The sequence below is a fragment of the Hordeum vulgare genome, chromosome 1H, assembly GCF_904849725.1.
Source record: "Hordeum vulgare subsp. vulgare chromosome 1H, MorexV3_pseudomolecules_assembly, whole genome shotgun sequence".
Taxonomy (NCBI): Eukaryota; Viridiplantae; Streptophyta; class Magnoliopsida; order Poales; family Poaceae; genus Hordeum; species Hordeum vulgare.
In genome coordinates this window covers 494,675,334-494,747,422 of record NC_058518.1, presented here as the reverse complement: position 1 = coordinate 494,747,422, position 72,089 = coordinate 494,675,334, and the positions used below count along the sequence as shown (strand labels likewise).

General features: G+C 43.8%; 3 protein-coding genes and 2 pseudogenes across 3 annotated transcripts in view; 3 read left to right on the top strand and 2 right to left on the bottom strand.

Annotated features, from left to right (window-relative positions):
* Positions 1 to 8,689: 8,689 nt before the first annotated feature.
* On the bottom strand, positions 8,690 to 11,606 carry LOC123449521 (probable histone chaperone ASF1A). The gene is made up of 3 exons (XM_045126772.1): positions 11,396 to 11,606; positions 9,461 to 9,576; positions 8,690 to 9,270 (listed from the first exon to the last, which is right to left on the bottom strand). Exons 1-3 carry the CDS (start codon positions 11,502 to 11,504, stop codon positions 8,875 to 8,877), a joined length of 621 nt encoding a protein of 206 aa, XP_044982707.1. The 5' UTR covers positions 11,505 to 11,606; the 3' UTR covers positions 8,690 to 8,874.
* Positions 11,607 to 16,397: 4,791 nt separating this feature from the next.
* On the top strand, positions 16,398 to 17,665 carry LOC123449505 (annotated as a pseudogene).
* A 6,300-nt stretch (positions 17,666 to 23,965) lies between these two features.
* On the top strand, positions 23,966 to 60,046 carry LOC123401828 (annotated as a pseudogene).
* A 1,768-nt stretch (positions 60,047 to 61,814) lies between these two features.
* Positions 61,815 to 65,820, bottom strand: LOC123449514 (syntaxin-71). The gene is made up of 9 exons (XM_045126760.1): positions 65,515 to 65,820; positions 65,284 to 65,412; positions 63,509 to 63,680; positions 62,897 to 62,982; positions 62,727 to 62,795; positions 62,610 to 62,654; positions 62,459 to 62,521; positions 62,277 to 62,353; positions 61,815 to 62,078 (listed from the first exon to the last, which is right to left on the bottom strand). Exons 1-9 carry the CDS (start codon positions 65,668 to 65,670, stop codon positions 62,063 to 62,065), a joined length of 813 nt encoding a protein of 270 aa, XP_044982695.1. The 5' UTR covers positions 65,671 to 65,820; the 3' UTR covers positions 61,815 to 62,062.
* Positions 65,821 to 71,333: 5,513 nt separating this feature from the next.
* LOC123418590 (transcription factor RAX2-like) overlaps positions 71,334 to 72,089 on the top strand; it is a 1,472-nt gene continuing 716 nt past the window's right edge. Inside the window, exons 1-2 of the mRNA XM_045107032.1 lie at positions 71,334 to 71,683; positions 71,809 to 72,089. The exon at positions 71,809 to 72,089 is cut by the window's right edge and continues 716 nt beyond it. Coding sequence (XP_044962967.1) covers positions 71,548 to 71,683; positions 71,809 to 72,089 — 417 coding nt within the window. The 5' untranslated portion in view covers positions 71,334 to 71,547. The remainder of the gene's footprint in view (positions 71,684 to 71,808) is intronic.

Genomic DNA, 72,089 nt, shown 5'->3' with positions numbered 1-72,089 from the left:
AGAGAAAATGGATAAGTTGCTGGATAAAGGTGTGGAAGTGTTTTTAGTGCAAATCAACAACATCATGATGAATGCACCTGAGGGCTGCAAGACTCCTCCTCAAGTACAGAAACTACTTCTGGAATATGTTGATTTGTTTGAAGAACCAACAAGTCTTCCTCCTCACAGGGCTTTGGATCACACAATTCCATTAATCCCAGGGGCCACTCCTCCACAAGTAAGACCTTACAGGGTTCCACATCCTCAAAAACTGGAAATGGAGGATCAAATCAAAAAGTTATTAGCTGCCCATTTTATCAGACACAGTCAAAGTCCTTATGCAGCTCATGTCATATTAGTAAAGAAGAAAGATGGATCCATGAGACTCTGTATTGATTTCAGAAGATTAAATTCCTTGATAGTCAAAAACAAGTTTCCCATTCCTCTCATTGAAGATTTATTGGATGAATTGCATGGAGCTACATATTTTTCCAAGCTGGATTTAAGGTGTGGCTACCATCAAATCAGAATGAATCCTGAAGATATTCCTAAAACTGCTTTCAGAACCTTCTTAGGACACTTTGAATATTTAGTCATGCCTTTTGGATTGTCCAATGCTCCTGGCACATTTCAGGAATTAATGAACACTATTTTTGCACCCCATTTGAGAAAGTTTGTGTTGGTTTTCTTTGATGACATACTGATATTCAGTAAAAATCTCAAAGAACATTTGGATCATATCAAAAGAGTTCTGGAAACATTGAAGACCCACAGTCTCTTTGCTAAGTTGTCCAAGTGTGTATTTTCTTCTCAACAAGTGGAATACTTGGGACATGTTATCTCTGCTGAAGGGGTAGCAACAGACCCTAAGAAAATATCAGCAATTGTTGAATGGCCTACTCCTGATACATTAACTAAACTAAGAAGTTTCTTGGGATTGGTAGGGTACTATAGAAGGTTCATTCAAGGATATGGAGTAATATGCAGACCCCTTCATGATGTGTTAAAGAAAGGAAAATTTTCTTGGCAAGCATATCAAGATGCAGCCTTCAAACAGTTGCAAGCTGCACTGATATCTTCTCCAGTACTAGCATTGCCTAATTTCAGCAAACCATTTGTGTTAGAAACTGATGCTTCAGGGAAAGGAATAGGAGTTGTGCTAATGCAAGAAGGCAGACCAATCTCTTACTATAGCTCTGCTCTCTGTCCTAGAAATGCTGCTCTGTCAACATATGAGAAAGAAGCTCTAGCTATTTTGGAAGCCCTTAAGAGATGGAGACACTATCTATTGGGAAATGATCTGACAATCAAGACTGATCAACAATCTCTGAAGTTCATCACTGATCAAAAGCTCACTGAGGGGATACAACACAAACTGATGATGAAACTGTTGGAATTCAACTTCACAATTCAGTACAAAAAGGGAGTTTTTAACAAGGTAGCTGATGCCTTATCCAGAGTACTTCCTGGCTGTATGGCAATCTCTGTAGCTACTCCTACTTGGGTAGAGGAGTTAGTGGAAAGTTACCAACAAGATAAAGACAGTAAAACAATATTGGAAAAGTTGCTGCTACAAGAAAATCAAACTGATTCTGATTATACACTGCATTCAGGTATCATCAGATACAAGGGCAGAAGTTTGGTAGGTGACATTCCTGCTTTGAGGACTAAGTTACTAGCAGCCCTCCACAGTTCACTAGTAGGGGGACATTCTGGAAATAGAGCAACATATCAAAGAGTTAAGCACATCTTTTATTGGCCTGGGTTAAAGAAAGCAGTAGAAGAGTTTATTGCTTCTTGCCCTATCTGTCAGAGAGCTAAACATGAAAATTGTCTTCAACCTGGATTGCTAGACCCTCTACCTGTTGCAGACTTAGCTTGGCAACACATATCCATGGACTTTATAGAGGGATTACCAGTATCAAAAGGATATGATGTGATCATGGTAGTGGTGGACAGATTCACTAAGTATGCTCATTTTATTCCCTTGTCACACCCTTACACTGTGTTGAGTGTGGCCCAAGCATTTGTGGATCAGATAATCAGATTACATGGTCCTCCCAAATTGATCATTTTAGATAGAGACAGGATATTCACTAGCAAACTCTGGAAGGATATTTTTGCTGCTTTAAAGGTGGAATTAAGATACGGCACAGCATATCATCCACAAACTGATGGACAAACAGAGAGGATCAACCAATGTTTAGAAACTTATCTAAGGTGCATGACCACTACTGCTCCTAGTAAGTGGTTTTCTTGGCTGTCCTTGGCAGAGTTCTGGTACAACTCAACATACCATACTAGTTTAAAAATGTCTCCATTCCAAGCATTATATGGTTATCCTCCCCCAATGATCCGTGAATTAGCTATACCTGGGCCAGATGATGAGGAAGCACAAGACTTTTTAACAGTGAAGCAACAAATGCTGGACCAGCTCAGAAACAACTTAATAGTGGCCCAGAACAGGATGAAGAAATATGCTGATTTAAAAAGAGTGGAAAGGTCTTTTCAAGTGGGAGAAATGGTTTATTTGAAAATGGCTCCATATAGATTGGCAGCTTTTGGATTCAGAGGAGCTCTCAAGTTACAAAACAAATTTTATGGCCCTTTCATTATCATACAGAAGATTGGCAAATCTGCTTACAAGTTACAATTTCCAGAACATGTCAAGATCCACCCAGTTTTCCATGTGAGCCAGCTCAAGAAACATGTGGGATCCCACTCTATCCCTAGTTCTAATCTACCAATGGTTTTGGCTGATGGTTCCATCAAGATGGGTCCTGCTGCAGTTCTTCAGGTTTGGCAGATTCCCAGACATAACATCCCTGTCGTTCAGTGGCAAGTGCAATGGGAAAACCTGTCACCAGCTGATGCTACGTGGGAAGATGCTGATTTTATCAAGTATACCTTCCCGGAGTTCTTCAAGAAGACGACTTCCCAATGGCGCCACGACAGGAACACGCCGTGAGGACACGTCGTGCCTAAGAAGGGGGCAATGTCAAGACCATCTTCAGAACGCTTGTAGTTTCGTCAGTTAACACTTGCAGCTTCTTCAGTTATCCAACGGCTGCTATCATATCCCGCTCGTACTGGTTCGTATCAGCCGTTGGATGAGACTGTTCACTTTTCGTTGTCGTAAGACTCTAGCCGTTGTCGGTAAATTCCCTCCGAGTTACTGTGGGGTAAAACCTTCGCCTATAAAGCAGCCGGGTTGTGGCTTAGCTCAGCATTGATTCCTTCTAGCTTTGCCTTTGAGCAACGAATATTCCTTATAGATTAATACAATCCCGATCGGAGCTATACTTTCCTCTTTCTTCTCTCGCAAGAACACCTATCCTAGCCCTCGGGTCTTGACAGATTCGCCGCCATCCACGACGCACTACGCAGGGCACGTTGTCGGCGTCGGCACCGTCGTCGGAAATTTCATGCCCATGAAAAAATACGTATGTTCTTTCTCTGATGCATCTTGATTCTTCTGTTTTAGACCAAAATCGATCTCACTGCATGCGCCCTAATCGCCAGTACAGCTTGGAAGTCCTACATATATACATACTGCAGACAACTAGGCTAGAACGAAGGGTGGCTCCTCTGACGTGTTATTTTTCTTTCAAAAAATCCTAGACAAACAATTTCGGCAAATTTCAGATAATTTGAGTTTCTGCCTATTTCAGCTTCTGTGCCCCATGTTTTTACCTCCCCTTGTTCAAGCTGGTTTATAGTTTTCCTATTGCAATATTTGAGTCCCTTGGGCAAAACTGAGATGTACAGTACTAGTACTTAACAACTCTGTTCTATTGCAGTTGGTGGGTCAAAGGCTTATCCTCTGAAACAAATGGCGCAACCTGCGAGCAAGGTGAAGGTGCGAAATATATGAGACAACAAGAAATTGGTTTGGAGGAACTCCCAGAGGTATGTGTTGCTGTCAATGAAGTATCCTAGTTACATGGAATTTATTTTATATCAGAACTGCTAGAACTTGTCAACACTGGTTCGGCAGCACATCATACATCATATACATTCTCTCATGCCAATACAAGACACTGCTCGTGCCGCCGGCGTGTCCCGTGGATTTCTGCACTCCTGGAGACACTACTCCAATCTCGTACTCAGTGACCGTACCCTTGGTTTGGCTGACAGAACATTTGAGGAAATGGAAACCCATCTCATTTATAAAGTTGACAAAATTCTCACAAACCATTTTATGACAATGGGGTGAAGGCGAAGACACTTAAACTTAATCTTGGCCCTTGCAGTGATATCAAAGCCTGCTGCCTCGATAGGTGGCTCCGAATCATCAAATCTGGGATCCAAGAATTCAGCCTGGTAGATGGTAGGGTCTCCACACCTAGTAGATGGGGGGGTCTTCATCCTACAATATGCGGATGACACAATCCTTTTCATGGAACACGATCTTAAAAAAGCCAGAAACATGAAGCTAATTTTATGCTTATTCGAACAGCTATCTGGGCTGAAGATTAACTTCTATAAAAGTGAGCTCTTCTGTTTTGGGGACGCAAAAGCAGAACAACTCACATATAATCAACTCTTTCGTTGTGAAGGTGGTACGTTGCCGTTTACGTACTTAGGGATCCCTATTCACCACCGAAAGTTAACTATTAAGGACTGGAAGTGCATCGAGGATCGGTTTGAGAAAAAACTGAGCTGCTGGAAGGGCAAGCTACTATCCTATGAAGGACGATTGGTTTTAGTTAACTCAGTGTTGACAAGCATGCCAATGTTTCTTCTATCCTTTTTTGAAGTACCAGTAGGGGTGCGAAAAAGGTTGGATTTTTACCGATCCCGATATTTCTGGCAGAGTGATGAGATCAAGAACAAATATAGGCTGGCTAGATGGGATATTATTTGTAGGCCAAAGGATCAGGGAGGGTTGGGGATTGAAAATTTAGAGGTTAAGAACAGGTGTCTGCTCAGCAAGTGGCTTTTCAGACTCTGTGTGGAATCAGAAGGTATGTGGATACAAATTCTGAAGAACAAGTATTTACAGCAAGAAAACCTTAGCTCAGGTCACTTTGAGACCGGGGATTCACCTTTTTGGAAGGGTCTAATGAGGACAAAAGCGGCTTTTTTTAACAGGACTAAATTCATCATAGGTAATGGTGAATCTACTAAATTCTGGAAGGATAATTGGCTAGGGGACGTGCCACTAGCTATACAATATCCGCAGTTGTATAATATTGGCCAGCGCAGACAGACGTCTGTTGCGGCAGTGTTACGTGAGACTCCTCTCAACATCCAGTTTCGCAGATCCTTAGTTGGCAATAGATGGGGTAGATGGCTACATCTAGTCAGAAGGCTAATGGATGTTAGTCTTTCTGATGATCCTGATCGTATTACTTGGAGACTGACCTCCAATGGTACATTCTCAGTGAAATCAATGTATGGCCATATTATTGACAATTCACCTATTCCAAAATCTACGCATATTTGGAACGTTAAAGTTCCCCTTAAGTTAAAAATATTTTTGTGGTTTGTTCACAAAGGAGTTGTTTTAACTAAGGACAACTTGGCCAAGCGAAATTGGAAGGGAAATCGAAGATGTAGCTTCTGTCAGTCGTATGAAACAATTAAGCACCTCTTTCTGGACTGCCCTATGGCTAAAATCTTATGGCGCTCAATCCATATTGCTTTCAACATCACCCCGCCTACTAGCATTAACATGTTATTTGGTACGTGGCTGGACGGGTTAATGTTCCTTTCGTCAAACTAATTCGAGTTGGAACATCTTCACTTTTGTGGGCTATATGGAACTGCAGAAATGACCTAGTTTTTAACAGACAATATTGTATTAATTTTTTGCAGGTCACCTTCAGGGCTACCGCCTTGATCCGCATGTGGTCCTTACTCACTCCTGTGGAAACCAGGGAGCCTTTGGTTACTGGATGTGTCCGATGAGAGATGGTAGCTCAGGCTATCTTCAGCCGATATGGATGGCGACATGCTGATAGAATAAGGAGTTAGTCAACTACACCTATTTATATCATCGGTTTGGGCGTTGATCGCCTTGTAATTTATGTTCACGATTTATCGTTAGACTCTGTACTTGTTTTGGATTATTCCAGTACTTAATAAAGGGATGCATGCATCACTCGATGCAGAGGCCGGGGCGATGCCTCCTTTTTGAAAGAAAAAAAAAGAATTCAGCCTGGTGTTGCCTCTACTCGTGAACAAAATCTACAGCTTTCCGTGTTCGGTTTTATCTAACGAGGCAGCTGCAAGTTCAATTCAATCTCTTAGCCTCTTTGGTTGCGCTTTGCATCCCACGTCAATAATACTTGGGCGATTGACAAGATTGAAGAGTTGACGTCTGTGCCATGTCCAAACTACTGAGGATGGATTAGGGCACTTGCTCTCGAAATCCTTCGCCCTGGAGCGACTAGTGATCGATGCATGTAGTGGGATAATTTGCTTGAAAATACCTTGTACGATGCAGCAGCTCAAGTTCCTCATTGTTAAACTATGCAAGATGGTGCAGGTGATGGATATAGATGCTCCACAGCTCTGCTCTTTTCACCCGGTCATCTATGTCCGAAATTCTTTGCAACTTAAGAATGTAGATATTTCGCCTGTCTGCCTGTCTGGTATTCTCTCTTATGCTCGCTTTAGCCTTCCGTCCATTGCCCAAAATGTTGAGAGCCTCACCCTGCGCGCTCGTAGTGAGGTATGTGTTGGTTTTAATGTCTCAACGATCAAATTATAAGGACCATTCAAGTATGTGTATGTATCAACGTATGTAAGATTTGTATGTTGAAATAAAGCATGGTTAATCTTGGGATTTATTTTTCAGAATGCCAACACTCCGATGCTGCCGTCCAAGCTCCCTCGCCTCAAGAACTTGGAAATTGCACTCCTTAAACCCCGCTTATCCCCAAACTATGATGCCTTCTCTCTAATTTCTTTTCTCGATGCTTCTCCTGCCTTGGAATCTTTCACGCTACGCGTAAGTCACTAGGTACATCTCTTAGAGCTGTCTATGCTAGTATTAATGTATTACACTTTGTTATCAGAAGAATGGCATTTGATCCTACATATCTATCTTCAGGTAGAGCGGGATGCAGTGATGCATGATCCTGTTTTTGGAGACGACACTGAATACGGGAGGCAGAATCTGGAGTGCCGGAATAACAGTCTCAGGAAGGTATTGATCACAGGCTTCTGTTCTGCCAAGAGCCTGGTTGAGCTCACAGTTCACATCCTCGAGAGAAGACATTCACTCCAGCGCTTCACGCTGGACATCACCTATGGCTTCGATAGGAGGACTTGTAACATTGCCAAATTCCCAACCGCGAGAATGATTGGCCTATGCTGGCCGTTGAGCGAGAGAGCTCTCGAGGAAGCTCATAGAGCCATGGAGACTGCGGACAGATACATCAAGGGAAGAGTTCCCTCGTCCGTTCAATTTGAGGTTCTAGGGCCATGTAGTCGATGCCATATCGGGAAGTAGGTATAATGGATCAATGAAGCGGTGGTTTATCTTTCTCCATCCGGGTAAATAAGTGTCATTAGAATTTTGAGCCTAATTTTAAACCAAAATTTGAATAATATGAGTTATGTACCGCAAAAAGTATATTATTAGAAACTTCTTTTGAATACGAATCTAGTGATATACGTTTTATATCATATGGCTCATATCTTGTGAGTCAAATTTGTGGTCAAATTTTGTCTAAAAATTCAAGGGGAGCTAATAGACCCGGATGGAAGGATCTTGGTAGCAATAAATAATTTTGGCCCTTTTAAACCTCCCTACTGGTTGGTGGTGTTTCTATTTATTTCGTGGCCGTGAGCAATAAGAGGTTGATTGGTCAGGGTTTTGTTCAACTCCGTAAGTGGGACTCTTTGCTATATTGAGTTATCTGTTCCTGGAGATATTAGAAGTTGCGTTAATACGGTACTAAGAAATTATTAGTGTTTGTTTTAATTGGAAATGCTAGTGCAGTGATGTTTTGTTGTAGAGTTTGGAATAGCAATGACGATGTTTGATCCAATCATTCCGTGATCAATGGCTGATGGGTTCAATCAGGAAATATAAAGCCTCAATCATTCGATGTAGTGCTCCTCTGGAAGTAGCAGTGTTAGATTTGATATTTATTTTGTTGTATCAGCATATTATTTCATTTTGGATGTAACTTAGATGGTCTGGGACACTGTAGATTCCGCTTTCCTAGGCAGTCTAGGGTCTGCAAAGTTGACATCATTAAAAGGTTTTGAAAATTATTACTCCCAATAGTGATCCAAACATTTTTTATATTTCTTTAACCAGCCAATCAATCAACTTATAACAAGGGCACTTACAAAAGTTTGAGGAATAGTATCACAAGATGTTTGACCTACTTTTTGAGCAATGTTCACGAATTACTAGCTAAATTTCAAAAGCATTCTGACCACAATCATAATAGATTCTTGACCCAGTTAGAATCTGACACCAAAGAAAAGAAAAGGCACCAGTAAGCAAATCACGGTTCAGACCAAAATATTCAGTCTCGGTAGAAGTTCAATCTTTTGCAGCAAAGCAGGTTAAAGTACTCTTTGAATGAAATAAAGAGTAACCCAGCATTTGCAAGATTACGAAACATCAATGCAGTGCAGAACTGTGCAGCCCAGTGCAGAATCTGCACCAAAGAGAGAAAGCATGTCGGTAACCAATTCGACAGCTCAGGCTGAAGCAATCTGGTCCAGTAAAAAAACAAATATGTGCAACAAAACAGGCAGAAGTACTCTTTATCAAGAAAATAGCTACACACCGAACATTTGCAACAGAACAGATTGTGAAACGTCAACAACAGACCAGTACAATGCAGAACCACCACTCTTGATTCGTAGCATTACAAGACACACCTCAAAGGCACGGAGAACAGAACATTAGCACCCCAACTCCGATCATAGGGCGATAGCGCTGGGCTTAATTTCATCAGCCGTGCCGTCCTCTAGTGGCGCCGTCTGTGGTTCTACTGGAGCCATCTGTGGTTCCGGCGAAGCCGGTTGCTGCAGCTGTTCTGCATCCTGCTGCGGCTGTTCTGAGCTCGTGCCGGGTTCAGGGTGGAAGTTGATAGGGAACTTGGTGACACGGGGCTTGTCGGCCAAAATGTTTCTCTGCACCCTATCAAGTAATAGCTTCGCTGGGGGCTCTTCTCTCAGCTGTTCATCGTCATAGTCGTTGTTCACATAATAACCCACTCTCATGAACTCCTGCCCCACGTAGGAGCATGTCAATAGCAGCACGGTGACACCGATGATGTCTTCTTCACGGATCTTCAAAGGGTCCGGTGGGTCAGCCTGAAATGGAAGTTGAACATCAATTTCTAGATGCATATTTAGTCTTTTAAGCTATGAAGCTCTCTTTAAGTAATGAAAGGAAAAAAGTAGTGCAACGTATGAAGATTTGAAAATGGGCAAGGAATTCTAGGTTTACTATCCATTATGAAGATATTGGACTTGACTGATCAATACAGCACGTCTGTTTTACCTGGAATACAAAACGGTAGGTTCCAACATTGACAGGTCCAACAAGCACACTCTCAAGTTGCTGATCATAGGTTTCATCTTCCGCTGATCCAACATATGTGAGCTTCCATTCCAGATCTAATAGGTCAAACAACAAAATTATCAATAGTTTAGCAAGTCTATATACCCTCAAGAATGAACATATAGCAATATCTGTGTCCCCCTATAAGATACGGAAATCAAAATCAGATCAACTTAGATGAAAATTGGCCTTGCTCCATGGAACAGAACATATCGTAAGGACCTTAATTTGTATACAGTATTAGTGTATTCCAATACAGGACAACAAATTATGCTATTCTATGTTGATAGTGAGCAAACTACTAGCCTATTGAAGCAAAGGCAAGTATCTCTGAAGTCTGAACTAAAGCACTGTTTCCTTGATAATGATCCACAGTCCCACACCACTGAATGGGTTTTGGCCGAACCGAAACAGACATCACAAGAGAGAAGTCCCAATGACAAGTCAGAATGGCAGAAAAACATGACTGCATACATTAGGGAGATGTGATTTTCGTACAGCTACACTACTGCAGGCTGCTTCCCTATTTTCAAAGGAATAGGGGTGCATCTAATTAAGGGGGCTAGGCAGCTAGCACCAATGAACTGCCTAGTCTGTTGACAAAATTATTAATGAACTGCTAAGATAACAGATTCAGTCCCACCTGTATCGGGAATTAAGTGAAAGACAGGATAACCAAAAAAAGCCCAGATAACAGAGAGGGGCGTAATCAAACTAAATCCATTGTTGAGCTTTATCCCTGACTAAGCCGACAAGTGTTGGTTCCACGGTTGTGTTTTGGGGTGTCGGGCAGCAGTCATGACGTTATCTCTGGAGCCATGTGCTCCACTTTGCAATTCTTAGCTGGAGGCTGGGCAAGGTGAGTTCAATGTCACTGCAATGAGCGTTTGGCGGCATCTCCGCACCTACTCTGATCCTATGCTTGCCAAAGATCTGCTTACACGGGAGGTGCATCCACTCATGCCTCGGAGGTCATGTCAATGTGTTGCCCCAGCAGAAGTTTGGTTGTGAGCTTTCTGGGGCTCTGGTGCAGCTGCCGGCTGGCACTCGTGGTGCACTAAGCCTCGGTTCCTTTGTTCCCATGCTGTGCTAGGTCTAGGTCAGGTGGGGATTTATCTCTGGTCATTCAGTGAGGATGATTGTTTTGTTTTTGTTTTTTTGCCAACATTCGTTATTCACATTTGTGCCATGTTAGTGCTTTCTTAATGAAAGTTACACGCTCGAGCGCACAAAAATTCAGGTGCTATTATTCGTTCACAGCCCCTAGAAAGACCATCTGACTATGTAAATGACAAGTTAACAGAAGAAGAAAAAAATCCATGCTCAGTGTAATTTCAGCAACAACAAAAAAAGCAGAGCAATAGCTTCTGTCCAAGAACAACGAGACATCAGGTTCACACTTTGCCCAACAAAATCCTGTGTAATCGGTTCTCTTGGTCAGGGATCAACATCTACTCCTAGTAGCTAAATAACCCAGAGGAGTAAATTGACCAATCCGGTCTATCAACTGGCCTCTGAATCCAAGACAGAACCAGCGAGCAGAGCATTTCCGTTAGACAGCCAGGCCAGTCATTTACCCGGTCCCGGCTGCGGAAATCGCCGAGATGCAGTGTACTAGAGGAAGAACTCGGCGAAAAACGTGTATATCGCACTAGTATTCGCAAACGTACACGGCACGCCAATCGCTGCCTCGCCGCTGGAAGTCTGGAGGCGACAGAAGAACCGAACCGAGCCGAACGCCGGCCGGTCAGGCTCCGCCGATTCGAGAACGGCGCCTCCTGAAACGAAACCCTAGCGCGCCGCCGCCACGAGCGAATCGAATCGGAGAGGGGGTGTATGGTACAGAGGAGAGGGGATGGGGAGCGGGGACTTTACCGTCGTCGAGGGGGACGAGGCACTCGTAGGAGATCTCGAACTGGAAGGGGTTGAGGAAGGCGGTGGGGTTGTCCAGCACCGCCACGTTGGTGATGTTCACCGCGCTCATCGCCGCCGCCTTCCGCCGACCCGGCCTCTCCCGTCAATCGACGCAAGAGGGGGACGCGGCGGGTCGAGATCTTGCGGGTGAATCGGGCCGAGGGAGGAGTGGGGCGCGGCAAGGCGGGGCCTTTTTGGAGGGAGGGAGGGAGGGTGCGCGGCGGGAAGGAGGCGGGAATGTGGGGATTGGAGTTGGCGGGAGACGGTTTCGAGGTTGGGAGAGGGCGGCGGACGGGGCACGGGGGAAGGCCCTGCCCTGCGCCGCTGCTACCGGGCCGGGCCAAGACGGCGGGTTCCGCTGTTCTCACGAAGAAAATAAGACGGTCATATATGGCCTGGCATTCGGTCCGGCCCGTTAACATTCCAGTGGATCTTCAGGAAAAGAAAAATATGTGCTTTCACGAGAAGCACATATTTGCTCCTCGTGAAAACACGAATTTGATTTCGCCAAAAAACACAATGTCCTCCTTGAAATGAAAAAAAAGATGTTCTTCCATGAGGAGCACAGAATTGCTTCTGTGAGAAACACAACGCTGCTTCTCTAAAAGGGGAAAAAGTGAAAAGAAAGATCGTGCTTCAGGCTATGGTTTTTTCTTTCGATTCTTTTGTGAGACGGTCATATATGGCCTAGCATCCGGTTCGGTCCGGTCCGTTAACATTTCAGTGGATCTTCGGGGCTCACTTTTGGTGCCATGTGACGCGTAGCCGCCGGCACATGTCGCGGGCTATGCGTTTTCTCTTAATTTCATTCTTTTCTGTATGCTTTTTAGGTTTTAGGTTTTTTTTTGGTGGGGCTCAATTTTCAGTTTTCTCATGGTTTTACTTGGATTTTTTTTTCTTGAAAAGAAATATGTGCTTTCAAGAGAAGTATATATTTGCTTCTACAATCTGTGCTTTTCAAAAAAGGAAAAAACAATAACTCACAAGAAGAAAATACACATTTGCTTCGTGTCGGAGGCATATATTTGCTTCCGTAAGATGCACATTTGTCCTTCCTGAAAAACAAAATATATGTGATTCCACGAGAAGAATAAATTTGCTTCCACGATGACCACAGCTTGCTTCCCGAAAAACAAAATATATGCTTTTTGTGGAGGCATAGATTTGTTCTGCATGAAGCATGGTTATATTTTCCGGAAAAGAAAATATGTGCTTTCACAAGAGAGCACATATTTGCTTTGCATGAAGACAAAGATTTGTTTTCGTGTGTACTTCTTGAAAAGGGAAAAACATGTTCTTCCATGAGGAACACAGAGGGTGCGTTTGGTTGCTCGCAACCCGCCCAACCAGGCCCAGTTGGGCCATGAAATGTGTGTTTGGTTGAGGGCGGCACGATATCTCATGCGGGGAGGCACGGCGAAAGCGAGTGGAGACGGCACGAGATGGAAATCGGGCGCGGCGACACGACGCCAAATCTAGGCTCACCCCCACCCCCAACCCATTTACTCGGTCACCACTCCCTCTTGGACAGCCTCTTCCTGCCTCACCACCACCTGCGTCTGCGACTCAGATCTATTGAGAGTTCATTTATAGTGACAACAATTAAAAACAACAATTAAATGACTAAAACAATTATATAAGCAAAATACTACCGTTTTAATTAAAATCCTAATTTAAATTATTCTCAAAGATAATCAAATAAATCTTACCGTGACAACAATCTAACATGTGACTAGGAGCAAAAAGAATTCAATTTAAAATTATTTTTTAACTCAAGTTATTCACAATCTAGGGTTTGATGCAAATTTGAATAAATTCAAATTTAAACCGTTCAAATTTGAAAACTAAGGCACAAAAAGAAACTAGATAAAATTTTGAATCTAATGCAAAAATAATCACTCAAAAACATCAAATATGCTAAAAGACATAAAGAATTTAAAACAAAAACTAAAAACAGACAACAAATAGAAAAATAGAAAATAAACTTTCAAAACCCTTTAGTCTGGACTAGCAAAAGGGTCCGTGCGTTGCAACGGGAGAAAAAATAGAAAATAAACTTTCAAAACCCTTTAGTCTAGACTAGCAAAAGGGTCCGTGCGTTGCAACGGGAGAAAAATAATTATAATCTTCAAGGATGTTGATCATATTACGTCCTTAAAATTTTAGGACATATCTTGAAATGCATGAACATTTTTTGAATTAGCAAACATTTTTTTCAATTGCACTCAAAAAATAATACACAAACTTTTTTCTTAAAATCATGGACTTTTATTGTTTTCACCAACATTGTCCTCAAAATTATGAACGTTTTTCTGGATATGGGAATACTTTTACAAATATCCCGAGCATTTTTTGAATTCACAAACATTTTATGTTTCTTCAAAATTCTCAGTTTTATAAGTTGCAAAAGTTTTTCAAAAGTCGATATTATTTAAATTTTAAAAAATGGAACAGAAAATGAAAATAAAAAATGAGACTAAAAACAGAGGCACGAACTGTTTTTAAGATTTTTATACGGACTTTTGTTTAAAATTATTGACTTTTTTCATTTTACAGACATTTTCTAAAAATTTAAACATTTTTTTATATATGCAAACATTTTTCAAAACTCTTGAGTAGTTTTTGAATTCTCAAAAAAATTATGTTTTTTAAATATTTTATTTTAAAATTCTCAGTTTCTTAAATTTAAGAAAAGTTACTTAAAGTTCTAAATTATTTAAAGTAGAAAAAAATGGAACTGAAAAGTAAAATAAAAAAACTAAACTAACAGGACAGGCAGCCACGCATGGGCCGGCCCAAATAGGTGTGCTGCATATTTTTTCAATGCCCAGAGCGTAATATAGGAGGTGCCTACATGGGCCGGCCCAGGCCGAAGATTTTCCTGTTTGAAACATTTTCTATGACTTATAAGTGGTAATTGTGGATAATTTTCATCAACTTTATGGGCAATGTTAATGACGGACGACAGAAGCACTTATTGCTTTATTAGTAGGTAAAGATTGATATCTCCAACTAGGACCAAAGGTTAGACCCACTTTAGTTCCAGTTTGTATCACCAATAGGGACTAAAGGTTTATCTCTAGTCCCGGTTGATGATACCAACCGGGACTAAAGAGGCTCGTAGGGCCCCCGGCCCGACGCCATCCAGGCACCACCCCTTTAATGCTTTCGATCCAAAATTCAACCGGGACTAATGCTTCTAACGAAAGATCATTTTCATATAAGTGTAAATAGTCATATGCTAGCCCAGTTAGGACGATCTTTGTCTATAAAACTGTGGTTTGGTTGCCATGTGCTCCTGATGAGATTGACCTTTCGTGTCAGCAGGACTGTAATGTTTGTGGAAATTTTCCATTCGTAATTCTTTTTGAATTGATAAAACATCTTAGATCGAGGTAAAGACGTAGCGTGTCTGAAAAAACCCGGGAATGGTAACTGTTACGTGATTTTGGAAGAGCGAGTGGAGTGATAAAATGAGTTCGACCTGAAGAACAGATTTTATTTTTCTTTGGCGAGTAAACATTGCACGCCTAAAAATAGGGCTCGGAAGAGAGATAACCTGTGTACCGACATTCCTTTTAAGAAAATAAATACTTCCTTCGATCTAAAATAAGTGTCTTAACTTTATACTAGCTGTAATACAAAGTTGTACTAACTTTAAGATATTTATTTGGGAAACGTTTCTGGCCGGTGCGCCGGTTAAACCGTTCGGCCGGCCGCACGCGACCGCGCGCGTCCGTTGACTGGGCATGCAACATTTTTTCGTTTAAATTGTTGCAATGAGCGTCTTTTTTGGTGCAATTGTTATTTTTTTACTACATTTGTTCACTAAAAAAGTTGCATATACGTTTGGTTGCAACTCTAGTTCGTTGGTTTTTTTGTTACAATCGATGTTTTTTTACTTTTGCTACAACCGTGTTAATTTTTACTACAACCGGCATCATATATTGTTGCAATCGTTCATTAAAAAATTGCATACACGGCACGTAAATATTTGTTACAACCGGCGTTTGACTTTTTCTACCATGCACCATCACCTTCATTTTTTTCTACGATCACATAGATATTTTTTTGCTACAAATTTTATTTTTTGTTGCAACCGTTGAAAAAATTGCTGCATCGCATCGAAATTTTGCTACATCAGGAAAAAAAATATTACATGAAGATCCAACAGTGCGGACATGTGGGGTTGGTGGATCATGCGTCCCGCGCACCGCCGGCCGAAAGTTTCGGCCGACGCGCCGGCGCAGAGCAGTGCCCTATTTATTTCGGATAGAGGGAGTACTCAGTAACATGGCTGTATATCCATCGCTTGGGCCAGTGAAATGACGCGACACCTTCCCTGATGAGGCCACCAATTCCAGTGACGGCCCAAGACATCGCTGAAGGGCCCGCATGGACTGAAGCACCCTACCCCACGCCCGTCGCTTGACTCTACACCCGCTGCCGCTCCGACTCCTCCAGCGCCGTCTAGCCACTCCAGCGCGCCGCCTCCCTCGTCGTTCCAGCGCTGCCCCGTCGCCGTCCAGCCACTCCAGCGCCGCCTCGTTCCCCATCGGCCATCGACGGTACGTACTTCCCTCGTCTTCCAGATCCGCCTCACTGCCTCGTCGCAGTCCAGCGCCCCCCGGCCTGCATTGCTCACGGAATACCCAGAAAAAGGTGGCAGCAGTACCCTTCTTTCAGTATTGGTGTCGAAACTCGAAACCCTAGCTAGCAGAGAGCTCACTGCTAACGGCAACGGTCATTGTTTAGTTTGACACCTCTCTTGAGGTTAATAAAAAAAATGCTCTTTCTTTTTGTTCTTTTGATTGAAAAGGCTGTGATTCCTCTATATATGATTCGGTTCAGAACCTATTGTATTTAGTTTTATGATCCCCGTGCAAATTAAGGAATTGACATTTCAGTTACTACCACCTCTCCATTGACAGGTCCACTGCGCGTCTTGTACACACAGCCGGCCATGTGCACGCCACAACCAGCTGCAGGCCGCGTCCGGCTGACAGGTGTTCGAGACGACGGCCGATACAATCACAGGCGCAGGCGAGGGAACCATGTTGGAACCCTGCTGGAACACCAGCGCCGCCAGGGGCGTGCCCGAATACTTCATCGACCGCGACCCGGCCTGCTTCGCCTCGCTCCTCGACATGCTCCGCAGCGCACGGGCGAGCTCCATGTCCCCGCTGGCGTCCCGGACCGGGTGCTCTTCCGCGAGGCGAACTACTACGGCCTTCTCGACCGCGTCCGTGCCGCTCGCATCGGCGAGCTTGATCTCGACAGGGCCCGGCTGGCCGCGTCCGTTCCACCAGGGCGTGCACCGGTGGCCTGCCCAGCCGTCCGCGCGGCCCCATCGAGGAGCGCCGGCCGGTCTGCCTGACATCTGCCCAGGCGGTCCGTGACGCGGCCTACCTCAGTGACACCACACTCCTCGTCGGTGGCCACGGCATGGCAGCTTTCTCCGCACTCACCGGCTATCTGCGTCACCACTTCCGCATAGCGCACGAGGGAAAGAAGACCGCTCCGCCCTTTAATGTGAGGGCACTGGCCTTTGACAAGCAAACAAACGTCTTTGCTAGCTGCAACAGCTGGGGCATAGCTCAAGTAATTGGCTGCCATGGCATCGGTGTTTGGGACTGCATCACAGGCGAACACACAAGCTCTTTCTTTGACCAGAAGTACATCTCCGCTCTGACCGACGCCAGTAAGCTTCAGTGGCTGGCAAGCACCAACGTGCTCATGGCGGTCAAGGCGTGCTCAATGTCGCCTTCCATCGCTCTGGTTGATTTCCGGGACTATGAGTGTCGTCTGGTCATGGTCCATCAAAACCCAGTGGAACGGCTGCCGCCCCCGGTGCAAGGACAAGCGCGTTGCTGATGCCGTGATGATGGAGGACGAGAGGTCGGTCCGCTTGATCAATTAACCAGAGCCATGGTCTCGGGTTCCTCGACATCCGTGGCTCGAGCTACGCTGAGCCGTGGGAACATCAGATGGAGGTGACGACAAGGTCGACTTTGACGTGCGGTCCAAAGCGGTCAGCTCTTGGCGTCCAAGGATGACACCATCTCAGTGTTTGGCGGCCCATATCATGACCACCTAAGGTTTGCGCTGCGCGGGAGCAAAGGCGCTGGCGCCATTAGCGACTTCTCGGTTGGGGGCGACCGTCTCTTCGCGGTGCATCAGGAGGACAACGTGCTAGATGTCTGGGAGACACTGCCATCCTCCATAGCCTAATATTTACTCCATCGTCATTGATTTACTTGGTCTAAGGAACTGATTACTGTATTCCTTCAAAGACCTTCAAATCTGTTTTATGATGTGGAAAATTGTCAGCAATTTCTGTTGAGTTCAGATATTAAGGGTTGTCAAGTAAATTAGAATCATCCAAACGGAACCAGTAGACATGGATATAGTAACAACTTGAATAAGACGTTGCACTTCGAGGAACACACTTGAAAACAACTCAATTAACGCCAGATAGCTTGAATCAAATAATTAGACACAATGGGTAGCAGCTTTTATCTTAAGGAACTGCTATCCTGGAAGTGCAATTACACAAACTTTTATCTTGGAAGGTGAAGTCCATCTGATTTAGAACGCATTGAAACATTGACATCCACAGAGAGAGAAAACCATTCAGCACTGAGCAAAATGCGATTTTAATATTTTATAACATGGCGACATGATCAAAACTTTGTGTGTGGCACCATGCCCAGAAACAAAATATGCACCTGCCACTGAAGCGTCGACAACATGTATAATTTCATAGTAAAAACCCCTGGATCAGAAAATAAACACCTCCATTGCAACAGTTATGCTTGGACTTCCAACTCAGCCTTATTACATCGCAATTCCTGGGCTAGCAATTGTATATAACAGTCCTGCTTGGCTAGAACTGTCCGTGATGATAAGTTAAAAGACACATGGGATACTCCATTTTTGAAAACAACAAGTATATGATCAAGTTGAGATGAATAGAGTACCAGGAACTTGTGAGCATTCTTACACAAAATTATCATGCAGCGTTACCAGGAAATCTGTTGATCAAAATACAGGTGTGACTTAGTAGTGCTGTTTCATCGACCATTGCATATCGCATCACGACTAACAAACCATGCAATGCAGCTAAAGAGTCAGGACAAAGAGTAACCAGGGACAATGATGAAAGCTCTGCAATCATTCCCAGCCGCCACTCTTGGTAACGAGAGAGCGACTATCACGGAGCAAATCAAACAGATAAGCTTTACAAAAAGGATCAGGTCACTCCATGTCTCCGTCTAACTAGCAGTCCCTACCACACTAGACGCCTTGCTTGTTAGAGCATCTCTAGCCGCGTCCCTAACAGGCTCCCCAGGGCGTGTTTTTTTTATCGCCAGCGTCCCCCCAGTCACGTCCTCAGGACGCCGATTTTCGTCGGTGCGGCCCATTTTTTGGCCCGGCGATCCTAAGCCGAACCCACTGCACTGCGGGCGCTTGGGGGCTCCGGCGAAAGGGAAAGCGGCACGTGGACCGCTACTGTCACGCGAAAACCATTTTTTTCCACCTCCAGACCCCCCCCCCCCCCCCCCCCGGCGCACTACACCTTTCATCGTCGTGCCGATCCTGACGCCGCTCACATGCCTAGCAGTGCTAGAAAGGCCATCTCCCTAGCGAGAAAGAGAGGGTTCGTCGCGGCATCATCCCCCTTCTTCTGGGCGAGCTTTTCTGGCGCTCCGGCCATGCAACCGGGGATACGGGCGGCAATGAATTAGGAGGTAAGTCGTGAATTCAATGGATTTTATTTTCTGCCAACATTGATCGGTTGAGATTATTTTTAACACAGATGAGTTTTTTAGTTATATATTCAAAGTTAAACTCACAGCTCAACTATTGCCACGAATTATTTCAGTAAATTGTAAATAAGAATAAAATAAGATTGGTCGTATCGGATTTGAACTCACTGTTTTTATTTGCAATAATGTATAAACTCTTAAAAAGGTAGTACCATGTGCATCAATCAACACACTATTTTACAGTAGTGTATTTTGCTAATGCCCACTCTTATTGTCAAGTATGGCCTGCGGCATACTTGGGCAAACATTTAGACACTGCTCATAGGAATGATAACACGGCATGTCTGGCAGAGTGACGCAGCATATGCAATTCCTGTACCAGGTTCTATAATTTTCACCTTTGGTCTTACAATCTCTATCGAGACACCATTTCAAGGTAAGTTTCCTCTCGTCAAATGATGAGACCAGCGTGGTCGTGTTGGCATCGCCATCTTTGTAGGTGTTCTCAGGCTCACGACGGCCTATTACATAAGTAATATTATACAGTTGTCAGTCTGTAATATGCAAATAATTATAGAAAAAACAACACAATAGTGATGTGTACTTACATTGTCCAACCATAAGAAGACACCCAATGGAAAAAACAGCAATTGTGTACACAACGCTCCCCTTCATTTTTTCCCACGAACTGTATGCGAGATTATGAGGTAGTTTCTGGAAGCAATTTGAGGCAATGGCACAACTCACCCTCGCCTCAGTATATATAGGGGGTGCAGGGCATACATATGCGCCATGGGAGACACTCCTGGCTAGGAATGCGTATAATCACCATAAGTGGGCGGTGATTAGTAACCATAATATACGCATCAGCGCTGGGATCGGCAAGATTGTACTTATTAATAATCATAATATGCGCATCGGTGTTCCCTAAAAAAAGGTATATATAGGCGTCAGTCTTGGGATCTGTGAGATTAGAAACCACAATATACATTACTGCTGGGATCCGCTAGGTTAGTCACCATACTTTTCAACAAACAATATCACCCATTAGAGTTTTGAAAAAAGGTTTTACTAAAACACATCTAGATGTGAGGTAAGTATTAGACATCTAAGTACTATATCTATGATCTTACGTGAAGATTCATATGGTTATTTTATTTTTCTATTTATTTTTCTTTTTATGTTTGATTTATAGTCATTTAGATGTTTTATTTTTTATTTTATTTTTAGTACAACATGGCATTTTATTCATTCAAGATGTTCCATGGGATACAAATAATATCAGGAATGGTACCCAGTGCATTTCTAACCGATCACCTATCCGGAATTAGAGGAGTAAAAATGGTTTTACTCCTCTAACGCGCACCTAACAGATCCTCAATTCGTCGTAAGGGAATAAAAATTATACTCCAGCAGCAACCTTCTCCCTAAATAAACTTGGGCGTTATGGCTCCAAGTAAAAGCCGCGCCTCTCCCTTGGGTCGCCCCCGCATCTTCATCAGAGTGCCTCGTGGTGACCGCCCGTTGCCCCCCCCCCCCCCCCCCCCCCGCTATCTCGTTGCCTTCCTTATCCCCCGTTGCCCTTCTGCCCGACATCGAGCCCGTTCGGTCCCCGTTGCTGTTGCCGAAGTCAAGGTGAAACCTCGCCATGGTCGGCATTGACGGTTTGATGGCTTGCTTCGAAGCTTCTTCATTTTCTGACAACCGCTGAATGTCACCTTGCTTGCACACCACTACAGGTCATTGGCACATGTCGCCGCCGACTGATCTGGTCTAAACGACATGGTCGACCGATGCAGGACTATCAACTTCAAGTGTTCGACAAATTGCCTAGGTGAGTTTTTTGTTCGTTTCTTTTTCAAACAGGTCCTTTGGACTAAACCTAGCCATTTTAATTGTAGATGAAGAGGTCGAGGGAGATGGTCTTGAAGGACTCGTCGTCATCCAAAAAGGAAGAATAAGACGATGACTTTGACCCCATTTTAGGCATGATTTTCAATGATGATGCTCGACGGCCTAGGACAGGATCACAATTTGTCCACGTACACATCAACCATGAAAGAGCTGAGGGCCATGCCAAGATCGTGAGAGACTACTTTGATCCAAGGACAACCAATCCAGAGAAGTACTTTCGCCGACGCTTTCGGATGCATACAAGTCTTTTTCTGATCATTGCGGAAGTCGTTGAGAGATATGATGACTGGTTCAAGATCCGGCGAAATGCATGTGGAGATATAAGTGCAAGCCCTCTGATGAAGTGCATTGCGCTTTGCAATTGTGTGTGGCCCTACCGAGTACTAGAGCTCCAAGGTTCTACGTCGGATCATGATGTGTTGCATCATATTACATAACATGATCTTTAAAGACGAGAGGAATATGCCTAAGAACTTTCGGCGCATCACCAACGGGACTCCAATTGAGCCAGATTTGATACGAACATGATCCTGGCATTCCTTGAGGAGCATTGCAAGATCGAGAACCGTCAAGTTCGTGCTCAGCTCCAACACCATTTTATTGAGCATCACTGGCAAAGTCTTAGTGAGTCCTATTTGTTCTATCACGTGCTATTTGCTACATTTGGACCATTCAACATGTTTAAATTTGAATAATTTGGCTTGTACAGTTCAATATCTCGATGGGGCATAGTTCGGTATCCTGCTAGAACTTGAAGCACCAAGAAGTTGTGGGAAATGATGACTGCGTATGTGATCATGTACAATATGATCGTAGAGGATGGGCGTCCGAAACGTCTCCACGATCAAGGGTTTGAGCTTCAGGGTGACAATGTGGTGCCTCAACATGGAGGAGAAGCGACATCGTTTGGAGAGTTCATCCAATTTCATCATGAAATGCGTAATTTGAAAACTCATATTTCGTTGCAAGATGATTTGATTGAGCATATGTTGGATCATGTTGGCAATCAATAGGTGTATCTTGTAGACAATTTAATTTTTATTTGGCTTGTAAAACATTGCTATATTTTATTTTCGGTTGTAAAACTATGCCATATCATTTTCTTTTCAAAAATGCGCAAAATGTTTGTATTTGTTAAAAACCGACGGCTAGCCGACCACGCGGATAAATATTTTCCTATCACTATATCTCTCCCATAAGGCAGTCTCCTCTTTTCTCCATATATCATCTAGCTATTTTTTTAATTTCTTTCATTCTATCAAAATCAACAACAGATAACTGTTGTGGTTCAGATAAGACATCCAGAATATCAAACTCCATAAGGAGGGATTTTTTTTATGGCTCCTTCCAAATTAATACTCCGTCCTTTCAATTTTTTCTTAATTATTTTTTTGGTTTTACTCATCTAGTTATCTACAGAACCATTAGAAGAGCAGACAGAAGTGCAAGTTTTCTTAACAATCTGGTCAAAGGCCAGGTTGAGAGAAACACCATTTCTCAAACCTAAATAATTTGGGACATCAAGGTTGAGAGAGACACCATTTCTCAAACCTAAATAATTTGGGACATCACGGAACCCTGGCACCAGTATCAAAGACCAAAGGAGTATGATCACTACCTACCCTAGGTAGAGAAGATAATGATGACATAGTAAAATGAGCATCCTAGTCAACAGAAGTAAAAAAACTCTGTCCAAAATAGCAAAAACAGGATTGTCTTGATTGTTGGACCAAGTAAACTTCATATTAGCTACAGGAATTTCAAGCAATACCCATAATCCATTCATTAAACAAAAAGGTGATTTGCTCGTTAAGTAGACCACTACTCTTGTCCTCATCTCCTCTCACTAAATTGAAGTCACCACAAATGAAAACATGGTAAGTAGCAGAGCAAAGAGTATCAAGTAATTCAGATATGAAATCCATCTTAAACTCAGGATAAGCTCATCCATAAACCACCACCAGGTGCCAAAGAAAACCATCATTCTTGTTCTTGATAGTGGCCTTAATGGAAAATCTAGTATTGATAAAGCTAATTATCTCAAATAAGTTCCTTTTTAACCCAAGTAAGATACCCCAACAGTATTATCAGCGGGCAAGAAATGCCACATGAAATCTCCCAACCTATCTAAAGCTTTGAGGAAACCCTCGAAAATAGTCTCTTTCTTAGTTTCTTGGAACCCAATAAAATTAGGATTAGTTCTAGCAATCACATCACAAAGGCACTGAATTTTACCATGTTGTCCCATACCTCTAATATTCCAAATCAAACCTATCATAAACTAAGATATTTTAAAAGGCTGAGACAAGCCACAAAGCTCCTCTTTATTAGGGGCAGCGGGGGTAGCCTCTAAAACAGCAGTGACCTCTGTTCTAAGAGGAGAAACCCTATCTGGAGTCCCAACGAACTTTTCATGAACCACATCTATGTTGTGAGGTAGGACCACTTCAGGATGATCATTAGCAAAAGCTAAGCAACTTTCTTGTTTCGTAATAATTAAATCTTCAATGATATCCAACTTACTAGAGCTATCCCCCCTATAACCAAATCAATCTTAGAAACTTGTTCAATATAATCAACTCACTGAGATGATTCAAGTGAACTCATCTACAATATAATATTTTCCATTACAATCTACTCCTTTGAGCACAACAAAAAACCGAGAAGTGAAAAAAGTTTACTTTCTAGGCAATTCCTAGAACACCTAGTGTGCGAGGAGGAGGAGGAAATTGGTCGGCTGCTCGATCGTTGGAGGTTGAAATGGCCTTGGGAGGGCCTCACTGACGCCGGACAGGTAGAGCTTGCGGCAAAGTAGGGCGATGTCGTGTCGTTGCCGCCTGAAGCAGCAATGGCTCGACTTGGTCGCCTAGTCAGCAGCGGCAGCCATTACTCGTCCTCAACGGCAAGCGGTGGTTCTCTTGCGGCCATCACGGGTGGTGAAGGGGCAGGGACGGGCAGTGATGTTGGCAACCGAGTTTGAGCTAGCACCGATCGCTTGTGTGAAGTTTCTGGCTCACAGTTGGGCTACGCACGCTCCGGGGTTTGTTTTGCGGCACCGCTACAACTTTGCAGAAGAAGAGGCAAAAACATTGGGTTGCCAAAATGTACAGTATTGTATCTCTCTATTACTAAAGGGGAATGTGTGGTCATGATGGTTCAACCTGCTGGTTCCACGTACGATCCCGCATGACTTGTTGGGCCTCGAGTCGAGTCCTGCTCTGAACTAAAAAGAAAAATGAAAACCGAAAAGAAGAAAAGCCACCACCCACGAACACCCGTTCCATACCTCCTCTCCTGCAACTGGAACCCCTCTCTCCCGATCACATCTCTCTCTCTCTCTCTAGAAAAATCGCCGCCGCCGTGCATCCTCTTGTGCTCGGCATCTCATCGTCCCAGATCTCGATCCGCCGCCAGGAGCCTCGCGTGGAAAACCCATGCCTCTCCCACCACCATTGACCTCCTCGTCCACATCCTGGTCGCGGTGGCCGTTGTCCTCGCTGTAGACAACAACGGCCCGCCCTACCCCTATCTTCTGTAGGATAACCTCGACGCCGCAGTTCGCCGCTCTTCTTTGGCTCCTCGCGCCGCCCTCGTCTCCATTGCAGTCGTCCCTCCCTGTACATCAGAAGAGCAAGAGGGCGTGCAGGCAAGAGCTGCAGGTTGCACTGTTGTGCGCGCGGGTGAGAAGCACGGGATGCTCGTGTAGGCAGGAGAATAGCCCGTTCAACCGCCGCCCTCCTCATCTTCAAGCCCCGCCCCGAGCTCGGCTCTCCAAAGCATCTCCCTTTTGGTTTCAACCTCCGCCCCCGATATCCTATTATCCTCCCTACCACCACCATCCTCCCTGCAAACCAGCTCTATTTTGATCCCCTATAAAACATGCTGCTCCATGCATCGGTAGGTAAAAAGGTGACGACCGTGACATCTATCTCCCTCCCAACTCCTTGTGTTCTTTATCTTTCAAAGAATGTGCAGAAATTTAATGCTATTTGTGGAGAGTGTACTGTTGTGCGGATTTGTTTTGTTATTTTGCAGAATTTTTTAGCTATTGTGTAGAATAGTTTATAGAGAATGTGCTATTCTGGACGTGCCTAATTGAGATAGGCTTAGTCATGGTCCCGATCATAATCTATCCTTGTGATTCCCACAGATTGGGAGTGTATATGTCTATCGATCATGATTTGGATGCTGAACCATTTCAGTAGCATTATACACAGCTTGACCCAAGGAACACGCTACTATCCATTTTATTGTGCATGCCTGAATTAGGCTGTAGCCATTAGGCCACTATGTTCTGCTATATAGATTAAACTAAAAAAATTCAAGTATGAATTGATGTATTGATCTTGATTTTATTATGTTGCAAACATTTTGTAGATGCACGCGCGAGTTGGTATTACAGTTCTATAAGAGGTATTGTGTTAATTTGGTGTAGTATTTACTTCTCTGTTCAGAGTTTTGGAATCCGTCCCATGTATCGAGAAGCCTTGTTTTTTCTAACATTGATGTTTGCTGCTGAGGTCTCGGACGATATGTCTAGTATGCTTCAATACTAGAAGCAACGGAAGTCCCTTTGAAAGAACTCATGTGGCTTGACACTTGGTTGGAATGGGAAATTTGGGCCCTTACATAGGTACAGTGATATGATGTAGTATTTAGAAAGAGTGCGTGACTATATGAGACAATTATGGTCCTATAGGCCATGAATTTTTCATGCTCTTTGCAAGTCAAGCATAAGACAATGATCTTGGTTATAGAAACAATAAAGTATAGGTATTGGTGAAGCTTCTAAAAACTGGACCATGGTCCTATAGGCCATGGATTTTTCATGCTCTTTGCAAGTCAAGGATAAGACAATGATCTTGGTTATAGAAACAATAAAGTATAGGTATTGGTGAAGCTTCTAAAAACTGGACCGTAAACATGCATTTAGAAGTTATGCTCATAGCCACATGCTTTGCTTTATCTAGAAGAATGTACAGTCTATAGTTGCATAATATTTTCTTCCATTTTCCTTTACTGAATTTAGCATCCTCATAACAGTTTACTATTAAGCGACTGTTCCCACCTCACACTAGAGTTTCAAAAGTTGGTTTATGGTTTTACAAATATACATATGCTCTTACTCGCTAATTAGAGTACATCAGATATAATATTCCAACAGATATCATAATTCTTAAAGAACGGTGGGCGTGGTATTTTCCGTGTACATCAATATAGTTCCAATCATTTTTCTTATAAGAGTAGTGATATGCAAAATCAGTCCAAAATGACAATCTGACAAAGGTTGTTCCAGCGGGTAGCAGCTGAAACATTTTGAGTTTGGTTGTGGCTCCATTTTGTTACATATTCTATTTTCCAGTTGATTCCTTTTTGGTCTGTACTAGAGTTGTGCTTACAAGAAGCTCATTTCATTGGGATATAAACGATATGGCATTGCCATTGTTGCGGTCAGATTTGGAGACATGATTATGGACAACAAAGATTTTTATTTGCTTACTTGTGTTGCCTACCACATTTTGGTTTATGCACGATTTTTACTGCTTGCATGTGGTGGCCAGAGCGGCAGGTGGGATTCTATTTTTTTCACTACATTCAGATGGACATCCGCATTTAAGCATGGATTCAGTTTGCTTCTGAACGTGCACAAATGGTATTAATACCTACACAAAGCTACGTGTTACTAATGAGCGACATATTACTTTTTCTTAATAAAACCGTTGTTTGTTGAATAAATAGCACATTATCTTGAAATTCTTCCACAAAATTGTATTGTGATGCATAAGTACAACAATATTTAGATTTATGTTATGTGGTTGTACTTGTAATAAATGGCTTGATCAATAAAATATTTAAACCCAATTCTAATTATCTATATATTTTTTAGGTAAACCGTTTGAAACTACTAAAAGATATCTACCCTTCACTATGTTTAGCCCTATCACAAGCATCTTTCTGCTCATATCCGTAGGAGGTGTTTTTCTTACTAGCAAGCTGAATGTAGAACACTTTTAGTTCAGTACTTGTTTCTTTAACCGTGTTATTTTCCTCCAGATCTCTTTTTTGTAGTAAGTAGATTGGGAAAATATCAACTGCTACCATCCTTGGGATCCTTCTCATGTTTCAAAAATTATGTAATATATATATATATATATATATATATATATATATATATATATATATATATATGAATGTTTACAAGGAGTGTTATGGGTAAACAAACAACAGGAGCTATGTGAAAACAATCAACATGTGAGTTAGATTCTCTTTAATACTAGGCCACCATTGCGCTGCGGAGAGGTGGATCAACACTCATGGTACTATTTTTGTTAATTGGAACATCATTTTTTTATATTTGTACCCACTAACGAGTGCATATGCATTTTTTATCTTACAGTCCTAGAGGATCAAGACATATACAATTAGAAAGGAGATGATGAGCATTATATACTACTCCCTGCGATCCAATGTAAGTGTCGCGGTTTTGAGCTTAGGTTCAATCTTAGTTCAAAACAACAACACTTATTATGGATTGGAGGGAGTATCATACCGGTACATATGCCACAACGTATTTGTACTCAGTTAATCATGTATTGTGCACTAGAAGATCTTGAAAAACAATTTTGTGAGCAAAACTTAAGTAGTAACCTTATATTTGTATGCATATTAGAAACAAGATTTATAATCTTTATCTCGAGTTGTAAATAAATTATTTTAGCCATCCAGTTTCGGTATGTTCATACATTGATGAAACTGAAAATTCTTCTGTTATTGGCTTATTGCGGGTTCAACTTGACTCTCCACTTCTGTAGGCATGATTTATTGCATAGGTGGTCAAATCATCACCTCACATTTGTGATGGCCCGACTTTTGTATTGCGATTCTTGTGGTGGTTACAACATTGGATAACTCTCACAATGTGTGATATGTATGTAACAAGTAGTATATCGTTTATAAGTTTCCATAAGTGTGAACTAGGTTGTACTTTTGGTATTTTCATTTTTCCTGATAACTATTACCCTATTGGATTTAATGTGTGATAATCAATGTATGTTTGTTACAATATCTTTGTTCCACTATCCTTTTTTTATTGCTTTGCACATATTCAAATGCCATGTCGTTAGCAATGTATGATAGCTTTGATACTTCAAATGCCATGTCGTTAGCAATGCATAGGGATTTTGTGAACAAGCAACTTGTTGGAGCAAGAATCAACTAGCATAGGAAGGCAAAACAAGCATAGCTTCAAAAAATTTAACACATGGAGAGGAAGCTTGATACTATTGCAATAAGTAGAAGCATATGATCCTCTCTCATAGTAATTTTCAGTAGCATCATGAATGAATTCAACAATATAACCAGCACCTAAGGCTTTCTTTTCATGATCTACAAGCATAGGAATTTTACTACTCTCCACATAAGGAAATCTATTCTCAAGAATAGTAGTGGGAGTATCGTAAAAGACTTGAGCACTACAAATTGTGTCCACAATGAAAAAGCAAGGTTTAGCAAAGGGGTTCTCGAGAGTGTGACAAGTTTTATCATCCCTCTTCTTTATAGCATAAGTATCCTCACAATAATCATCATAGATAGGGGGCATGCTTTCATCAAAATGATTTTGATCATTCAAAGTGGAAGAACTAAAAAGATCATCTTCATCAAATATAGCATCCCCGAGCTTGTGGCTTTGCATATCATTAGCATCATGGGTATTCAAAGAATTCATGCTAACAACATTGCAATCATGCTCATCATTCACATATTCTATGCCAAGCATTCTATGTAATTCTTCTTTTAGCATTTGAGCACAATTTTCCTTCCCATCATGCTCACGAAAGACATTGAAAAGATGGAGCATATGAGGCATCCTCAATTCCAAATTTTTTTTGTAGTTTTCTAGAGAAAGAACAAGAAACAAAAAGATTCGATTGCAAGATCTAAAGATATACCTCCAAGCGCTAACCTCCCCGGCAACGGCGCCAGAAAAGAGCTTGATGTCAACTACGCAACCTTCTCCTTGTAGACGTTGTTGGGCCTCCAAGTACAGAGGTTTGTAGGACAGTAGCAATTTTCCCTCAAGTGGGTGACCTAAGGTTTATCAATCCGCGAGAGGCGTAGGATGAAGATGGTCTCTCTGAAGCAACCCTGCAACCAAATAACAAAGAGTCTCTTGTGCCCCCAACACACCCAATACAATGGTAAGTTGTATAGGTGCACTAGTTCGACGAAGAGATGGTGATACAAGCGCAATATGGATGGTAGATATAGGTTTATGTAATCTGAAATGACAAAAACAGCAAGGTAACTAATAGTAACAGTGAGCATGAACGGTATTGCAATGCGTGGAAACAAGGCCTAAGGTTCATACTTTCACTACTGAAGTTCTCTCAACAACGATAACATAATTGGATCATATAACTAGCCCTCAACATGCAACAAAGAGTCACTCCAAAGTCACTAATAGCGGCGAACAAACGAAGAGATTATTGTCGGGTACGAAACCACCACAAAGTTATTCTTTTTGATCAATCTATTCAAGAGTCCGTAGGAAGATAACACGAAGCTATTCTTTCCGTTCGATCCATCATAGAGTTCGTACTAGAATAACACCTTAAGACACATATCAACCAAGGCCCTAATGTCACCTAGATACTCCATTGTCACCTCAAGTATCCGTGGGCATGATTATACAATATGCATCACACAATCTCAGAATCATCTATTTAACCAACACATAGAACTTCAAAGAGTGCCCCAAAGTTTCTACGAGAGAGTCAAAACGTGTGCCAACCCATATGCATAGGTTCCCAATGTCACGAAACCCACAAATTGATCACCAAAACATACATCGAGTACTCACATGAATATCCAAACGTGTGCCAACACATATGCATAGGTTCCCAATGTCACAAACCCGCAAGTTGATCACCACAGATAGACACGTGCAAGACATACATCAAGTGTTCTTAAAGACTCAATCCGATAAGATAACTCCAAAGGGAAAACTCAATTCATTACAAGAAGGGAGAGAGGGAAGAATATCATAAGATCCAACTATAGTAGCAAAGACTGCGGTACATCGAGATCATGACATCTCAAGAACACGAGAGAGAGAGAGAGAGAGAGAGAGAGAGAGAGAGAGAGAGAGATCAAACACACAGCTACTGGTACATACCCTCAGCCCCGAGGGAGAACTACTCCCTCCTCATCATGGAGATCGCCGGTATGATGAAGATGGCCACCGGAGATGGATTCCCCCTTCGGCAGGGCGCCAGAACGGGCTCCAGATTGGTTTTTGGTGGCTACAGAGGCTTGCGTCGGCGAAACTCCCGATCTAGGTTTCTTTTGGGGGGTTTCTGTATTTATAGCCATTTATGGCGGTGGAATTACATCGGTTGGGCCCATGAGGAGGTCACAAGCCTGGTAGGTGCGGCCTAGGGGGCTGGGGGCGCCTCCTGGGCTTGTGACTCCCTCGTGGCTCTTCTGGCCTTCTTCCAAAGCTTCGGTGGTCTCTTTTGGTCCAAAAAAATTTTATCACAAAAGTTTTATTCCATTTGGACTCCGTCTGAAAAAGGGTCAAAAACACGGAAAAAACAGAAACTGACACTTGGCACGAGGGCCTCGTCAAGGATAGAAGCGCATCTCGTCGTGTCGCAAGAATGGATATCGTTACAAGTACATGTACTGAAAAGAAGAGATACATAAAGAGTTGGCTTACACTCGCCACAAGCTACATCAGAGTCACATCAATACATTACATAATCATCAAGAGTAAGAGCAGGGTCCGATTACGGACGAAAACAAACGAAAAAAAGAAGAACAACGTCCATCCTTGCTATCCCAGGCTGCCGGCCTGGAACCCATCCTAGATCGAAGAAGAAGAAGAAGAAGAAGAAGAAGCAACTCCAAATGAACAATCAACGCGCTCGCGTCAAGTAACCTTTACCTATACCTGCAACTGGTGTTGTAGTAATCTGTGAGCCACAGGGGACTCGGCAATCTCATTTCCAAAGATATCAAGACTAGCAAAGCTTAATGGGTGAGGCATGGTTAAGTGGTGAGGTTGCAGCAGCGACTAAGCATATATTTGGTGGCTAACCTACGAGTACAAGAAATAAGAGGGGGAAGATCTACGCATAGCGGACATGAACTACAGACGATCAAATGAATGATCCTGAACACCTACCTACGTCAGGCATAACCCCACCGTGTCCTCGATCGGAGAAGGAACCCACGAAAGAGACAGTCACGGTTACGCACACAGTTGGCATAATTTAGTTAAGTTAACTTCAAGTTATCTAGAACCAGTGTTAAACAAAGTTTCCACGTTGCCACATAACCGCGGGCACGGCTTTCCGAAAAGATTTTACCCTGCAGGGGTGCTCCAACTAGTCCATCACAAATTACCACAAGCCGCATAGAGATCCTCAATCACGAAGCTCGCGATCTCGTCGGATTCCCTAGTGGAAAACCTCAACTCTGAGATTACCCAAAGCATCACCGGAATCCCGATGCACAAGATATCTCATCAAAGGTAAAACTAATCCAGCAAGGTCGCCCGACGTGTCGACGATCCCGATAGGAGTCGCGTACCTCGTTCTCAGGACACGATGGATAAGCGAAGCGTACGAGTGCCAAACCTCGAGTTTCCTCGCGGTGGCCCCGCACGGTGCTCTGTTTTGGACCAACACTCATGAGGAGCACTGGCCCGGGGGTTGATTAAATTATCCTCGGGGTCCGGAAAGTCCCTATGCAAGTTTATTAGGTGATTAGGCAAATGTAGTACCAAAGTTGGGCCTTGCCAGACCAGCTTTAATCTAAAACGAATTATCAAGGGGGTCCCCATAACAACCCCGATCGTGTTAGGAGCGCTCAATTATGGAACATAACACCGGTAGCCGGAAACTAAGGGGGGGCAAAGGTGGAACAAAACACCAGGCTAGAAAGGCCGAGCCTTCCACCTTTTACCAAGTATATAGGTGCATTAAATTAAATAACATTTAATATGGTGATAAGACAAGCGACCCATGTTATCACATGGAAGCAACTGCACCTGCAACTAGCAACGCTAACAACAGGCTTAAGCAAGCAGTAACATAGCCAATCAGTGGTTTGCTAGGTTGAACAGGTTGAAGGTTTTCATGGCATTGTTGAGAGGCTGATATTTAACATGCAAGTCACGGCATGACAATTCACACAATCAAACACTACACATTTAAGTGAAGTTCAATATGCAACGAGTTGCATATTGACGAAACTCCACGTTTGATTATTTAGTTCTATCCCAATTAGGTACACGACAATATTAAATGTGATTAAACATGGCAAGAGGTGAAGCGTAATTAAACTATCTATCTAGGCATTTAGGTCGGAAATGGCATATAGCATCTCCGAGACGACCTCATATGTTAATTTACAATTCTGTCCAGATCGTACTAACGCTTTTTAATTAGTCGTTAAACAGCAAAACAAATAGGTTCACGTGATTCTACGCGTCAAGTCAAGCAATCTACACATAAAGAATATCTCCAACGGAGCTATAGTTCAAAAGATACAAGCACCGCAAGATATGATGACATGAATGCAATATGTGTGCAACGACAGCTACGAGCACTTCAAAACAAACAACCAGCAAGAGAAAATGAAACTACACAAGATTCTAAGCAAGTTTCATGTAGGACACGATCAGATCGGAGCTACGGTTCAACAACTACGAGCAAAACAAGAAATGACTACAATCTGCCAAAATCAGGCACATAGCATTTTCTACGCCCCATAACTACGGCTACACAACTCCGATATGCTCAAGCAAGGCATGGCACGGAAGAGGGCAAAAAGCACTACTACGAACAACTAACAACAACTAGCATGGAAGCAAGGAACACTAGGGAAAGAAGTCACAAAATGACATCTCACACACTATTTCAGACTTAGTGAAAATTACACCTCATGAAAGTGCAGTTTTCGATCTGAAGCAATATTGACAGCAGCAAAACCTATAGCTACAGGACTCCAAATGGCATGAAAATTTACAGCATGCTAGGGAAACACAAGGGGTACAACTAACTCCATTGGACCAACCTCAAAAGAGCTACAGATCACAAGATGCAAGCAAGACAAGACAGCAACAAAATATAACAGATTCCAGACTTAGAAATATTTCAGCTCCTCCAAATCAGCACTATTTATAGCAACTTGAGAGCAAGCAAACAACACCTAAACATGCATTTCTATTGCAACTAAAAATACCAGGGGCTAGCCTAAACACCCAAGAACAACTCCCTAGTTGACAACTCCGTCAAACAACGCACGGATTAAATCCTACGAAATAAACAAAAGGGCATCACGGCAAAATATCGCGCGAACTAATTTACTCAAAAGCTAAAACTAATTGCACAGAAAAAATCCATGGGATTTTTCTACCCCGGAAACATATAAAATATGTGGGGTTGCAACACAAAATAAAGCCACACATTAATGCGGGAAAATAACCTATATACGGGAAAATAAACTAGAGGCAATTCCCTACACGCAAAAATACAAATGACCGCTCTAAAATGCATGTGAAAATGGTCCCTCAAAGATGGGCATTTATCCTGCGGCATACGAACAACCCGGACTTGCGCGAAAAATTATTATGGGCACTATTCTAATGGGACAGCACGCTAATCTATATATTTGACACGTTAAACTACGTCAAATAAACCTGCAAGTTGCACCAACGTATTCTACGCGCAAATCTACGCAAAAACCATATTTAAAACGTTCCGATCCGATGCACGGTTTAGAAACAACACGCGTTTTAAAATGTAGCAATTTTTCTGGAATTTATATGAATTCCGAAAATTCCTAAAAAGAAATTAAACTACCGGGCCTACTGGGCGCAAAATATCTAACTCGCACCTAGGCAAGGATTAGAGGCGGCAGGGAGTTCTCACCTCAGTGGGCCGGATCTGGAGGAGAGGGCGGCATGGCTTGGGCTCCTCGGCCAAGGCAAGACGTTGGGGAAGCCGGCCCACGTCGCCAGCGTGGGGAGCGGCCCAGGCGGCGCTGGAGCGGGGCGCTGGCTCGGTCAACGGGACCCCGATCTGGATCCCCGATCCAGATCGCGAGGAGGAAGCAGGCGCAACCGAGGGCGGGTGGCCGGCGACGGACGCAGCGAGCGCCAGCAGGGGGCTGCGGCCGGTCCGGGCGGCGAAGGGGCGACGTCGGCTCGCGTCTCCGGCGAGGTCCAGCCGGGATCCGGCGAGGCGGCGAGCTCCGACACGCACTGGGAGCTCGGGCGGTGGGAGGAACGGGCTAACGGCGGGGAACCCAGGCACGTCATCGCGCAGAGGTACTCCGGCCTACGGCGGCGGGGCAGAGATCAGGCTTGCCGGCGGGATGAGCTCCGGCGGCCGGCGACCAGCGAGGGGCGACACCAGGAGGAGAGCTCGGGCGGTGCAGCGCACGGGAGGTGCTCGCTCGGGCAGGGAGCTGGCTCACGGCGGTTGCCGATCCGGGCCCGGGAGGGCCGGATCTGGGCCTCGGGCGGGCCGCAAAGGCTGAGGGGAGAGAGGGCGCTGGGTGGCTGCGGGAGAGAGGTGGGAGGCGGCTGGCGGTGTCACAGATCTCTAGGCGGCTAGGGTTTTGCCTAAAATGGCAGGGAGGGCGTCTATTTATAGGATGGGGCTAGGATAGGGGGGTATTTGGGGGTTTTTCGACCCTCCGATCGCGATCGTACGGTCCGATCGGAGAGGCGGGCTAGCGTTTGCTGTGAAGAGTAGTTATCCGGAGACGAGAGGAAAAACGGGCGACGCGGCAACGATTTTTAAAACACTGACAGACGTCCGACGGTAGACCGAATACGGTGCCGCTACGGTCGACCGTTCGGGTAACAGACGGACTCCGATCGCGATGAAATTCGACAGGCGGCCTAGCTATAACTAATTACTACCGCATGCCAAGTTTCACCCCGATCAGAGAAAGTTTTACGCACACTTTGAAAAACAGGGATTTGACGATGCCGCGGGCGCGTGTGTGTGCGGTCGGGCTTAGAACGGACAACGGCGAGAACCGGCAACTAACAACGGATGCAAGTTTTGAAAACGGGCGGCAACGAAATGCCGATGCAATACTGATGATGCGCATGATGCGATGATGATGCAACAAAATGAAATAACCACACGACGAAAACGGAATAGAAGGGGAATCTTCTGGAACGTCGGCATCGGGCTGTCACAACTCTCCTACACTACAAGTGGATCTCGCCCCGAGATCCAAGAATGAAAGGGGGAGAGGATGAGAAAGAACAAGGTAAATTTTATTCGGTTCTTTGACAAATGAGTGAAACCAACGATCCTTGAAGGTTGCAAAGAGATGAGGAATGATATGAGAAAGAAGCAAGAATTCACGGAAAATTTCGGCATCACTTCGGTAGGAAAATGGGACAAAAAATTCTATAAGAAGAGAGAATTATACAATATTCACAACAAACAAGTAAAATAGAGCAAGGGACACCATGATCTTGATAGAACAACAAGATTGACCCAAATGAGCAACATCACAATGCCTCCGGAACAATAGAATAGGAACTAGCTCAAGCGGAAGGAGAGAATGAAGAAAGGAATGACAACTATCATCACGATAGAATTGAAGAGCCTTCGGATAGAAGAATAGACGGAGTAGTTGGAAAACCAACAACAAAAAGAACAAGATAGTAGTGGGCTTATGAAAATCAACTCAACAAATATGAGGTGACAAACAACCACTAAAAGAAACAAGGATAGATTGGGAGAAACAAGATATGAACAAATCTTACACCAAGAGGATACATCGAGAACTTGGAATAATGACAAGCACCATGATAGCAACAAACCATAGGAAAAGCTTTAGGTGAAATCCAAACCAAGATAGCTCAATGAAGGAATCATGGGTTGAAAATAACTCAACACCATAGAATCGGTGGGTTTAATTATCTCATTCTTGAAAGGAAAACTCTTCGAGGCTCCTACACTAACAAGAAGGCTATAATACCACCTCAAAGGATAAAGGAAGAACAATTGCACTCGAGATGCACGAGAAAGAATACTTGAGGTATTCCAACAAGAATCTTGAAGAACACTTTGAGAATGAATTGATATGATGATGAACCACCATGAAGGACCTCCGTATGAATGATGCAACGATATGAAGGTAGAAAAGAATAAGATTATGACCTTGCCAAGATTTAGATGAAGCCTCATAAAGAGATACTTAAAAGAACTTGGAACTCCGGAAAAAGAATTCAGATTACTATGAACAAGAATAAGAATTATGTTATGCTCATCCTTCATCAAATTAAATTGATGACAAGCAACGGATTTAAGCATACAACTTATTCATGTAGAAATGAATCTTGGAGAAACAGAGAGAACAAACACCACTTGAAGCAAAATTGAAGGAAGCACCGGTAAGAATTCACAATTGAATGGGAATACCAAGAAAGCATGGATACACATGAGAATGAAGAGATCATGATCCACCTGAGAGAGAAATTTAAACAAGACACCAGAATAATTGAGAGACGAATGAAGAGACAACAATTGAGAAGATTTGAGGATGAAAGTTGAAAGTTGATAACGAAGAATCTTCAGAAATGATGGCCTTCGGAGGATCGAGAAATAAAAACAACTCAGAGAAGCACCGGATAGCACGAAAGGGATTACTCATGATTGGAACAAATAAGATAATGCCACAAAGCTTAAATGATGAATCTCCAAGAGTATGGACCAAGACTGAGAGAAACATTCCTTCGAATTTACAAGCTGAGAAAGATGACGAGAGCAACACCAAGAATAGCTGAGACACTCCGGAATAATAAAGAATGAAAGGTTGAGCCAAATATGAGAATTAATCCAAATTGATCTTGAAGAAGGAATATGACTGATGAAAATCATACTTACGTCATAGTTGAAAATAATTAGAGATCTCCGGAAAGATTAAAAGAGCTATAACAGATCCTCGGAAAAACATGTGGGTTATGGGCCCACTCAAAGAAACCACTGTTGGAAAAGATTACTTGGAAGAGAGATATTGCACCGGTATGAAGAGAACTAGATGGGGTTGAGCACCTCGAAATAATTGAAAGATTGAAAACCAGAACTTCTGAGACAACTTCAGCACTCCGGATAGACTAGAGAGAAATGAATAACAAGATAGACTAATAAGAATTTCCAACACAGGAAAGAATTACAAGGATGAATAGGATATGATGAACACTGACAACTGAATTAAATTCACCGGTAAGGATGAAAAGAATGAACAAATATGACACGAATCTCCTGAGAATCTTCACGATGAATCACCGGGTAAGAGAGAAAAGAACAGACAGCGGAAGCACAATGAAAAGAAAAACTCCTGGATGAAAATTGAATCACTGAGAAAAAGGGTGGGAGGGCGGGGAAAAAAGCAAAGACAATTGAGACAGATGAGATGAACTCCGGAATAAAATGAGAGAATGATCTTGCAAAAATTAAAGAGGATTGAATCCACTTGGAGAGAAACACACCGGTTGGAAAAGAATTAACATGACGACTCCGGTTGACAAGAATGATAAGACAATTGATTAAGCAAAAGGATTAGCACTCTCATATGAATATGAGATCACTACTTAGAAAGATCTGAAATCACCACTTGACATCGAAGCAACTTGAATTACCATATTCAACAAAACAAAGGATGAGGCTTACGAAACAAGCCAGAACAAACTCATGAGAAAGATTTCGTTCGATATTTTCGTGGACAAGATCGCACGGGCTCGATTTTACAGTAGCCATCAAGTGCAAGACAGTGCACCCGACATACGAAGCATCCCCGAGTCGTAGCAAGCTACAGGGACTCTTTAAGACACAAAATGTACCACTGTAAGTCGACCGTGAACAAACGAATCCACTAGATGTCGAACCCCAACCTAACATCATGCGTTTGTTGGAAGAATGTCCTATAAGTAACTACTAGAATTCCCACCTATGAATTCCCGAAATATCTGGTCATGCAATCTGGTACACGGATACAAGGAGTAATAATCACACAACTCCTATACTAACCCGTCACCTGTATCACATCCGTCAACACACGACCAGAATCTCGGACCTTCATCTACAACAGACCCTCGTGATCACAACGATACAAAGTATGGCAGTACCCCCGAACAATCTGCACCAGTACTTGGGACATCGGGGTTATCTCACCACTACTAGTATTGAAGCAATTACGAACATCCTTCGTCCTAAGATACTAAGAAATCTGAATGATAACGATGTGCTCAAGAATCCCCTGGAGCTCAACTCCCCTGAGACTTAGAGCAGATAGGAGGCACCAAGACAGAACTCCGTCACATCGGCATCATATAGATTCCAAACATATCCACGTGATCCTAAAAAAAAATTTGAGCGAGAAGAGGAGTAGAATAAATTATTACGTAAAGATTCCTCACCAGAGCATAGAAGAGGAGAAAAAAGAATCCTACTCTCTGATATATAACTAGACGCAAAGTAGTTTTTCACTAGACTTGACTCGGCCAAGTTCGATCAATCAAGGGGGCTCCTAGGTCGGAACCTGGCTCTGATACCAACTTGTCACGCCCAAGATGCGACCCTATCCTTAATTTGGCACGAGGGCCTCGTCAGGGATAGAAGTGCATCTCGTCGTGTCGCAAGAATGGATATCGTTACAAGTACATGTACTATAAAGAAGAGATACATAAAGAGTTGGCTCACACTCGCCACAAGCTACATCAGAGTCACATCAATACATTACATAATCATCAAGAGTAAGAGCAGGGTCCGACAATGGACGAAAACAAACGGAAAAAAAAGAAGAACGACGTCCATCCTTGCTATCCCAGGCTGCCGGCCTGGATCCCATCCTAGATCGATGATGAAGAAGAAGAAGAAGCAACTCCAAATGAACAATCAACGTGCTCGCGTCAAGTAACCTTTACATATACCTGCAATTGGTGTTGTAGTAATCTGTGAGCCACAGGGGACTCAGCAATCTCATTTCCAAAGGTATCAAGACTAGCAAAGCTTAATGGGTGAGGCATGGTTAAGTGGTGAGGTTGCAGCAGCGACTAAGCATATATTTGGTGGCTAACCTACGAGTACCAGAAATAGGAGGGGGAAGATCTACGCATAGCGGACGTGAACTACAGACGATCAAATGAATGATCCTGAACACCTACCTACGTCAGGCATAACCCCACCGTGTCCTCGATCGGAGAAGGAACCCACAAAAGAGACAGTCACGGTTACACACACAGTTGGCATAATTTTAATTAAGTTAACTTTAAGTTATCTAGAACCAGTGTTAAACAAAGTTTCCATGTTGCCACATAACCGCGGGCACGGCTTTCCGAAAAGATTTTACCCTGCACGGGTGCTCCAACTAGTCCATCACAAATTACCACAAGCCGCATAGAGATCCTCAATCACGAAGCTCGCGATCTCGTCGGATTCCCTAGTGGAAAACCTCAACTCTGAGATTACTCAAAGCATCACCGGAATCCCGATGCACAAGATATCTCGTCAAAGGTAAAACTAATCCAGCAAGGTCGCCCGACGTGTCGACGATCCCGATAGGAGTCGCGTACCTCGTTCTCAGGACACGACGGATAAGCGAAGCGTACGAGTGCCAAACCTCGAGTTTCCTCGCGGTGGCCCCGCACGGTGCTCTGTTTTGGACCAACACTCATGAGGAGCACTGGCCCGGGGGTTGATTAAATTATCCTCGGGGTCCGGAAAGTCCCTATGCAAGTTTATTAGGTGATTAGGCAAATGTAGTACCAAAGTTGGGCCTTGCCAGACTAGCTTTAATCTAAAACGAATTATCAAGGGGGTCCCCATAACAACCCCGATCGTGTTAGGAGCGCTCAATTATGGAACATAACACCGGTAGCCGGAAACTAAGGGGGGCAAAGGTGGAACAAAACACCAGGCTAGAAAGGCCGAGCCTTCCACCTTTTACCAACTATATAAGTGCATTAAATTAAATAGCATTTAATATGGTGATAAGACAAGGGACCCATGTTATCACATGGAAGCAACTGCACCTGCAACTAGCAACGCTAACAACAGGGTTAAGCAAGCAGTAACATAGCCAATCAGTGGTTTGCTAGGTTGAACAGGTTGAAGGTTTTCATGGCATTGTTGAGAGGCTGATATTTAACATGTGGTAGGCAACGAGACATAATCGATAGAAGCGATAAAACTAGCATGGCAATGATAGTAATGGTATCTGGGGAAATGGTCATCTTGCCTGAGATCCCGCTTGGAAAAATACCAGGGGCTAGTCTAAACATATAAAATATATGGGGTTGCAACACAAAATAAAGCCACACATTAATGCGGGAAAATAACCTATATACGGGAAAATAAATTAGAGGCAATTCCCTACACGCAAAAATACAAATGACCGCTCTAAAATGCATGTAAAAATGGTCCCTAAAACATGGGCATTTATCCTACGGCATACGAACAACCCGGACTTGCGCGAAAAATTATTACGGGCACTATTCTAATGGGACAGCATGCTAATCTATATATTTGACACGTTAAACTACGTCAAATAAACCTGCAAGTTGCACCTACGTATTCTACGCGCAAATCTACACGAAAACCATATTTAAAACGTTCCGATCCGATGCACGGTTTAGAATCTACACGCGTTTTAAAATCTAGCAATTTTTCTGGAATTTATATTAATTCCGAAAATTCCTAAAAAGAAATTAAACTACCGGGCCTACTGCGCGCAAAATATCTAACTCGCACCTAGGCAAGGATTAGAGGCGGCAGGGAGTTCTCACCTCAGTGGGCCGGATCTGGAGGAGAGGGCAGCATGGCTTGGGCTCCTGGGCCAAGGCGAGACGCTGGGGAAGCCGGCCCACGTCGCCAGCGTGGGGAGCGGCCCAGGCGGCGCTGGAGCGGGGCGCTGGCTCGGTCAACGGGCCCCCGATCTGGATCCCCGATCCAGATCGCGAGGAGGAAGCACGCGCAACCGAGGGCGGGTGGCCGGCGACGGACGCAGCAAGCGCCAGCAGGGGGCTTCGGCCGGTCCGGGCGGCGAAGGGGCGACGTCGGCTCGCGTCTCCGGCGAGGTCCTGCCGGGATCCGGCGAGGCGGCGAGCTCCGGCACGCACTGGGAGCTCGGGCGGTGGGAGGAACGGGCTAACGGCGGGGAACCCAGGCACGTCGTCGCGCAGAGGTACTCCGGCCTACGGCGGCGGGGCAGAGATCCGGCTTGCCGGCGGGATGAGCTCCGGCGGCCGGCGACCACCGAGGGGCGACACCGGGAGGAGAGCTCGGGCGGTGCAGCGCACGGGAGGTGCTCGCTCGGGCAGGGAGCTGGCTCGCGGCGGTTGCCGATCCGGGCCCGGGAGGGCCGGATCTGGGCCTCGGGCGGGCCGCGACGGCTAAGGGGAGAGAGGGAGCTTGGTGGCTGCGGGAGAGAGGTGGGAGGCGGCTGGCGGTGGCACAGATCCATAGGCGGCTAGGGTTTTGCCTAAAATGGCAGGGAGGGCGTCTATTTATAGGATGGGGCTAGGATAGGGGGGTATTTGGGGGTTTTTCGACCCTCCCATCGGGATCGTACGGTCCGATCGGAGAGGCGGGCTAGCGTTTGCTGTGAAGAGTAGTTATCCAGAGACGAGAGGAAAAACGGGCGACGCGGCAACGATTTTTAAAACACCGACACACGTCCGACGGTAGACCGAATATGGTGCCGCTACGGTCGACCGTTCGGGTAACAAACGGACTCCGATCGCGACGAAATTCGACAGGCGGCCTAGCTATAACTAATTACTACCGCATACCAAGTTTCACCCCGACCAGAGAAAGTTTTACGCACACTTTTAAAAACAGGGATTTGACGATGCCGCGGGCGCGTGCGTGTGCGGTCGGGCTCAGAACGGACAACGGCGAGAACCGGCAACTAACAACGGATGCAAGTTTTGAAAACGGGCGGCAACGAGAGGCCGATGCAATGCTGATGATGCGCATGATGCGATGATGATGCAACAAATTAAAATAACCACACGACGAAAACGGAATAGAAGGGGAATCTTCTGGAACGTCGGCATCGGGCTATCACACTAGCACATCTCACTCGGCCTACCCATTGTCATAAGTATTCTCTCTGTGCCGCAATATTTGTAGTTTTAACACGCTAACTTCAATACGGAGCGCGTATGTAATATGACAGCAGCACAATGACACTTCCATGCAAGCCACCATGATAGGCACGGCAACAGGAGGTGCCACTTACCCTGGCCCTGGCGGAATATTTTTTAACAACATGGCAAACCTTCATGTGCTACAGCGCCAACGGAATTGGCTTTGTCTCAGGCGGAACATGCCACACGGTGTGACCAAGCTTGTTATTGACGGATGAAATATGTCGCAGTCGTCTTCAAGAGTGGGTTGCCCAACAATGCTAAACTTACGGATGATTTTTACAGACTTTAACGGACTAACACCTTTCCCCTTACTAATCATGCCTTCCTTGATTTTCAGAGTGGGTCCGCTTCATCCTAAACCAATTAAAATATCCCATCTAAGCTTAGTCCGTAGACGTTATGTAAACTCTCTGTAGTTGTAGCGTTGCTCGTGGGTTGTCTGATCACACACAAAACATATCACGCGATATTAGCTTTGCCTTAAGTCAGATTTGTTTATATGCAAACAAAAAGCATCAACATTCACAATAGCAAATCGATATCATTAGATTTATGATGGAATATATTATCATATTCCATTTATTTGATACTGATATTTTCTAATATATATAAATCTGGTCAAAGTTTCAAAAATTTGACTGAAGACAAGCTTGAAAAGCCGAGTACAAAGAAACGAGTGAGAATTAAGCCCTTCATTTCAAAATAAGTGTTGTGATCTTAGTTCAGAAGATTCGAAACCATGACAGCTACTCGTATTTTCGAAAGGACGGGGTAAGTTTAAACAAAGGTCATGTAGTAGTGGCACACTCATCGGTCTCTATCTACCGACATCCGTACTAATATTTGATCGTCATGAGCCGGGTCCCGAACTCCGCCTATGTTGTCTCAGCATAGCCGGTCCCAAGCCCGGGTAAAGGAGGAGGGTTGTGATAGGCATGGCGAGCCAACGTGAAAAACCCAACCACTCTTATGGAGATGAAACAACCATGACTTGGCTTCGAGATCTTATGGGTTTCAACTCTAGCCTACCCCAACTTGTTTGGGACTGAAAGGCCTGGTTGTTGTTGTTGTTGTTGTTGCATGAGCCGGGTCCCGGATCATTGCACACCCCATCTACTCCCTCCGTTTCTAAATATTTGTTATTTTAAAGATTCAACTACAGACTACATATAGAATAAAATAAATGAACTTATATACTTTAAAATATATTTATATACATCCATACGTAGTGCGTAATGAAATTTTTAAAAAGACAAATACTTAAAAATGGAGGGAGTATTTCTCTATCCACCGACAGCATTTCCGGACAGTTGAGGCAGTAAGTGCAACCAACCAATGTGACAGTGCAACGACGGCATGTGAACGCCCTTGACGACACCGAGTTCGTCAAGTCAAGATATTTTGTCCTTCTCCCATGATAAAACACATTATACATCCTGGAGAGGCTCTCATCCCATGCGTGCGTCGTCATAGTCACAACTCACTATAAGTCTTCGTTGACATCCCGGCCGTCCACCCCAAGTTTACGCGGCTACGACCCAAGGAAGTTCTCTTCTACATTCTGCGCGAGCTCAGGCAAAGCACAAAAGGCAAATCATCAGTGGGGAAGAAGTGTCTTGACCCTTTGGAAGTTTGCCTAAGAAGATTCCAGATTTACAATCAAATTCACACTGAAAAGAAGAGGGCTCTTGCTCTTCTTAAAATCAAGGAGAATGTCAAAAGGATGAAGATGGATGAAAAGCTTGACAAAATCAAAAGAGATGTTCAAGGTCGACTAGAGAGGGGCAACAAACTACCGCATTTGCAGGGTGAGTTTCACCACCTGCACCTAGATGTACTACTTCAGCTGCTGCTCCAGGCAGCTGTTGTTGCGTCTCATGATCAAATAGATCAAGGGAAGACCAATGACATGCAAATGTTACCAGAATGGGACAACATTAACAATAACATCATCGTTAAGAAGCTTAAGGAGCATATGGAGGAGGGGGCGGGGGAGGTGGAGGGGAAATCGCAAGTCAGTAGACGACATGGATTCACCTCGATGAGGCACAATATGCACACATCCTGTGGAAGCTCTTCTCCAAGAGCTGCTGCTGCAGCAGCCAGCCCCTGCAGGCTCAGGACAGATGGTCGGACAAGCAAGCTACAAATAAGACCACAACGGCTGAATTGGGTGAGGATCAAATCAAACCAATGATCCACAATGCAAAGGAAGGCATCTTAATCTGGCGGTGTTCCGGATCAAAACCCAGAAATTGTTTCTGAAAAATTCAGTCAGAGGTAATTGGGGTGGATCCTAACATGTACATGGAGTTTTCTGACAAGGATGGGCTCCGCTCCACCTATCGCTCGGGGCGCAGTGGCTGGCGACACGACTTCACCTACCGCCATTAATGGCAATTACCACCCTCCACCGCTCGCCCTCGAACTGCCCCCCTGCAAATCCCATCCACTACCGCTTAGCCTCGAGCCTCCCCTCCATTCCCAGCCACCAACGCGCGGCGACGAGCCTTCCCACCATTCCCGTCCGCCAGCGTGCCGCGACTACCTCGGGTGCTCTTCTCCTTCCTCGGCCTCTCCTATTCCTCAACATCTCGATGGCGGGCGAGAGAAGAAGGATCCGAGTGCGGCGACTCCGTGCGGGGATGGTGTCGCCACCGCGGGCCCTCGGCGCTCCCACTCCGGTGATGCTCCTGCCAACAACAGAGCTTCGTTCGGCGGAGGCCCACGCGGAGATGCTTCGTGTGGTTCGAGGGAAGTTCCCGGATCGGACAAGCTGGCTGGGGATTATGGTGGAGATAATCCGCATGGCGACTTTTGCGGAACGAGCACACTTCTGCGGCGACGACGGAGGCATGGACTACGAGCTCGTGTATTGGGCGATGCGGGAGGCAAAGGCTACGGATCCAGGAGTGGCGATGAAGTGGAGCCGATTCAAGTCGACGGTTCCGTTCCTCCTCAACATCAACCCGCCGCCGATGTTGGAGCTATCCTAGATTCCTCGTGGAGCGCTCCCGTCGGTGGTCAACCCTCCTCACGCCAGTTGATCCCTCGGGCTCCCGGCGGGCATGCTTCGCGGCAGACCACTTCACGGCGAGGACATCAGGCGGGGAAGGAGCTGCATCGTCGCTTCAAACCGCCGCCATGGCCGAGAGATCAAGGGGAGATTCATCCACGTATTCAGGTGCATGCTCCTCTCTCTGGTTCTATACATGGCTATCGGTTTCCTAGTTGGATTAGGGATAGGGACAGGGACGTTTAGAATAATCAGCTGTTCAATCTTAATGGAGATTTTGTTGCTGATGTTTGCGAGGTGTTGCCTGAATTTTTGCCAAAAGTAGCCGAGCCGAGTATTAGGAATCCATCCTGAGACACTGGCGATGTTCGATTTGTGTCGAATACAGGGGATTTGTTAGATAGTACTAAGAATGGAGTTTCTACTCCTGACATTGTAGATATGTCAAACAATGACTCTGAACATGTTGACAGAGGAAATAGAAGTGGAGTTTCTACTCCTGTGATTGTGGTTGGGTCGGTAGGATCCTGCAGTGATCAGGATTGCAATTTCTTAAATCAAAAGAATGCACCCCAGCAAACGGATTACAGTATGGATGTTCCTGATCAATTAAGTTCAGACATTGTCACCTGTTTAGGTTGTGTAGATGGAGTTTCTACTTCGAAACAGCATGGGGTGCTGCCCATGAAACACCTAATGGGTGGGCACATCCAGATGTCACAAAATAGTGCCAATCCATCATGAAATATTGTTCTTGACGTGGTAATTGTGTCAGGTAATTTTTCTGTCTTAAACGCCAGGGATTCTGCATTAGGAGTTTGTACTCCTACTGGTGCTCTTATGTCTGATGGACCTAGAGTCGAACCAGATCAGCACACATCTAGTTCAGAGCTTGGAGATGGAACTTTGGGTCCAATTAAAAATGGGGCCTAACGGTGGGGTCCTCTGAGGACAGACGCAGCCACCCACCAAAAATCCATACCAGTGGACCCAAACCAGTTCCCCCTCCCCTCATAAGTGGATGTGTGGTTAGGAGGAAAGCGCAGTCTAAGAATATGTCTTCCCTTGTGGGACACAGTTGGGATGAAACAGTGGAGGAATACTTTGGGCAGCTGTGGGTTATTCCTTCCCCTATATCACGTCGTTCCTCTCCTCCCTCCAAGCCGCCCCCAGTGAACCCTAACCCTCCTTTCCCAAAAACCTTCTGGATCAGGATGGATCTTTTTAGATTCAGAGTGTTCTCTAAGGATGACTGTTTCCGTGTTAAGAGACTAGGCAGATTTGAACCTGTCCCAACTCTATTCAAGATCTCGGTGGAAGGAGTTGGCCCTGGATCTCTCTCCTTTGCTGAGGTGGTGAAGGGGAACATGGATCCACGTCGTCAACAACAGCAGCGACCTCCTCATCGCCAACCCAGCAAGAAGGCTGCTCCTGAGCAGAAAGATCAACCCCTACCTCAACAACCTCCTCCCCCTATGGTTGCTAAGCCTATCTTGAACAAGGGGGAGGGGGGCCCGGGAAGAACCAAGCAGGTGGGGGTAACCCTTCCCAGCCTGCTCCTTTGATCCCTGTGATCCCAGCTCCTCCTCCTGCCCAAGCATTAGATCCCAGGTATAAGGAGATGACTTGCTTTAATTGCAGTTGGCCGGGTCACTATATTGGCAATTGTGTTGAGCCCAAGAAATGCTTTATTTGTGCGGGTGGACATAATGTCAATAATTGTGTTGCTTGGGCTCGTCAACATCCTACAGCCACATACTTTGGAAGTGTTGCAGCTGGTTTAGGTTTTTATCATGTGGATGTCCCTGTGGCGGTAGAATCTAGTTGGATGAACTACAAAAATTGCGCTCTGCTCCATGTTGTGAGAGGTGAGGTTTCTGCCTCTCAGTTATTGATGCAACTAAATGGTATCTTCTGCAAAAACAAGGAATGGCCATGGCAGATGAGGGAGCTTGAAGACAAAAAAAAATCTCCTAAGGTTTCCCCCTTGGAAAAATGTAGAGGACCTGATTGAGTTCCCACCTTTTGATCTGCCTATTGATGGGGTTTTTGTAAAGGTGGCTGAATGGCAAGGTATGCTAAATCCTTATGGGGAATTGGTTGAAGCTTGGGTGCAGATAAAGGGCATTCCACCTAAATGGTGTGCGTGGAAAGTCTTTGCTCAAATTACCTCTTGCTTTGGCATCCTTGTGGATGTGGATTGGAATGGTATTTTTAAGAGCTTTTATGAAACAATCCGTGTGAAAGTTGCTTGTAGAGATCCAGCCAAGATTCCTTTTGAGAGGTTAGTAGAAATGAAGAAGAAGCTCTAATTACTTTTCTTCACGGTGGAGGGATTTTATCAAATTGGAGATGAAGGAGGTGATGGAGATGATCCTGATGACGATGGGTTAGACAATGATAAGGATGAGGAAGAAGATCTGGGAGGTAATGACCTAACTAACAAGGATAGTGTGGAGGATGAAGCTGATCCAATAGATGAAGTAGATATGGCCAACTTTACTAAGAATAATACCTCAGGTTCAGCTACTAATAACAAGCAAAAAAGTGTTGTTTCTGCAGTGGTTTCCCACCCCTAGCCTATGTTAGATGGTGAGCATGCAACTTATATTCAGAGTTACAAGCCGGTTTATTCTACTAGTAACAAACAGATAGGAGTTGTTTCTGCAGCTGAGTTCCAGCCCCAATTTATGTCACATGGAGACCATGAAAACTTTCTGAAAGAAAATAAATCAAGTGATTTTATGGCTAACAACCCAGGTGACATTGTGGATGACATGGTGGTCTCTCCTATCAGGATATCCACTCATCCTAGTGTAATTCCTATGTCTGCCCATATGGACTATTGTTCTGAACAGTTGAAATTTTTTGATATGGCTGAATCTGATGAGGAATGTATGGACAAACTTCCAGAGATGCAATGCCTCCCTGGTGAGATGATTAAAATCTTCAGCTCCACTAAGAGATCTCTTCTTGATACCTTGGAACAGACTGAATCAGAAAAGAAAGGGAAATTTCAGGAGGAATCTTCTAAATGGGGTCCAGTTCTATCCATCAGGCCTACTACTAGAGGACATGGGGACATCAGTATTATGGATAAAGCTAAGGAGTATCAAAAGAAGAAAAATCTGGAGATTCCCAAGACTTTCAAAGGTAACTCCTTCTCTTGTCTTGATAAGAATGTCCTTGCTGCTTATGCTAAGAAAGTGGATGTTTGTCTAGGTAGTAATGATAATGAACTAGATTTTATTATTAACAACATGATAGATGATGAGAAGAAAAGATGTCTTCAATTTGCGGATCTTAACCAGGAGATTGTTCTCCCGGACAATCTAGATGTGGAAAAACAGTTTCAAAGTTCTCCTAAGGATACTATCCTTAATGCTAAAACAGGGGGCGCTGTTGTTTTAGTTTTAGATAGTCCAACTCTTCTTACTAAAGGCAAGCCTTGTGGCTTACCCCATCCGTTTAAGATCTCATGATTGGTGCCTTTTGGAACATTAGAGGTCTAGGGCAGCATGGCAAATTACAGTGCCTAGGAGACTTTATTAGTAAACATAGAATTGATTTTGTGGGTTTCTTTGAAACCAAAAAAGAGATTATTGAGAACCACATGTTGAAGACCATTGCTAGTGGGGGGGGACTTTTGCTGGCACACTCTCCCTGTTGTTAACACTGTTGGTGGCATCCTTGTGGGCCTTAGGAATAATGTTTTTGAGATAGTAGGTGTTATTAATAAGAAGTTATGCATGATTATTACTGTTAAAAATAAAGATGATGGTTTTGTTTGGCAATTGATTGCTGTCTACGGTACTGCCTATAATGATAAAAAAATTGAGTTCTTTGCTGAATTACATGATATCATGTCCCAAATTTCCTACCCCGTGCTGTTTGGTGGGGATTTTAACCTTGTTAGATCTAACATGGACAAACACAATTGGCTGATTAATAATCAGTCTTCATACTTGTTCAATGATTGGATTAACAAATGGGGCCTCATGGAGATCAAGATAGCTAATATGAGTTTTACCTCGAGTAACAACCAAATTGATCCTATTTTTGCTATGATTGATCGGGTCCTTGTATCCACTTCTTGGGATGCTCGTTTTCCCTTGTCTGTTTTATCTGCTCTTCCTCGGGTTGGAAGTGACCATACCCCTCTTTTATTAGATACGAAAGCTAGGAGGGTTACCTTTGAGAAATGGTGGTTAGACCAACTTGACTTCAAAGATCTAGTGTATAAGACTTGGACTAACACTACTTATTGTAATGTGGCTGTTGAGAATTGGTTGTATAAAACCAGAATTCTCCGGAAAAAGATTAAGGGCTGGAGCATCAATATTGAGGCTGCCCTTACAAAAAATAAGAAAAATCTTCTTCAAGAATTTGATATCCTGGATGTGTTCTCTGAAACTAACCTCTTAATTGAGACTGATAGGATCCGTATGGAGGCTATTAAAAATGAATTGGATGATATTTGGAAGAAAGAAGAGACTGCCTTGTGGCAGCGTTCCAGGGATAGGAAGATCTTAGATGGGGATAAGAACAATAGATATTTCCATGCCTTAGCTAATCATCGTCATAGGAAGAATCACCTCTTTGAGCTTATGGGAGACAATGGCCCTATGCATTCTACTAAAGAGATGTTGGGGATTGCCACGTCCTTCTACAAAAATCTTTTTGGTTTTGAAGAAAGACACAATATTAGTATGGGTCCTTCCTTTCGGAAGGATGATGAATTAGTTACCCAGGAGGAAAATGATATGCTCCAGAAAGATTTTTCTGAAGAAGAAATTAAGAATTCCATTTTCAATTCCTATGCACATGGTGCACCAGGTCCTGATGGCCTTCCCTTCCTGTTTTATCAGGTTTTTTTGGATCTGATTAAAAAAGATTTTATGGCCATGGTTAGGAATTTTGAAACGGGAAAACTGGATATTTATAAACTGAACTTTGCCATCATTGTTTTAATTCCCAAAGAGGTTGATGCAAAAGAAATGAAGAAGTTCAGACCTATTAGTTTGGGGAACTGTGCAGTTAAGATCCTGACTAAGGCCATGACTACCAGATTATCCCCTATTGGGGATAGACTGATCTCCTCAAACCAAACTGCCTTTATTAAAGGAAGATTTATTTTGGAGAGTGTGGTTTTGGCCCATGAAGTTATCCATGAGATTAAGAGATCCAAAACTCAAGGGCTTGTGCTCAAACTAGATTATGAGAAAGCCTATGATAGGGTAAACTAGGAATTTCTTTTTGACATGCTCAGATCTAGGGGTTTTGGGATCAAGTGGATTTCCTGGATCAAAAGTGATATTCTTAAAAGTACTTTCAGTGTCCGTATTAATGATGAAACTGGCCCATATTTTGTGGGTGGTAAAGGTCTCAAACAAGGGGATCCTGTGTCTCCTCTTCTTTTCAACTTAGTTGCTGATGTGTTTTCCAAAATGTTGTTTAAAGCTGCTCAATGGGATTTGATTTCGGGGCTTCTGCCTCATGTGGTTAATGGAGGGATTGTCAGTCTACAGTATGCTGATGACACTCTTCTTTTTTTGGCTAACTCCAAAGACAAAGCTAGAAATTTTAAATGGTTTATGTCCTGTTTTGAAAACCTTTCTGGGATGAAGATTAATTTTCATAAGAGTGACCTTCTTACCATTAATATTGAAGAATAAGTTGCTAAATCTTTTGCCCAGATATTTAGTTGCAAGATTGGGTTTTTTTCCCATCAAGTACTTGGGGGTTCCCCTTCATTTTGATAAATTGCGTAGAGAGGATCTGCAACCTATCATTGATAGGATTATCAGTTGTATTTCTGGTTGGTTGGGTCAACATCTATCTTACAGAGGCAAATTAATACTACTTTGTTCTTGTATAGTTAGTATACCTGCCTATTTAATGGCAGTGATTAGGTTCCCTAAATGGGCGATAGATGCTATTAATTCCCAAATGGCCCATTTCTTCTCGGGGAATGTAGGTGACCAACACAAGTATCATTTGGCTAATTGGGGCCTGATTACCAGGAAGAAAGTTTTTGGGGGCATGGGGATACCCAACTTAAAAGAACTTAATATGGCCCTCCTAGCCTCCTGGGGAGAAGGTTTTCTGATCCACAACCTAAAGACTGGAAGAAAGTTATTTCTTTCAAGTATAACACTGTTGCCCCCAATATCTTTTGGGCTAAAGCTGAAAATGGATCCTCCTTTTGGAAGAGTGTCACTTGGGCATTAAATGCCTCAAAGAATTTTTATAAGTGGATTGTTGGCAATGGGGCGAATATCAAATTTTGGCATGACATATGGTCTCGAGATTCTTCCCTCAAAGTGCAGTTTTGGGATTTGTTTCCCATTTGTAACCAACCTGATTGCACCATTTCGCAAGTATGGGATGGGGTTAATCTCAAACTCTCTTTTAGGAGATGTGTTGATTACAGTGGGTTAATTAGATGGAACCAATTGCTGGAGACTGTGCAAGCTGTCCACTTAACATAGGCTCCAGATACCCCCATCTGGATGTTAGAAAAAAGTGGTATATATTCAGTTAAATCTTTCTATCATGCTATAAATTTTGGGGGTGTGGTTTCTACCATTGGGGAAAATATGTGGAGAATTCTTTGCCCTCAAAAGATCCATGTGTTTCGGTGGTTGTGTGTGTATAACAAGGTGCTGACCAGGGACAATTTAGCTAAGCGTAGGACTGTTAGTGATCCTACTTGTCTGTTTTGTAATGAAATGGAATCGGTGCAACATCTATTCTTTGATTGTGTGCTGGCTAGATGTGTGTGGAAACTGTTCTCTATTTCTTTTCCAGATTATGATATTTCCTGTTTTAAAGACGTTTGTGCCTTGTGGCAACTAAACAAGAAAATACCTATGCAAAATATGATTGTTGCGGCTTCCTTGTGGAGCTTATGGAGATTGAGAAATGATTTTTGTTTCCAGGGTCGTTCATGGAGAAGTCTAGCCTGCATCCTTGTGAAACTGCAAACTTTTCTTCGACATTGGGTTGTGCTTTGCGACGCCACACAGGAGGAGATCCTTCGCCAATTCGTCGCTAAGCTGGACAAATTCAAGGGAGAATTGTTGCGCATCGCTTGGTTGTAGCCTCTAGTACTGGAACTATGAATTCGTTGTGTCTGTAATATTTGGTGCTAGCTGTTGTAGCTGGATTTCCTGCATTCAAATGTTTCGCTTTTTAGTTTTCTGGTAGTTTCCGAGCTGAGATATTATGCTGGTTATTTGGGTTGTATGAAACTTTGTCTGGTTCGATGCTTCAATAAAATGAAGCAGGGGGGAACCCCTTTTATTCAAAAAAAATCGGTCAAATGATGGAGAAATTAAAGCAGGAGTTGAAAGAGCAGCTCAAGATCAAAGGTCTCGTGGACGAGATTAAGCGCAACTTGGAATATATTTCGGACTGGAATTGTTATGAATGTCCCCTGTTTATCCTCAGAGTTGATGAGCTGATGGATATTTCCATGTGGGAAGGTACCAGAAATGCTTTGAGCCTGCTAAACTGCAGCGCCGATTTAATGATGGTCACCACCACAAATGACGTCCATCTAGCTAGAGAATACTGCTATCCACGGTGGGATTGAGGTGAGAGGCCACAACCACGCAGAGATGTCCACAGATGACGTGATCTCATTTGGTGGGATTCCGGATCCTATGTCTGGTGATCGACGCTTCAGTCACCGTATCCAGGAGCAGCCGGATGCTGATGACATGTTGCTAGGGCGTGCCATGAGGGCCGCAAAGCTTTGAGACGTCGAGACAGCTACAGGTATGTCTGTCGACCATGCTACTTCAATACTTCACTTTTCAGATTCAGAAATAATGCATAATGCTAGCGACATAGGAATTTCTATGGGTCCCTCTAGCAAACTTATAGCTAAATCCATTAATGATATTCTTGATTTAGAAGCAGATAGAACAATAGAATTCATTCAAAACCTAGCAGCGGTGAAACCAATGAATGAAACAGATATTAATGACTTAGGAGGCGCAAAATTACAAAATTTATGTGAGAACTTATTGCACGTAGAGGGAGATGACGAGGAGGTGGATGATATGGGATCGGAGGGGTATATGGCCCCTTTGATTGACGGTTGTCATCCACGAGCAATAGATACACAGGGTAACACAAAAATTATTCAGGAAAAACAAAAGAGAGCTTGGAAAAGGAAGGTTTTTCCTGAATCGGCGGTAAGGAGAAGTGCGAGAGTGAAGCAAAAGAAAAAAATTCCATGATGAAGTATGAAAGGAATTTTCTGGAATAGCAGAGGTCTTGCAGACTTGGCTAAAAGGAGGTTCCGTAGAGAAGCATCACTAGAATATAAGCTTGATTTTATGGCATTACAAGAAATTGGCAGAGATAATTTCACACATCAATTTTTAAATACCCTGTCAGGAGGGGTTGATTTTGATTGGCATTGCTTACCACCAAGGGGTAGATCTGGTGGAATCTTACTTGGTGTTAAGTGCGAGACTTTAGAGGTGATGAGTGTGGCCTATGGCGAATTTACCGTCAAATTTCGTGTGAGGTCGAAACTTGATGGTTTCAGGTGGGCTCTAGTGGCCGTATATGGAGCGGCGCAACCTGAGCTCAAACCTGATTTTTTAGCGGATCTAGTAAGAATCTGTGGAGAAGAAAGACTTCCAATTATGGTGGGGGAGATTTTAATATTATTAGAAGGCAGAATGAAAAAAACAATGATAAGTTCGACACGCGGTGGTCACTTATGTTCAACATGGTTATTGAGAGTCTTGATCTCAGGGAGATTGACCTCACTGGTAGACAATTCACATGGGCAAACTCACTGCCGGTGCCAACATATGAGAAGTTGGACCGAGTACTGACCACTGTCGAGTGCGAGCAGAAGTACCCTTTGGTCACAGTACATGCATTACAAAGAGCCATCTCAGATCACACACCTCTCATTGTTGACTTAGGGGAGGCCAACCATGAGGTAATAGAAATGTCTTCTCTTTTGAACTAAGTCGGTTTGAAAGAGAAGGTTTCATGGATCTCATAGCTGCTGAATGGGCTAGAGACTTAGGTAGATCCACGAATATAGAAAGATGTCAAAACAAAATCAGACATTTGCGTCAGTTCCTGAGAGGATGGGCGAAAAATCAGAGCGGCATATATAAAATAGAAAAAGAACGACTCACATGTTTGATTGATGAATTAGATGTGAAAGCCGAGTCGGCTCAGCTCAATCTTACTGATAGGAATAACAAGATTGATGCTGAGAAGAAGTTGCAAAAACTTTTGAGAGAAGAGGAGATGAAATGGGCACTAAGAGCTAAGGTGACAAAGGTGGTCCATGGGGACGATAATACTCAATTCTTTCACATGATTGCAAATGGAAAACATAGAAAGAAAAAAATTACACAACTTGAGCAAGATGAAGGAACAATACTAGGTCACGAGAACTTAAAATTATATATCTCTGAATATTACAAGAAACTATTTGGTGCACTGGAAGAGACGGTGGTCTCTTTGGATGAAAGCACAATTATGATATACCTCAACTCAATGCAGAGGAGAATGAGGTGTTATTAGCTCCATTCACAGAGAAAGAGGTGTTTGATTCAATAGCACAAATGAAACAGAATAAGGCACCGGGGCCGGACGGGTTCCCGGCAGAATTTTATAAAAAGTGCTGGCATATCATCAAGGGGGACCTCATGCCTATGTTTCAAGATTTATTTAATGGTCATTTGCAGCTATTCCACCTTAACTTTGGAACAATTACGTTGTTGCCAAAAAAGGCGGAGGCTATACGCATTGAACAGTTTAGACCGATCTGTCTACTCAATGTTAGCTTCAAAATCTTTACAAAGGTTGGCACGAATAGATTGATGAAGATAGCTCATTCAGTTGTCCAACCGACGCAGTCTGCATTCATGCCTGGAAGACACATCTTAGAGGGTGTGGTTGTCCTACATGAAACGCTGCACGAAATTCATACAAAGAAACTAGATGGGATTATCTTTAAAGTGGATTTCGAGAAAGCCTATGATAAAGTAAAATGGCCTTTTCTTCAACAGGCCTTACGTATGAAAGGATTCAATGAAAAATGGAGGGATCAGGTTGATACTTTCATTCAGAAAGGTAGTGTAGGAGTTAAAGTTAATGATGACATAGGTCATTATTTTCAACACATAAAGGATTAAGGAGGGTGATTCAATGTCTCGAGTGTTGTTCAACATAGTAGCAGACATGTTGACAATACTCATTGCCAGAGCCAAAGAGAAGGGCCAAGTAGGTGGCCTCATTCCACATCTGGTAGATGGGGGTGTGTCCATATTACAATATACGGATGATACAATTATTTTCATGGAACACGATATGGCTAAAGCGAGGAATATGAAACTATTATTGTGCTTATTCGAACATCTATCGGGGCTGAAAATTAATTTTAACAAAAACGAACTTCTATGCTTTGGGAAGGCAAAAGAAGAGCAAGACGCTTACAGACATTTATTTGGATGTGAAATGGGATCACTTCCATTTAGCTATCTCGGGATTCGTATACATCATAGTCGACTGACAAATAAAGAATGGAAATGTATTGAAGATATATTTGAAAAAAAGCTAAGCTGTTGGAAGGGCAAGCTTATGTCATACGGAGGGGGGCTTGTATTAATAAACTCCGTGTTAACAAGCCTACCCATGTTTCTCTTGTCTTTTTTTGAAATACCAGTAGGGGTACGAAAAAGACTAGATTTTATAGATCTCGTTTCTTCTGGCAAAGTGATGAGGCTAAGAAGAAATACAGATTGGCACGTTGGGATATTATATGCAGACCGAAAGACCAGGGGGGTTTGGGCATTGAAAATCTTGAAGTGAAGAATAGATGCTTTCTTAGCAAATGGTTTTATAGGTTATCCACAGAGACCGAAGGAATGTGGATTCAAATACAGAAGAATAAATACCTAAATTCAAAAACTTTAGCCCAGGTTACAAGTAGACCAAATGACTCACCTTTCTGGAAAGGGTTAATGAAGATAAATGTGAATTTTTTCGAGAGGGTGAAATTTATAGTAGGTGATGGTGCCTCAACAAGATTTGGGAGGATACTTGGCTTGGGGACACACCTCTAGCATTTCAGTATCCCATGCTTTATAATATTGCACAACGTAAAGAGGACTATGTGTCCACGGTACTACAATCGGTACCTCTTAATATGCAGTTCAGACGAGCTTTAGTGGGAGCACGCTGGGAGGCATGGTTGCATTTGGTCAGAAGACTAATCCAAGTGCAATTATGTGATGAGCCAGATAGTGTTCGCTGGATTTTAGCTGTGAATGGAGTATTCTCAGTAAAGTCCATGTATACGGATTTAATAAACACGGGACCCTTATCCAGATCTTTACATATTTGGAATATCAAAGTGCCGCTAAGGATTAAAATTTTCATGTGATTTATACACAAAGGTGTGGTATTAACCAAAGATAACTTACTTAAACGTAGTTGGAGAGGTAGATCTAATTGTTGCTATTTTGAGCAAAATGAAACAATAAGACACCTTTTTCTGGACTGTCCTCTTGCAAAACTACTATCGCGCACTGTTCATATAGCCTTTAATGTTATCCCACCTACATGTATTACCTCCATATTTACAACGTGGCTCAATGGAGTTGACGTTAAAATATCAAAACTTATTAGAATTGGGATATGTGCTCTATTTTGGGCTATATGGAATACCAGGAATGACATGATTTTTAATGGCAAGAACTTCAACAACTTTTTGCAGGTTATCTTCAGAGCAACATCTTGGATCCGTACGTGGTCGTTACTCAGCCATGCGGACTCCAGGGAGCTTATGGATATTGGGTGCAACCGATGGGAGATGGTCGCACGGGTTATCTTCAACCGGTTTGGATGACATGCTAATAATAGGCTAGGTGTATAGGCATCGTAGTCTGCTATTAGTTATGCCGGATATGGCAGTTTTTCCTTCATATCATTTTTGCTTTGCTTTTCATTTCGAGCTTCAGAGCTTTGTGGACCTAAGATGTTACTTTGAACTATTTTTAATAATATGGCTGCATGCATCGATTGATGAGGCCGGGGGCTCGCTTCCTCCTTCTAAAAAAAATCCACAGCGGGTTTCGATTTTAATATATGGTTGTATGCATCTCTAGCTTGACAACAGGAATTCTCTAACTTACTTATAGATAACGAACTTGCTGAAGGAGGTTAAGATAGTTTTCCGTTAATGGGGAGAGAGAAAAAGAGTCCTCGCTTTCATAATCGGTAATCAGAGTCCAGGCTTCCAAAAGCCATATTTTACGACAACCTATGAACCGGCTAACTCAACAGCTGGCCTTAGAGAAACTGTCCTAACTTATCCAAGTAGTCCTAATAAATAGCCATGATGAAATACTCTTCCTTTCCCTGCGGCACTCGCTTGAAGGACTCGAAAGCTGACTAATGCTGATAGGAAAACAGAGCTTCCTTCAAACGTTGATCGATACCATCCACCAGAAGAAAACGTGACTGCAACTACTTCCCGAATCAGCACCGTCTGGAGGCTTTGCATCTGTATTTGGAGCTGGGCATGCATCCATTAATTCTATCTCGATGCAGAGGCCGGGGCTTAGCCTTCATTTCGAAAAAACGGTGGGACCAATAGCTATAGACTAGTCTCTTGCTGGCCTCTACCATGATACAGTGCTCCAGCTTACTAGCCAGCACAAGAATAAAGACAACTACAACCCCCAAATTTTTCATGATATCTTGTCCGAGTGTGAGCCACATGAATTCTGCATGAAGATCTTCACACATGCTTTGTATGCTAACCCCAACAGGAGCAATGAGGAGTTACTCAAGCTGCACACCACCTTGCAGGCTTTGCCAAAATCATTCAACAGCATCACTAAGGTGATGTTCAAGTTCTCTTACAACGATCTGCCTAAAGAATACAAATCCTGCCTGCTGTACCTAGCTATCTTCTCTCCGGGACACAAGATCAGGCGGTCAACCTTGGTTGGACGGTGGATTGCAGAAGGGCTGACATCCAATGAAGATTGGCTCAGTTCTGTGTGTCAGGCCAACCGATGTTTTGACACACTCATTGACCGGTGCCTCATTGATCCTGCTGATATTGGTGCTGCAGGAAATGTCAAGAGCTGCATAGTAGGTGATCTTTTTCATGGATTCATTACCACCATCGCTAGAAAACAACACATCGTGGAGACACGGCTGTCACATCACTTGGCTCGCCACTTCTCCATTTTCAACGATCTCCAGCTCCGTGGCTCTGATAGAATTGATAAATTCTTCCAGGGGTTCTCTGAATCATCTCGAGTATCCCTGCTCAAGGTGCTCGATCTACAAGGTTGTCAGTGCTTTGGGAAGAACCGGCAGTACCTCAGGGACATCTGCAGCAAGATGTTACTGCTCAAGTATCTAAGCCTAAGAAGAACAGATATAACCGAGCTACCTAGTGAAATCAACCACCTCCGTGAGCTAGAGGTATTGGATATACGACAAACCAAGGTGCCACCACATGCAACAGCAAATATCCTGCTATTGAAGCTGAAGCGTCTGCTTGCTGGTCACAATGTCACATTGATCTGAATGCAACCAAGTTTGGCTCTAGTGGCCGGATTCCTCGTAGGATCGGCAAAATGGTAAACATGGAGCTCCTATCTAATGTCCAGGCCAGGCATAGTCATGATTTAAAAGATATTGGGAAGCTATGGCAGCTGAGGAAGCTAGGTGTGGTAATTGATGATAAGGATAGCCACCTCAGGAATTTGCTTCAGACAATCAGTGACCTCCATGAGTCCCTCCGTTCTCTGACAATCACTGCTAGTGCTCCGGTATCCACACCGTGCGAGGGTACTCCTTCCAGTGCAGAGTTCCCAGATGGTATTGGCTCTCTCTTACAAAACCGACCCAAGATGCTTGAGAGTCTAAGCATCAGGGGAATCAGTCTAAATCCATTGTTCATAAAAGGTGACAACAAAAAACTTGCCAAGGTAACTCTTAGGAGCACCCTGCTGAGCCAAGATGATCTGAAAGTCCTTGCCAAGCTGCCGAAGTTACGGTGTGTCAGGCTCCAACATATTACATGCACCGAGCCCATGCTCAACTTCAAGAAGGGTGAATTCGGATGCCTCAAGTACCTTCTTGTTGAGGAGTCGGACTTGGCTATCACTTTTGAGCATGGGGCGGCCTGTGAGCTCGAGAAGATGGTTTTGTCTTTCAGCAAAGGTTCTATTTCTGGAGTTGACAGGCTTCAAAACTTGAAAGAGCTTGAGTTGAACAACAGTTTCTGTGGCAGGCTGCTATCATCATTTGGCAATGTCTCACAAATAGCCAAGCTGACTCTTCGTGGTACATTGCTAGAGCAAGACGCTCTACAAATACTCGCCAACAAACCAAATCTACGATGTCTGGTGCTCTTGAACGAGTCTTTTGTTGGTGGAATAAAGAACGAGATTACATTAAAAGATGGGTTCTCATGGCTCAACCTTCTTGTTGTTGACTGCTCGGCCATCACCAAGATCGCCTTCACCAGCGGATCTGCTCCTAGGCTCGAGAAGATTGTCTGGTCATCTTTCACATCCCTCTCCGGTATCCATAAACTTCTCAGTTTGAAGGAGCTTGAGTTCAACGGTGGCCAAGTCCCCGATGAGGTGAGAGAGGGCATCGAAAAGCATAAAAACAAGCTTACCCTTAAACATATGGACCAGAAACTTTAAGACCGGGCAGAAGGAGATGAACAAGAGGGCGACGACGATGCTGCAAGATTCTCTTTCTGCTGGGAAGAAACAGGTTCGACGCTGGAAGGGCCTCTTCTCCTTTGATCGCACAGTGTGGTTTGCCTGTGCCAGTGTGGACTGCAATATGTTCTGCTTGTATGTAATGTCTTTCTGCTGTACAACTAAGTATGTGTGTTTACTTTCTTCACATGGGTGCCCTGTGACTCTGACTGGGCATAAATGGTTGTATCTATGCTTGGATTTGAATTTGTGTGGTTTTCCTCTGTATCGAACGTCATATGTATTCATGTTGGTAATAAGTGCGATGTTTGTGCACACAATTTGACTTCTTATTAATGTAAAATGTGATTTCAGTATGTTTTGACTGGGTTCTGCAACTCAAAGATGAATTAATTGTTGGGTGTCATGATATATATAGTTACCTGTAAAGATCAGTTGAGTAGTTGTTGCAGGAATGCGTGCCTTGCGTACTTGAAGCAGAGGTTTGCTGCAGACTAAGCATGCGCGATCCACGATCTGTCTGCATCTTCCGATAATATATATTAGGCGTATGTCCGATGGGGAAAAATGGCAGGAAAATGTAATTTCTGCTGCTCTTATTCCTCTTGAGATGAGCATATCGGAAGGAGTTGGAGGAGGCGCAGTACATGTCCCGGCTTCTCTTACGTAACTTGGAAAATCCGTGACCTACGACGAGCAGCAGAGCACGACAGTGACGGTGGCTTGTCCTTCCTCCCCGTTGGTGCCGTGCGATCTTGTCGATTTCGATTGGGACCGCGAAGGAGGGGCAGGTGCCGGCAATGGCAAGGGGAACCGGAGGCCGCCGCGGCGACGGCGCAGCTGCGTCTGGCGGCAGCCGGCGGCCGTGGACGGAAGAGAGAGAGGGGGGGTGGAAAGGAGTGCGGTGTGACGGCGGCGGCGCGGCGTGAATATGGATGGGACGAGGAAGTGCATTTTCCTTCATCGGACCCCAAATAATTCATTCTTATACTTAGGAAATAATTCACATTTTCCTATTTAGGCCTTAACAAAACTTTGGTTTAATCTTGTAGAGAAATATGGACTCTGAAAGATCATCTCCTGCAGGGCAGTGCTGGTGAGGTTGAGATCCTCTGACTTGATCACCTGACTTTGTGGTCGGTGATATGTAGGTCGCACAACAAGATGTCTCACATGTCAGTCATCAAAATTATACGAGACATGCTAGGCATTCACTGGTTGATTAGTTTAAAAGATCAACCGAATCATGAGCTGCCAGATCTATGTATCAAGTGACCGAGTGCGCCCTCATCATTGTAACATAGGTCAACAAAGGTGTTGTTGTAGAATTCTTTTGCAACAATTATTTTGTTGCAAAAAAAAGCAACTGAGGTCTTGATTTTCGTAAGAGAGGTTTGTTGCTAAACATAGATCCATCATAGACCATTAGAACACCGCATATGTTTCAGAAGCATGGCCCTTGTTGCACAAGCACGTTCAACGAAGGATGGTATGTGGGCCCTTATTTGGACGTGAATTTCTCACCTTCTGTCCGTAGCAACACACGGGCATTGTTCTAGTCACAATAATACAATGTATATAATTCAACAATGACACATACTAGTATGTAATAGGTAACACTTTTACGTTGGAAGAAACGCATGGTTAGCCTTGTGACCATTGAGTTCTTTTTGGCACTAAAAGAAAGGCCCGAGGGAACCAAAATATACATGGCCAGTTTCAGAACAGAAGAATGGCGTTTGTACTCTTACTAGGCAATTTACTCATGGATATACATACAATCAGACATCGATCAGGTCAGGTCAACACACATATAATCATCACTGCTTCATCAACAAGCATAATAATAATCTAACAACACCATGATATTACACAGATGAGACGAAAGGAATTACTCGTGGCACACGTTGAAACCCATCACAACAGGACATGACAAGCAGAGGAGCCAATGCAAGACACTACCGACTGCGACATGAGCACACCGTTGCACCTCACTCACTTCTTGAGCACACTGCGACACAATAAAAACAGCATGCATGGAGCAAAACCATTAGGGAAGTTAAACAGGACAGCATGATTTAAACAAGATGAATGTGGTAACAATCAAGCAAGCGAGGAAAGAAAAATGAGGTGAAATAAAATACTATATCTTTCATTCAGCAGCTGGTCCGAATTCAGGCTAGTTAAAAAGTGAAGGAGAATTACTTACTTGTAAAGGTAGGCAGCGATACCAAGTATGACACAGAGCAGGACAATGTCGATGCAGAAGTTGCGACTGGATCTCATCTGATAACAATCAGAAGAGGGAAACATGTATGTATGAGCTCATCAATCTACCAAACCAAGAAAGCATCAGTCAATATAAATATAGAGAGAAGAGTGATCTTGTACCTGAAGAATAGTCTGTTTCAGTCTCACGTTGGTGTTCTTCAGATCTGCATTGGCTCGATCCACCTGCACTCATCGTTTTATCAGACATTAAGCACTGCCAAGACAACTGCCAGAAGAAAGAACAAAAAATGATGGTTGCCAGAGGACCAACCTTGTCATCCATTTCATCCATCAAGGGAACTTGCCTATCCAATTCCTGATGATCACAACAATTTAGTACGGTACACATAATCATCGCATAACTAGAAAGAAAGTACAAGACGCAAACCTCGTTCATATCCGATGCCATGTTCTTCAGAGTTGCCAGCCCTTCACCAATAACATCCAAACCTTCATCCTGCAGAATGCAATTGCAGAATGCAGGTCTGGTTAGACAAAAGTTCTCACATCCAGTGGAGGTGCAAAATGTACCAACGATATGGTTAATCAGAATCTTACCTGCTTCATTCTACGCATCTCATATTCCTGACGAAACTTGTTTGATTCTTCAGTCCCCTTAAAGTACTCGTCATCAAAGTTTCCATCTAAGAGGAGAGGAAAAGGTTCAGCTCATGACCATCAAGGGGATAAAAGAAATTTTAAGATTCTAACAGTCACATGCCAGAGATAATGAGGAAACAAACACAATGTACATTGCTCAAACAACTTTATGCATGGTGTCATGTATTCTCAACCGAAATTTATATGCTAACATATTTCGTCCATATAACGCTAACACAGAAAGCAGAGTTGTGTTGCTGAAACAATGAAGAGAACATGTACACATGGAAAACTGACCAAATTTGGCACAGAATAATGTTGACCTTAGATGAGGATCCACTCACAGCAAATAGACAAACATTTATATGTCCACAAGCTTAATATTAGGGTCCTTCGAGAAAGGGAGAGCTAATTTTTACACAAACATAATAAATTATGAATTAAGCTAATACACAAAAAAGGCTCCTTAGTGAACAGGGAATGCATACGGGAAAAGGGAACTTGGCCAGATCTTTCCGAAGCCAATACGTAACGGTGACTTAGGTGATACCATAAATGATGCTCACTAACCAGAAGTAGAGTCGAACTTGACGCCTCCACCAGAACGGGATCCTGAGGCTCCCCAACCTCCATTTTTCTTTGTCGCGGAAGAACTACCATCCGGTATTGATTGAATTCTATCAGGTAAGGCAGCAACCAGATCACTACGGGTCGCAAGTTCCTCTTTTGTGAGCCCTTTGACCTGTTATGACAAGTGAAGAAAATAATCAGTTATTTTTCTCTGATGAAAACAGAAAGACTTGGGCCTCAATGCAGACATCTTCAGAACTTATACTGCCAAATTTCAAAGGGCTTGTCTCCCCCCCCCCCCCCCACCCACCCACAAACAGCAAATTAAGTACTTGACCCAATTTGCGCAGAACAAAAAACTAAACGATTTGGACGCTAGAACACATGAATCAACCAGGTAGTTTCTTGCCAAGTGCTCATGCATAACCTCTTGTAACTTAGTGAAGAGATACGCATGACCAAGCAAAGCATGTAACAAACTCAAATATGCGGCTATGCACATCAAGTCAATGGTAATTCATTTCAATGTTCTGTCCGGAAAAAATGGATGGGACAAACTAAGAAGTACGTAAACTCCAAGACAACCAAATTTCAAAAAAGCGCTAGGCGTTAATTATGCGTTCGGCCACCTACTTGCTTTTCTAGCTTAGGCGCGATTAGGCGAAATTGGGCGCAATTAGGCGTTAGTACCGTAGGATGAAGAAATAAGCTAGATGGGCCGGCCTAGCCCATTAAACCACAGACACATCTTCATATCCTCCTACTAAAGCTCTTGTATGTGGTGCAGTTGACAGGAAATTTAGGTTCCCTCCTCATGCCGCCTCTTCCCCTCGTCCTCTCTCCCTTGCTACACGTGGCTGCTTCTCTCCCTCCTCCTCTGTCCCTTGCCAGAGAAGCTCGATCCCTCGCCGGAGAAACCTGATCCCTCGCCGAAATCAGTCAATTTGTCGTCGGAATAGCTGAATCCCTCGTCAGCTAGGATGAATCATCGCAGGGGAGGTAGAATCCTCGCCGGGAAAATTGACTTCTCGCCTGAGAAACATGATTGCTCGCCCGAGAGACTGATTTCTCGCCGGAGGACCTCGTCGGCCGCTTTTTTGAGCGCCTTGGGCCAAAGCGAGGCGCTAGGTCAACGCCCAGCGCCTAAGCGAGCGCCTAATAGCGCTTTTTTTAACTAGGAAGACAACAGCAGCAAAAGATGTAATTCCTTGATATCAACGATGATACATTTATCAAAACAAATAGCTATGCGCTTGAAAAAAGGCAAGCAGGAAAAGATAATGGTGAGACTCCATACGGTTTATGCTGGTCCTATGCAACAGATCTGGGCATTAGTATACATAAAGCGACATCATGTATGCCAAGAACTAAATGGAAGTACATTGCAACATATGAGGCATCCATAATTTCTCCTACATACGCTTAGATTATAATTCGAGCTGTATAATCAGCACATAGACATCATCGTACAAATCCTATGAAATCGCAAACATATTTTCCCAGCAAATTCTGCGAAACAAAGCAAAAATACTAAGTCCCACAGATCCTAAACTCCACGAAGTGAGTGACCCAGGAAATCACCTCACGTACACAGAAATTGGTACTTCATTTTTATCCCGTTGGCATTCAACAACCGCCGCACATCCTAAATTTAGGCAGTCTCTCAAGGTCGGTACTACAGTAGTAAAGATGGACACAGCGGGAGTCCTGGCGGTCAAAGAAGGAGCAGATCTAGCGGGGCGGTGAGAAGATGTGTAGAGACGAGACGGCCGAACCTTCTTGAGCGCGAGGCGCTGCAGCTTGGGCAGGTCCTCCTCGAGGAGCTTGGCCTTGGCGCGGCGGATCTCGGCGTTGAGCGCGACGACCGCGGCCCGGTTCTTCTCCTGCCTCGCCGCCTCCGCTTTCTGCAGCAACGGAAAGAGAACGGGTCAGATTCAGATCGCCGCGGGAGGCGGCGCCGGGAGGTGGTGGGGGGGAAGAGAGTAGGAGCGGGCGCGGGGGGGTACCTCTACGCACTGGGAGATCTCGGCGTCGACGGAGCCGTAGAGGCGGGCGAAGGGGTCCTCGCCGGCGACGTTGGCGCCGTTGAGCTTCTCGGCGTCGTACTTGTCGTACTTCTGGCAGATGGCGTCCACCCGCGTGAGGATGTCGATCACCGTCATCTCCGCGGCCCGATCTCCGGCCGCTCCGACGAGATCGACGGGAGGACCGCGCTTGAGGAGGGAAGGAGCAACCGCTGGGTTGGTAGCTGCCGGCTAACGGGAAGGAAGGAAGGAAGGAAGGAGGACGGGGAAAGGGAGGAGACGGAGCCGGCCCTGGCCCTGGTCGGTCAGACAGTGGGTCGCACAGCCTGGCCGGCCGGCCGGTGGCCTAGGCCAGGCTGGCTCGGGTTGGATTGGGTTAGGCCCGTTTGGCCCGAATGGGTAGCAGATATCTGACTTTTGTGTTTATGGGTTGTGATTTTACTTTTATAATTTTATATTAATTGTTTGTTTTCTATCTGTTTTTAACTTTCGTTTCTACTCCCAATTAATTATTCTAAATAAATGTAGCAGTCGCATCCACAAGAGGTCCTCCCGAAAAAACCCCCAGCACACGATGGATGTTTCGACTGGTACCCTTTTTCGTCGACCTTCGCCTCGACCATACATTGGTTCCTCCTCGTGCGGTCAGCCTCGCCAGCATCGGGACGGGTGGGGAACCTGATTTATGAGTCGAGTTCTTTATAGTAGTAGTGTTTTCATTGGATTGGTTTAGGGTTTTGGTAATTTTCTTCTTCTTTGGAGATGGCATCGTCTATAATAAATAATCTTCGTTCCTTCGTTCGACAATGAGATCTCCTTTCTGACGTCAATGGCGGTGTTGAAATATCAATTTTGTTTTTGTATGGTTCTTCTAATCTTGCTTTGCCAGACAGGTCTTGGATTCTTTTCCATTGTTGTGGCAAGGAGGATTATCCTAATACCTATCCAGGCTGCCACGTCCTCAATAATTGTGATTCGTGTTCTCAGCTCCAGCGACGTTGGCCTTCATGTTCGATTTTCTATCCCTAGAATAACGGTGTTGGTGCTTTTGTCGACGTTGGTTGATTACTTTAATGGTTGTATATGTGCATCACAGTCTTGGCATTGCGCCTCAAATTGTGACTATGGGAGAAGCCTCATTGGTATGTACAGGTTGTGGTTTAGTACCGTTGTTATTTTCATGTGGCTGCCTTCAGAAAAATACAAAAATAAGTCATGGAAGAAGAAAGAGTTTGAAGATCTCAAAGATTAGCTTGTTTATTACAAATTTATTTCATAATCCTCGTAGTCAGCACATGTATCCCTGCCATGAACATATTGTTACTATAAATATACAATGGTATTGATTGTCCAAAAATATTACAAATAAATATATTACAAAAAACAAGTTCCATAAAATATTTGAAAAAGTGTTAACCAAGCATTTCAAAATTGTTAAATACGTATAAAGAAAATCTTTCTCGTGTATATAAAAAAGTATACAAAAAATACACAATGTGTGAAAAACATGGATCATGCATTTCAAAATGATAATGAAGAATCTAAAAAAAGTTAAACAATGATTTGAAAATGTTAATCAAGCATCTAGAAATTGTTAAAAATGTGTAGAAAAAATGTTGATCATGTATTCAAATAATGTCAAACTTGTATTTGAATATTTTTTAATCAAGGACATAAAATTGTTTAAATTTGTATAGAAAAAATGTTGGTCATGTATTTAAAAAATCTTAATCTTCGTATTTAAAAAATGTTAATCAGGCATTTCAATTAGTTCAAAATATGTAAATAAAAAACGTTCATCATGTATTAAAAAATAAGCTAACCAATCATTTAGAAAATTTTAAAATAAAAAAATAAAATTTTACTCATGTATACCAAAAATATATACAGACAATTAAGAATGTGTGGAAAAATTATCATGTATTTCAAAAAAGTTAACCAAGCATTTGAAAATAATGTTAAAATAGTTTTCGCAAAAAAATCTAAGCAGGCATTTGGAATATGTTAAAATAGTGTAAAAGAATGATGAGCATATAATAATATTGTATTTAATAAATGTTAATAAAGCAATTCAAAATCTGAAATGTGTTTACAAAATAATTGACCATGTATTTAAAAATGATAATCTTGTATTCAAAAACTGTTAATCAAGCATTTGAAAATGTTAAAATGTGTATGCATATTGACTATGTATTAGTAAAATGTTAATCTTATATTCTCTCTGTCTTGAAATTATTTGTCGCGGAAATTAGTATATCTAGACGTATTTGTCATCTTAGATACACCCATCTCTATGTTAAGTAATTCGGGACGGGAGGATAGTTGGAGAATGTTACTCAAGCGTGCATACGGTTTTACATTCATGTATTAAAATATTAGTAAACTTGCTTTTATAAAATTTCAGACTTGTATTAGAAAAATATTCTTGATGTACAAGAATATTATATAATAAAAACCAAAGAAAAAAACTAAAGAAGTCAAAGAAAAACAGTTTGTTGAAGAAGCGAGGGCTAAGAAAAAAAATCAGTAAAAATCGTGAAAGAAAAGAAGAAAAGAGATTAAAAGATTTAGAAATTAGAAACCATGAAAACTTGTGAAGAAATAAAATGAAACCAAAAGAAAAGAAAAGAAACAAAAGAAAGACTGGACAAGCCAGTACGTCCACCAAGTGTGCGATTGATCTGAGCTAACGAGCGAGGGAGGGAGTGACCTACGCTAATGTGAAGCAATGCGCTTCAGGCGAGACGAATACTATATTCATAAAGAAGGATTTCCTCCCGCTTTGTTTTACAAAGCAACCAACCGATACAGTCAACGATAGGTGTTGAGACGGAAGTAACACAGTCACATAAAAAAGAATACTATGCTTGCTATTAGCGAGATATAATATTCACGACAACGAATATTATTGGCTCTTTTTTAAAAGAAAACGAACGTTATTAGCTGCCATGGTTTAAGTTTTCATGTCACGTCTTTCTCACAAGAGGCCTCTTCTCCCAATTATTAGAAAAAACTTTACTTCTAAGTCAGGTCATGTTCTTCTAAGACAGAGTGTTGTCGTGGTCAAAACACAAAAAGGTCAAAGTGTTCTCTCTGTACAGAAAAAAGTCAGGGTGTTCTCTCAATTAAGGAATACTAGAGTGTGTCATTCCCTTAAAGTAAATTTACCGTCATGTCATCTACCAAGAAAAAGAAAATACATTCCATGTGTCATCTGCAAAGAATAAAGAGCATGACTTGTTTACAAGTCGGGGTAGAGAGAAAACATAATCTAATACCACCGCGTTCGGAACTTCGAATTCTGGTTGGTGAACATGGGACATGGAGGAATGGATGCAAGGAGGGGTGCTCGTTGGCAGTAGAGCTTGTTCATCATCGACATTTGATAAAGATGAATGTGCACTTATCTAATTTTATGGTAAGGTTGGTGCTCATGGTGAAAGCGTCTTGGAGGGTTTTGAACCGGGTGACCTGGGCAATGTTAGCATGAAGGATTGTAAACATGTCAATGGTGTACGGAAGAACAGGGCATAACATATTTCGGACGAGCAGATGTTCGAGACCACCCAATGCGCTAATCACAAAGATAATGCGTTGAAGGATGTCCACGAACAAGGATGGAGAGTTAAGGGGGCAACAAGTCTCCAATGCCTTAGTTTCATATTGCAGGAGATCCATCTTTCAGGTACATTGTTCAGAACAACAAAGAGGGAGAAGTTCCAGGTTGGCGACCCACTGCATTAGCGGGAAGCCTCGGCTTCGAGCATGCGGCCATAGTCTGAATATGGGCTTCAGTTATTTGGGCGGCAGAGCAATGAAGGAGTGTTTGATGTCGGAGAGTTCAATATTGAGCCTCGAGTTTTTTTTTCCGGTTTTGCTAGAATTCAAGTAGCTAAGTTTTAGTTATGTCTCATTCACCTTTATAGCCATTGGATATGATACTGTAAGATGTGTGTCTTGACGTGATTTGTGATACTATTTTGCATCTGTTTTTGTTTTTCAAGTGAATGAGACCAAATTACATCTCATCCAGATGAGTTTTAGGCATTTTCTTTAAAAAAAATCCTTTGCAACATGGTCCTTCGTTGCTTGGCTGGCTTTGCGTCTGGGTGGGTTGTTAGTGCGAGGAACCTTTGCCCATCACTTGACTTCGTATCTCTTTTCAAATAATAAGAACATGACTTCGTGCATTTTTCAAGTATAAAACCGCAGCTTCATGTCGTTCCAAGTAGAATCTTGATTCTATATACACTTGTATTTTGGAGATTTCTCACTATGAGAAACTTGACTTGTCATCGTTCCCTCAATAATAAACCTCGACTTGATGTCGTACACCGGTCAAGAAAACTAAATTCCATCAATGTCAAGTGTCTTCTCCAAATGAGCATCCATGTTCAGAGCACAGAGAAACCATATTTAGTTGTCTAGAAGCATCTTCAACATACGGTTCATATGTAAAAATAATTAACTTTTGGATCTTTCGAGGCGAAAAATAATACTCCAACAAATGGTCTATATGTAAATTTCAACATCTCAAGATGCAAATTTACATCTTCGAAGGCAGGAGACGTAAAAAAACGCGGTCGCCGGTTTTACATCTTTGTTTTGAACCATCCGTTGGAGTTGATCCTTTTTCAAAGATGTAAAAAACACTGTTTGATGCTCTAATTTTAGACCATCACCGGTTCGGTTTGAAGCACCAAAATATACATCATATATTGAAGATGCTCTAACCAAACCACCACGTTGTCAACTTTGTTGTCAATGTGGTTGCTCAACATGGGAGCTGTGGATCTCATGATTCGGGGACCCAAACAAACATTGGAGCCAGAAGTCAGAGTACCTACCGGCGGGATGCATGCATGCTCAGGGTTCACACCATGCAACCCCCATGCATGCATGCATGAGCTGTTGCAGGACAGGACCACCCCCACACATGACATCCACCCGTGCGTAGGACGAAACAGAAAGCATCAGCCAAACCAACCACCACCGGTGGCCTAGCCATGCCCGATCGCTCGCTCATGTGCACGATCGATGCTCCTCTCCTCTCCTTCTCCCCTCTGCATGCATGACTGCACCACGTCCGGGAGAACAATGCGACCACGGGGTACGCGACGAGCGCGCGCCGCTGGCACCCCGTCCACGTCCACGTCAAGAGGTTGACGAACGCGCGCGCAAAGCTGGCTGGGTGCGCGAGCGGTTAGCATGCAGCCGGATCCGTCGCCGTCGTCTCCGTCCTGGCAACGCTTACTTTGAGCGCCGCTTTTGATCCCGGCTTTGCCTCCGCTGAATCGCTAGCGTTTGGACGCACACCCCGACCAAAGAATCAGGCCCCGAAAACGAAAAGGGGTCCTCCTCGCAGACTTGGAGTGCAATGCCCTAGTCTAGCTACCGGCGTGCGTGCCCTTCTTCTTCAACGTGCTTGGCTTGGCTCCCAAGGGAAGAGAGCGGCCGGCAATGATGATTAATGAGCGGTAAAATCTGAAAGAGTAAAAGGTGTTGACTACTGTACTGACCGCGTGGTCGTTGGTCGAACTCGAAGACCCGGCGAGCTGATGATCGACCGGTTCGTGTGAAACCACGGCGAGGCCGTCGTCTGGTCAAGAGGGGCCGGGGATGGCGACGGGGTGCTAGAAAAAACATCCATCGTACGACGACCTTGGAGGCGTTGAACTGTATACGACGGCGACGGCGAGGGCCGACGAGGACGCCGTACCGTACCCCCGGCGCGGGCCCCGCGCGGCCGGCCGCTATAAGACTCTGCGCCCGGTCGCTGCCGTTTCTACTTGTGCTGGCAGAGGTAGACAGACGGACAGACATTGATGCCAAAACATTCGATTCTTCCATCGCTAAGCTAGCTGTGGCCTGTGGGTGTGAGTTATCGAGACCGACTGACTCACTGACTGACTGACTCTGCCGGAACTAGCTTAGCTTGCAAGACGGCGATCGGCGACCGTACGTACCCTCTCCGGCCGCCGTGCTGCGACGTGTGTGTAGATAGCACATAGCAGGATGGGGCGCGCGCCGTGCTGCGACAAGGCGAGGGTGAAGCGGGGGCCGTGGTCGCCGGAGGAGGACGAGCAGCTGCGGGGCTACGTCCGGGCCCATGGCGTCGGCGGCAACTGGATCGCCCTGCCGCACAAAGCAGGTACGTACGGTACGGTACGGCGTCGGCGGTGGTGGTGCAGCCTGCCTGATCGGCTGACGCCGGCCGGAGCTAGCGCGGTTCCTTTCCCACATATGCTCACCTATCGATTTCTGCTGCTGGTGCAGGGCTGAACCGGTGCGGCAAGAGCTGCCGCCTGCGGTGGCTCAACTACCTGAGGCCGGACATCCGGCACGGCGGCTACACGGAGCAGGAGGACCGCGTCATATGCTCCCTCTACGCCTCCATCGGCAGCCGCTGGTCCATCATCGCCTCCAAGCTCCCCGGCCGCACCGACAACGACGTCAAGAACTACTGGAACACCAAGCTCAAGAAGAAGGCCATGACCATGCCTGGCCCTCAAAACCACCACCACCACGCCGGCCTCGGAGCCGGTGCCGGAGCCGGA

Excerpts from the sequence above, each read along its gene's own strand:
- LOC123449521 (XM_045126772.1), bottom strand. The coding sequence starts at position 11,504 with ATGAGCGCGGTGAACATCACCAACGTGGCGGTGCTGGACAACCCCACC. Across the intron at positions 9,577-11,395 it reads CCTCGTCCCCCTCGACGACG|ATCTGGAATGGAAGCTCACA; the intron begins GTAAAGTCCCCG and ends TTGACCTATTAG. Across the intron at positions 9,271-9,460 it reads CCTACCGTTTTGTATTCCAG|GCTGACCCACCGGACCCTTT; the intron begins GTAAAACAGACG and ends CTTCCATTTCAG.
- LOC123449514 (XM_045126760.1), bottom strand. The coding sequence starts at position 65,670 with ATGACGGTGATCGACATCCTCACGCGGGTGGACGCCATCTGCCAGAAG. Across the intron at positions 62,983-63,508 it reads CAAGTTCGACTCTACTTCTG|ATGGAAACTTTGATGACGAG; the intron begins GTTAGTGAGCAT and ends CTCTCCTCTTAG. Across the intron at positions 62,796-62,896 it reads AGATGCGTAGAATGAAGCAG|GATGAAGGTTTGGATGTTAT; the intron begins GTAAGATTCTGA and ends TGCATTCTGCAG.